Source organism: Astyanax mexicanus, chromosome 13 (assembly GCF_023375975.1).
Source record: "Astyanax mexicanus isolate ESR-SI-001 chromosome 13, AstMex3_surface, whole genome shotgun sequence".
NCBI lineage: Eukaryota > Metazoa > Chordata > Actinopteri > Characiformes > Acestrorhamphidae > Astyanax > Astyanax mexicanus.
The window spans coordinates 48,181,734-48,253,822 of record NC_064420.1 but is presented as its reverse complement, the minus strand read 5'-3'; the positions used below and the strand labels follow the sequence as shown (position 1 = coordinate 48,253,822).

Genomic DNA, 72,089 nt, shown 5'->3' with positions numbered 1-72,089 from the left:
GGTAATAATAATAGAGATTACAAAGTTACTGTAGATCTGAACTAACTAGTGGCCACTGGCTATGTACTGTAAGACAGTTGGTAATTATTTATTCAGCCAGGTCAGTCAAACAATTGGTTCAATATAGCGTAGTATAGTATATGTAAGAGGGTTTTTTTTATTTTTTTATTTTTTTACTTGTATCAATAACAAGTCAAGTTGGTGCAATCATTTTTAACGATATTTGCAAAATCCATATGCAGTGGGTGGCCAATCAAACCATGTCTGGCAGAAGCCTGTGTCTGGGAAGAAGCCTGTGAATAGACAGAAGCTTGTGTCTGGGCAGAAGTCTGTGTCGGGGCAAAAGCCTGTAAATGGGCAAATGCCTGTTACTGGGCAGAAGCCTGTGAATGGGCAGAAGTCTGTGTCTGGGCAGAAGCCAGTTAATGGGCAGAAGCCTGTAGAGAATTGGCAGAAGCCTGTGAATGGGCAGAAGCCTGTGACTGGGCAAAAGTCGGTGACTGGGTAGAATCCTGTGACTGGGCAGAAGCCTTTGAATGGGCAGAAGTCGGTGACTGGGTAGAATCCTGTGACTGGGCAGAAGCCTGTGACTGGGTAGAATCCTGTGACTGGGTAGAATCCTGTGTCTGGGTAGAAGCCTGTGTCTGGGTAGAAGTCTGTGTCTGGGTAGAAGTCTGTGTCTGGGTAGAAGCCTGTGTCTAGGTAGAAGCCTGTGTCTGGGTAGAAGCCTGTGTCTGGGTAGAAGTCTGTGTCTGGGTAGAAGCCTGTGTCTGGGTAGAAGCCTGTGTCTGGGTAGAAGCCTGTGTCTAGGTAGAAGCCTGTGTCTGGGTAGAAGCCTGTGTCTGGGTAGAAGCCTGTGTCTGGGTAGAAGTCTGTGTCTGGGTAGAAGTCTGTGTCTGGGTAGAAGTCTGTGTCTGGGTAGAAGCCTGTGACTGGGCAGAAGTCTGTGACTGGGTAGAATCCTGTGAATGGGCAGAAGTCTGTGTCTGGGTAGAAGCCAGTTAACGGGCAGAAGCCTGGGTCTGGCAGAAGGAAGCTAGTGAATAGGCAGAAGCCTGTAAGAAGTCTTTATACACAATGATGAAAAAAAAAATTCTTTCGCTCTCAGAAATACAAATCAAACCACTAAAAATCTACTTATAAAACCTGTGACCTCCATGTATTAAATATCCTGGAAGGTATCCTTCAAATCATAATTTAATATTTCAATTAATTACTTCTGGAGCGACCTCCCATTTGAGAAATTCAAGAGTTTCTTATTTTTATAGAAAAAGTCCTTCTGCAGGGTCTCTGAGTGGGTAACTGGGTAATTGGGTACAGTCAGTGATCAGGCTCTCTATAAATAAAGCATGGCTGTGTGATTGGGATTCATGAGCTCAGTCACTCAGTTCAGACACATTTCTGTCGTCTCAGCAGCTTCTCAGGGTCTGAACACGGGTTCTGCAGAGCTGACCCCAGGCCTGATCTGAGGTCTGGATATAACTGCAGCAAATTCTCTTATCTCCAGCTTTTATTGCCACTTACAAACAGCTGGAGTAGAGATTGTTGCCAGACACAAAAATCAGCCTCTATATCCAGATACAAAGATGCATTACTGTCCAAATATTTGTGGACATCCTTTCTAATGGACGCCTTTATCTTCCTCCCATCTTAAGTTGCACCCATTGCTAAAACAGACAAACACACAGCTTGCCTAGTTCCTGTTGTAGTGAAGTATTGCCGATAGAATAGGACAGGGGTCGGCACTAGGAGGGTTTGCAAACATAAAACATCTGATCCGTGAGCTTGATTGTACTACAGTGAACGATAATGATAAAAAATAATGAAATAAAATGCTTCTCTGGTGAGCTTTTGTTTACATCCCTCCCCTCTCTCTCTCTCTCTCTGTTGCGCTCGACGTGACTTTAGTGTCCTCCCGTTCTCATTTTTCCACCCGTTCTCGGGCTCCCTATCTCCTTATAAGGGCATTTTTTTCCCAGCTGTGTTTCAATTCACTAGCCAGGGCAGTGATAGTGTACTGGAGCACAACCCTGACGACACAGATTCGATCCCACGTGAGGAGCGGTTTGTGTGTTTATTTATTTTATTTTTCCTTTCTTCTTGGGTTTACCTTCTTTGAGATCAACTGTTCTGCAATTGGGTTCAACAACCCTCTGGGCTGGAGAGCTACTAGTCTGTACTAGCACTCCATCCCATTACACTTTTTCATTTTGCAAAGCAGAATTTTTTTCTGGTAAATGCTTTACTGTCCCCCACCATCTCATTTTCAGCTGCTTCCTAGCTCACAGTAATTCCTAGAAATCACTGGGTTTAGGGCAGCAACACTATAGATTTAGTTAGTCTTCCTGCTTTGGACTCTGAACTACTACTGTTTTCGGATCGAGTTAGAAGAGGAACAGGTGAAATCCTCTCTTTAAGAATTGGGAAACTCTTCAAAAGCACCCAATACATCACCAGGAGAGCTAAAGTAAAGTAAACTAACTGCTGCTACAGTTAAATATTTAACTAAAGGGCATATTTTATTGTATGTCTTCAGAAAGGGGGGAGATGGTGCAGAATTGTTTTTCATATTGTCCATCGCTATGTGATGGGGAGCTGAAATTAGCTTTGATTTGCTTTTATTTTATTTTATTTTATTTTATTTTATTTTTCCGTTCCACCATAAATTCTTCAGCCCCATCCCCCGCACTATTTAAGGTGGAACCGGGAAGTTAGCTAGCTAGCTAACTACTGAGACAAACTACTAGCGATCTTTTTTTTTATGCTTTTGGTATGAAGAGTTTTGCCATAAAACATTTGAAACTACACGTTAAATTATATTAATATATAGTGCTGATCATCACTTTTAACAATGAAAATACAAAATACAAATTTGTGGGTTTCTTACCAGTGATTTTCATACCCCTTATGTTTGAAGTGTGCTGAATCTGAAAAATCTCTGTTTGAAGGGCGAATAAGACCAATTCCTGCCTAACAAGCATCGGGACACCACTAGGCCTACCCCTTGGCATGCACACACTAAACAGAGGGGTAGGGGTAAAGGGGTGAAATGGGATTGGACCTACAGGACACTACAAAAGGAAGCCTCTGCTTACCAAATGCCACATATTCCTAACACAGTTCCAGTTCATACTGATAGGTTTCATTAGAGCAGTGATATTAAAGGAGAACTCTGGTGTAAAATGGACTTTTGTTGTAGTAAAACATGATAAAATGTTCTTACCTTTGATGAATAGCTCACCTCCGTTCTCCCACAGCTTTCAGAGATCCAGAAATTTTAACAGTTTATCCAACAAACACTCTTCAGACTGGGAGATACGGGGCATAATTTACCCTGATAAATGTACACTTTTTACACCGTTATCCAGCTCAAAGTAGCTCCACACCTCCTTACTAGAATCTGGAGAGCCCTGACATTTAAAACGAGGCATTAATAACTTAAAAAGTGCACAAGAAGCTTATTAAAAACACTGTTTACATCCTATAACGATAGAGTCAGCTCCGAGCGCCGCCATTACTGTTAGTGTAAGTACTTCTTATCATGTTTTACTACACCAAAAGTCACATAAAGACTACACAAAAATTTACTAGAAAATTACAAATTTAGATTTTGTTAGATTAGATCAGGGGTCTGCGGCTCCATGTGGCTTGGGAAAATAAATAATAAGTATTTAATTGAAGTGTATTTTATTTTGTGTTAGTTGCTTTTTTTTAAAATAGTTCTAAATTGGAAGATTATTGTAATCTTGAAATATTAAAACCAAATGATATTTTATTATATTTAATCGCTCAAATTAAGCGTCACACTTGCAAAAGCCGGAATACCCGCCAAAACGCCATCCATGTACCGATACTTTCGGCCAAGTATGGAGAAATGAAAGAAAAGAAAAATATCTCAGCGTGTTGCTTTTTTTTTTGTTATTATATTTTTCAAGAATTCAAAGGGCCGTATTGTACACCCTGGGCAAATCGCGTTGTGATGCTCGTTGTTATCTTACACCCTGTCAACAGTCTTGCGTACACGTCGTTAAAATAGCTTCTGGTTTATCCACTGACTGATTAAAACCCTGACAACAGTCAACAAAATACCACATATCACCGCCACCCCACTCCCACAACACTTCAAGACCACAGGAAAAAAAAAAACACCTCGCCCAGAGCCTTCAGGAACCAAAAATAAAATATCAAAAATGTGCACAGGAACTATTAATTACTATTAGTTATATTTTTTCTGATATTTATAAGGATTTATAATTATGTTCAGTAGACTGACTTATAGCAGATATAGAATCCTGCTGTTTGAGAATTTGACAGATGCACCTGATGCTCATTCTCACTCATCCTGCAGTTTTGGAAATAAAAAATGAAAACAGAAAAAACACTTCGACTGAACATAAATTAGTTTTTCAAATTTGAAAAATATCAAAGCATGTTGCGCTTATTAAGAGAATTAGTACACTCCTTTTTAAGCTGTGCAAAGGCGTATTTTATTTTGTCCTAAGGCACATTGACACGCCTTAATCAAATTGCGTAATATGCAAATGACCGGTGCGCTATAGAACGCTATAAAATAAGGCCCAAAAAGTATTTGCGGCTCCCAGTGTTTTCTTTCACGTGGAAACCGGGTCCAAATGGCTCTTGGGTGTTAAAGGTTGCCGACCCCTGGATTAGATGCATAAAAGTGGTAGCAAAAACCACTTAGAAAAGAAAATAATATAAAAAAAAGACAGAAATAGTCATTTTCTTTCACCTCTGTATTAAAAAGATCGACCAGAAAAATCGACTTTTTTTTTTTTTGTCCAGTGGGAAAACCAAATGCAAACCAGAGCGAGTCTCATTTAAAACCAGCACAAAGACATGCTAAATCTGTAGCCGCGGCGCAGGCTAGCACCTCACGCAGTGAAAAGGCTGGAGATAAACCTCCTAGCGGTCTTTCATGGCCACCTCCGCAGAACATTGTTGCAGGAGAGAATCTGTGTCAGCGTAATCCTCCGGATTTTTACATCCTAATTAAATACAAAAGCAGACGGGTAGAATGAGGGGATGATGCAGAGAGTGGGGACGTTGTCGGCTTTAGCGGGACACCATCGACACTCGAGCGGGACACCATCGAGTGAAGTACAGCGCCTCCAGGGCCTTCAGCTGCTTACAGAGCGTGAACTTAACGACACAATGTGCTGTTTGTGCATTTATGAGGCGCGGAGCTTGTAATCCCAGCATGGAATTAATGCTGCGTTAGACCACAACCTTAATATATCACTACTTGTTTTAGCTGCTCTGTGTGTAAAAAAAATAAAATAAAAAGCACATCTGTGTTTCTCTGTGAAATTTCCCATGTGGGACATTCTAGGATTTTGGTACATTTCCTGTCCCACCACTTAAATTTCAAATGTACATATCCAAAATATCTAAATGACTATTTTTTTGTGAACAATGTACTTGTTATAAGACAAACTGTAAAATATGGTGGAAAAATAAGCTCCTTAGATATTATTCAAAAGACCGAATACCTTTGGACCGCCTCAAAAAATGGCCGTTTTCTCTTGTCCCACACATCGGGTGATCAACTCCTTTGGTCCTCCAAATTTAACAATTAAAATAAGCTCTAAATAAATGACTTCCTCTTGTATATTGTTGATCTGCATCTCCTTTACTTATGAAAACAACTTCTTTGGTCTACATTGTTTTGCATGTTACAGTTTTTATGCTATTAAGTTGTGTCCCACAACATGCGGCGCTCAACCCTGTTACCATAAGGAATTTTACCTGCAGAGAAAGAGTTAAAAATATTTGTCTACTGGCACAAAGGAAGTGACATCACAAGGACATTTTCTGCCCACATGGCAAGACCAAGAGTAAGTGCTCTAACAATTTTTTTAAGTTGTTTTTCCAAATATGTTTTTGTCCAAGTTGTGTGTGTCACTCAGTGAACTCAACCCTGTTACTCATATTGTAAGACTAATAATGAGTAGAGTCAAAATTTACTTTATATACTTATATAACCATGTTTGTCCTTGATCTTGTATACATAGCTAAATTTCACAGTTAGCATCTGTTCCTGGGGTAAACCACAACTTAGCCTAGATTTACAACCCTGTTACTCGCAACCCTGTTACTGTAAGTTACCAAATATATTACATAATCTAATTTTAAAAACTGCTTCGATACCTGAGCTTGACCAATCAAACTTTTGGTTGGTCTATTACCTGTATTTAATAAATATATGACTAAAAATGATCAAATTGAAGATCAGATTTTCAGAAGTGACCACCCCTGAAATGTACCAAAATCCTGGAATGTCCCACTTGCTGTAATAAAAATGTACGATTTTTTGGGTCCAAATGGAAAATGTGAGAGTTGTTTGAACTACAGGAGCAGGATATAAAAAAAGGAACTCCAGTTAATGATATTATACACTCATCATTAAAAATATAACACAGTTGCACCCAGAAGGAATCAGCCAACCGGAATGAAACTGAGTAGTTGTGACTCAGTAAGTCAGTAATTTAGAATGGCAGAGGGTCTTCTTCTATGATGAGTCAATCTTTCCCTGGTTTAAATAAAATATATATATATTCTTAATTGTACTTAAAACATATTGAGAAATGTCTAAGTACGCTGTAAATATACAGAATATGATGCCTTCATCAAATGTTTGAAAGTAAACTTTGATAATACTACTTTGAAGTACACTTTTAGTTGAATGTAATTCAATATACATCCAAAATACTTATTTCCAAATATACGTTTGTCCATTTTTAGCAAAGTGTGTTAAAAACAGCTACAGTTACAGTAGTTCACTTACAGTACAATTAATCATCTAACTATTTAGAAAGTAAATAAAATTACTGCATTGATCTTTTTTTTTAAATATATATTATTATTAATATATTATTACTATTGTTATTATTAGGTGTGACAGTAATTTAACAGTTAAAATGTATTTCAATATGAATGTGAGTATATTATAGAATACAGCGTTAAATAACACATTTAAATGTCAAATAAAAAACATAAAGTAGATTTGTAACACACTAAAAATTACAGTACATTATATTAAAATATATATTTTTATTCCCAACAAAGCATATCCTCCTGAGACCCGGACTTTTGCTTGGTGTGCATTATTAGTAGGACCTAAAAAGTATAAAAACTAGTCTTTGTCTTGGCACTGGAAGTTATTTTTGCTAAAAACCAATGTCCTCATATAGGGACATTAGTTTACTTTAACATTTAAGGGATGACACGGACCCTATTAGTCTAAAAACAAAATTTAAGATTTCTACAGTAAGCAAATAAACTAATTTCAAGCATAAAATTAGATAAGATTTTTTTTTTTACCTGGCCCATGTTTCTGCCTGGATTGGCTGTAGAAACTTTTGACTGGGATTTCTGCCACCAAGTCCGGGTCTCAGGAGGATATGCTTTGTTGGGAATAAAAATATATTTTAATATAATGTACTGTAATTTTTTAGTGTGTTACAAATCTACTTTACGTTTTTTATTTGACATTTAAATGTGTTATTTAACGCTGTATTCTATAATATACTCACATTCATATTGAAATACATTTTAACTGTTAAATTACTGTCACACCTAATAATAACAATAGTAATAATATATTAATAATAATATATATTAAAAAAAAGATCAATGCAGTAATTTAATTTACTTTCTAAATAGTTAGATGATTAATTGTACTTTAAGTGAACTACTGTAACTGTAGCTGTTTTAAACACACTTTGCTAAAAATGGACAAACGTATATTTGGAAATAAGTATTTTACATGTATATTGAATGTTTTCAATCGGTTAAGTGTGACGTTGCCATGTGACAACTGTATGGTATGGTGGCTGGCAGTGTCTCCATATGAGGCCAAAGGTCAACATAAAAAAAAAAAAAAATATATATATATATATATATATATATATATATATATATATATATCATGGTGTAGAGAAGCAGAAATGTAATGTCCACATATGAGGACGCAGGGTCTCAAGAGGATACTAGAAGTGTGCTACTTACAAAAGGCAGGAACAAAAAGTATATTTGTACTCTAATGTAAATAGATCACATATATTTAACATCAATTCTTAGTACATTTCTAATCTGATATACCTGGTGTATAATAGTAATAGTGATACAGTTGTAAAATCTAATAATTAAATGTATTATAATTTTACTGTAAGCATATTTAAAATATGGGGTTACATACATGAAGTAGTTTAAATGTTTAAATGTTACTTAAGTATATTTAAAATAGTTCCATTGTAGTGCAGTTAAGAACACTTTAGGTAACAATTTAGGTAAGACTTTTGTACTATTTTTATACAATTAAAGTATCAGGAAATCACTTATATAATAGAACCTGTCTGACAACATGAAGCAGATAAAAGATCTCAACAAAAAGCAGCACATTATTATTATTAAATCCCCATCTGAAGAAATTCAACAACAGATGAGAAAAAAAGTTATTGATTTCCATCTATCAGTCTGGAAAAGGTTATAAAATCATTTCTAAAGCTTTGAGACTCCAGAGAACCACAGTGGTTCACTATTATTCACTAATGGAGAAAAAAACATGGAACACTGGTGAACCTTCCCAGGGGTGACCGGCCTACAGACTGAAATTACTCCAAAAGGGCATGAACAACTCATCCAGGAGGTCCCAAAAGAACACAGAACTAAATTTAAAGAACTGCAGGATCTCACTCACCTCAGTTAAGAATAAGAATAAAGAGACTGGGAGAAAATGGTTTCCATGGGAGAATTCTAACATCTTGATGATCCCCAGAACTTTGATTAAATATTCTTTGGACAGTAGGAACTTTTTGAAGGCATGTGTCCTTTAAAATCAAAGGACACAATAATAGTATGTTGTACCTTCCTGCTCACTTTATCTGCAACCCTGAAGTAACTTTTAAAAAGTGAAAAGTTTGTTTTTTTATGTAATCTTACATAAAGCAATACCAATTAAATCCGTTTCCCAGAATCATGCTTCCAGGCAAAGACCCGTTTAGAGTTAGAGTGTGCTTTTATTACAAAACTGCAAACACAACTGCAGCACATTAGCGTTTATTCACTTCTTATTAGCCACTGGTAGCTAGTGAAGCTGCAAACAGAGCATTGATGGTCCTTTAGCTGCAGTCCATTAAAAGTAAGACCGTGTTATATACCTTTCTCTTAATCGCATTTCCAGTAATCCCATTACATCGCTAATGTTGTGCAGTTTTTATAGAGCGCTGTCTTTTATAATGAATGCAGACGGTGACCATGCTGTAATCATCTTTTTTGATTTTGCATGTGAATGATGGAAAGAGGAGAGTAAATAATGTTTAAAAAAGACCCCAAAACTTTATTTATCCTTTGCAATAATAAATACTACAGTACTTTTTCATGCATGCATTGCTGACACTGTTGTGCAAATGCACACACATTCACACAGATAGTTTAATCCCTGTAGCGAATTATTGAACAGTAAAATTTTAACTTATATGCTTAATTCCAGGTGTGGGCTACAGGGGTATAAAGCCCCCAGTATTCAGCTGTGGAGCAGGGGAACTGCCTTCTCTGGAAGAATGGAGCTCCGCCCAGCTTTTAAATTGGTTGGAGAGTTTGGGATGCATATCAGTGTGTCTTTGCTATCGAATCAATGGGTAAAGTAAACCATGCATGGCTCCAAACACAAAAAAGGCATGTACTATTTCATTGTTATATTACTTTTTACCTTTATATTACCTACTTGTGTTCAGGTAGTTGCGCCGTTAAAATAGCAATCCATCAGAGCACACCTGGCTCTTACGTTCCAAGTGCAAGGTGTACTTTTCCCATCATTCAATAGCAAAGACATTATGTAGTGCTAAAAAAAAAATCATTGCTAAAAACATTCCCATAACATTCTAATTATTTTGCGCCCAGAGATTCTGGGTAGGTTTGAGCCTGAACCGAAGTCGAGAAGAAGGTGAATGGCTGGATCTGACTTGTGGGGTTGTTTGAACTATAATGACAATAAATGAACAATAATTAAAAAAAAAATAAAATAAATGAAATGCTTCTCTGGTGAGCTTATGTTTACATCCCACCCCTGCCCCTATCTGTCGCATTTGGCTCCCCATCTCCTTATAAGGGCGTTTTTCACGGCCAAGTCCCAATTCACCAGCTGGTGCAGCGGTATTGTACAGTAGTAGAATGCAACCAATGGGCCTGGCTCTGTATTTAGGAGACTTATGTAGAGAAATCCATGAGTCTGAATTTGATTTGATTTGATTTGATTTGAGCTTGACTTGAGCTTGACTTGACTTGGATTTAATCTGAGCTTGACTTAAGCTTATCTAGAGCTTCATTTGACTTGGTTTGACTTGGTTTGATTTGATTTGAGTTTGATTTGATTTGAGCTTGACTTGACTTGATTTGACTTTAAATTGACTTGATTTGAGCTTTACTTGATTTAAGCTTGACTTGACTTGATTTGAGCTTGACTTGGACTTGACTTGATTTGAGCTTGAATTGATTCCGCGTGAGGAGAGGTGTATTTATTTTTTATTTTTTTCCTTTCTTCTTGGGTTTACCTGCTTTGAGATCAACTGTTCTGCAATTGGGTTCAACAACCCTCTGGGCTGGAGAGCTACTAGTCTGTAGCACTACATCCCATTACACTTCATTTTACAAAACAGATTTTTATTTTGTGACCCACCATTACATGCCAAACTTAATTGCTGACCTCTGATCTATGGATTCCCCCACTGTTGCTCAAACCCTTGAGGGAAAATTGAACCACCTTGATGAAATATTACTGTTTACAGAGTGTAAAAGTGGAATCACTGAATAAACTGAGTGCTGACATGAGAGCAGGTAGAGTTACGAGCCAGAAGATGTTGTAGAAAAGCTCCTGCACGCCTCGCTCCTCTGTTCTCCGCTGGCACTCCTCCACACGGCGATGCTTTAAACATGTTGGCAGATGCTGCAGCCGCTAAACAAATCCCCAAAGTAAAAAGAAATCTGTTCTTTTTTTTGTTTGCACAGGGTGAAAATCAGTATCTGAGCCAGAAAAGCTCTTCACTTCAGCACCAATTAGACAGCTTGCCTTTGCCCTTTTTGGTTCGTATTTTCATGTTTGAGGCTCATTTCAGCACGCTCTCATGGGTTCTGTTCCCAGCGAGGGCGTCCATATTTATAAATTCAGCTTGCGTAAGAGCAAAAGCACATCTGCATTTCATATTTATCATACAATTCAGATGAACAGACTATTTATCTTCGTGTTGTAACCCTTAAAAGATTATAATTATTGCCTGTAATTGCGTATATATATATAATTTATGACAAATGTGTGTGGTTTAAACTACAAGTTTAATTTACCTTCATTCATTTCAACACAATGGATCCTATTTTATTGATCTATAGTGCACTGATCGATTGCAGTTTGTGCAACTCGATTTATGGCGGTGTTTCGGTTTGTCTTTGGTATCATGAGGGCACAAAAAATATGCCTTGTGCACCTCGAAACGTGAAAAAGACATGTACTGTACTAATTCTCTTTATTAATTATGTGTGTGTTTTGGGTGCCAGTTGTTATTCCCTTTTAAGAACCAGGTGAGCTCTGACTTTGGCACGTTCGTATCTTTACAGTGCGGCGCTTTGCGTGTCTCTTACATTTTGACAATTGCAGATTTACTTGCCTATTTTTCTATACTTTATATACAATTACAATTATGATTTTCAGTAAAAAATTCTAAAGCATTTTTATTTAGTGCTTGAATAGAAATTCTCAAGATTTAGTGGTAAGAAGACCTTTGGGGTGAATTAGAGAGTGTGAACCAGGCCTTCTCATCCAACATCAGTTTTGACGTCCCATAAACACACTCCTAAACCTTGTGGAAAGCCTTTTTTTGAGTTGAAGCTGTTATAGACGTCCTAGTATACTTTGTTGGGTATATAAATATATTTTAATATACTATACTTCAATTTTCAGCGTGTAACATTTTTTAAAATTAGTAATAGTAATTTAATTTACTTTCTAAAAAGTTAAATGAGACATTGTGCTTTAGCTGAACTACTGTAACAGCTGTTTTTAACACACTTATTGTATGTATGGAAATAAGTATTTTAGAAGTATACTGAATTTAATTAAACTCAAAGGTTACTTCATAGTATTTTTTTTAATACAATATATTCTACTTTTTTAAAAAGTACTTTTAATGTATTTTAAGTAAGTACATACATCTGGTAGTATATTTACAGCATACTTAGACATTTATCAATATGTTTTAAGTACAATTAATTAATTAATTAATTAATTAATTAATTAATTCGTTTTTTTTTTACAGGGAATACATTTGGTACTATAGTATAGTATAGTATAGTATAGTATAGTATAGTAAGTAAAAATGCCTTAAAAATACACAGTAATTACAATAAAACAATACAATCATAACCCAATTATTAATTTGCGTCAAGTCATCAAATTGATGTTGACCCAACTGGATAGAGTTCAATAGGAGTTCAATAGGTTTCAACCAATGAAAATGTGATTGAGATTATTCACACATACTATAAATACTACAAATACAAAACATCTTTTTATCTTTGGACTTCACGCTCACATAACTTCCTGTGTTTTTAGTTTTTTTTTTATAATTACACTGCAAAAACAGGTTCACAGCTGCAGAAACGGCATGACATCTTTTAATTGGAGCATAAATCCAGCACAAATCAATCGGAACAGTAAATAAGTAATAAAGCACATGTGCAAAAAAAAAAAAATAAATAAAAGGACGACAAACACTTAACATTGTAAATCAGTTCAACAGCACCACAGTCTGAGATGCATTGGTATTTCCTGTGAGTGTTTTGCATACTGAAGGATATAAAGGAATAGTTCTTGGTCTTCAGTTCTTGGTCATCTGTCCTGGATTGAAGAAGTTCACGTTGAGGCTCAGCCATCATGAGATTTATGGCAAAGGAGTCATTGCAACAGTAAAAACGAAGGATGCAACTGTGTATTAACAAATGCATTAAATATAAAGGGGTTGAACAATGAAACTGAAACACCTGTCGTCATTTTAGTGTGGGGATTTTAGGTTTCATGGCTAAATTGGAGCAGCCTGGTGTTCAATCTTCATTAATTGCACATTATTGCACCAGTAAGAGCAGAGTGTGAAGGTTCAATTAGCAGGGTAAGAGCACAGTTCTGCTCTAAATATTGCAATGCACACTATAACATTATGGGAGACATACCAGAAGAGTTCAAAAGAGGACAAATTGTTGGTGCACGTCTTGCTGGAGCATCTGTGACCAAGACAGCAAGTCTTTGTGATGCATCAAGAGCCACGGTATCCAGGGTAATGTCAGCACACCACCAAGAAGAACCAACCACATCCAACAGGATTAACTGTGGACGCTGTAAGAGGAAGCTGTCTGAAAGGGATGTTCGGGTGCTAACCCGGATTGTATCCAAAAAACATAAAACCACAGCTGATCAAATCACGCAGAATTCAATGTGCACCTCAACTCTCCTGTTTCCACCAGAACTGTCCGTCACCACAATCAATTATTGTGCTCTAAAACCAGGTGTTTCAGTTTCATTGTCCAACCCCTGTACTGTTAAATTTTCCTACATAGTAAAAGAATAGTGAAGTGATCTATCAGATTATGAAGGAACACATAAGGAATCATGTAGTAACTTAAAAAAAGTATTAAACAAACCAAAATATGAAATACTCTGTGAAGAATCATTAAGGAGCTCTTATCTGGGGAGCTGCTAATGATGAACTTTCTTTTTCAGTTTCTGAGGCTGATAACTCCTAATCTTCCTTTTCTAAGGTAATTTTCCTGATGAGTGCCAGTTTCATCATATCATTTTTGAAATTTGACTGACCTTCATTTCTTCTTGAGGTCATTTTTTTATTCTTTATTTAGTTGAGTAGTTGTTGCTTCTCATAATCTGGATTCGAACATTACTCAAATATTCACTATTCACTGTATACCTGTAACTCTACCTCTTCACTACTTTACTTTAACTGATGCTCTCAAACACTTTATTAAGAGGCAAGAAATTCAAATCACAATTCAATTCTTGTCGAGTTCAGCACAGCTGTTAACTGAAAGCCTGAATTCCAGGTGGCTCTACCTCATAAAACTGACTGAGAAAATCCAGCAGAGATGTTCAACACTGTTAATCTAAGAATAAAAAATATATAAAACATATTCTGGTTTGTTTAACACTTTTTTCCGCTTAATAATTGCATATGTTTTGATTCGTAGTTTGCATGACTTTAATCTACAATTAATCTACAGAACATTTTAAAACAATAAAAAAACATTAAATAAAAAAATAAAATCCATTAAACAGCAGATACAGTTTAAACAGGGTGTGATTGCACTTAGTTTTATATCTATAGTTGTGTAATTTCTGTGTATTTTTTTTATTTAAACCATAACAAGAAAAAAAAACAAGTATGAGCATTTTTGATTATATGAGGGTTTCGTTGTTTCTGAGAGCTTTCTGAATAAAGGTCTTTTATAAGAGCAGTTTGATCAGATAAATTTCGTTCGAGGGACTGAATGAAAAACATGTGCACTGCCGGGCAGCATGCTCTTACCCCGGGGTGTTGTTTTTTTTTTTACTGCCCTTTAAACCCAGAACTCAAGCATAACAGTGATTTAACTGACTGCACTGAAGTACATTTTGAGTAAAGGGAGTTTTTCTTAAAGGTCTCTTTCTGCTAAAATCCACTTTTTCTTGTTTTTTTGTATAATACTATAGATCTCTCGGATTGTACAGTATATGATGCTGCATATGAAACTGTTCTTCAGCCTCCACTGTCTGCAGTAGCTGGTAAAAAAAGAACAGCCTCAGAAATACGAGTTTATCAGAGAGACGTTAGAGTGTCGACATCGACCAGTGGCTTCATGGTTGAACTCGCCCAGCTCAGCTCAGGATTGCTCACAGGCTAGTTACAGATCTAGTTAGCATTAGCTATCTTGGGTAAGTAACTGTAGGTTTAAATTGGATCTCTTCTGCGTTTTACCAAGACCTTAAATAAACACTTGGCAAGCTTGGTTTGACAAGGTAGCACAACTTGACAGAACACCGGTCAAATCGGGCGCTGTTCTCGTCGGAATTTAATGATAAAGAGTGACTCTCGGGCTTCGACATGGGGCCCGATCTGTAAGCAAGTCTTTAGGGCACATCAGTGTGTCTTTGCTATCGTAACAACGGGAAAAGTACACCTTGTGAGACTCTAAACGCCCAATACTCTTAATTAATTATGGACGTTTTTTGGGCGTAACTCGAAATAAACTAATCATCGTGTCACTTGTTATTCTCTTTAAGAATTAGGTGCGCTCTGACTTTGGCAGATTGCTATTTTAACAACGCAGCTACCTGAAACTGAGCTGTTCATTGATGCTGTGAAGAGACACCAGCTCCTTCATTTACAGGAACAGCAATGTTATTTTATGGTATTTTAGGTGCAATGTGCCTATGTTGCCAAGATAGCAATAAACGTCTGTCTGTTGGGATATCAGATTTGCCCCTTAGTTCTACAGCTCTGGACCGGCCCTACAGTCTAACTGCTGCCTAATCAAATGTATGGAAATCAGCCTGAGGGCATCATGTGATTGTAGGGTTTTAATCTCCTGCTACTATACTGTAAATATTGAGTAGAATATTGTATTTTGCTTCGAGCAGCAGAGCACTGATGAATTTTTGAGCTCAGCCTTGAACCCCGATCTATAGGCAAGTCTTTAGGGCGTGTCAGTGCGGCTTTGCTATCGTAACAGTAAGAAAAGTACACCTTGAGATGCTCTAAATGCACAATACTCTTTAATGAATTAATCATGGGTGTGTTTTTGGGCGTAACTTGAAATAAATTATGAAATATATTTTAACAACGCTGCTACCAGCCTGAACATTAACTAGCAGGTCAGTAACGGGAACAGCAATGTTATATTTTATTTAGTATTCTGTTTATTGTTGATGTAAAAGTTGGGTTTGTGCGCCTCTCTTGCCAAGATAGCAATGAACGTCTGACTGTTGGGATGTCAGATTTGCCCCTTAGTTCTACAGCTCTAGACCGGCCCTACGGTCTAACTGCTGCCTAATCAAATGTGTGGAAGTCGGCCTGAGGGCATCATGTGATAGTAGGGTTTTAATCTCCTGCTACTATACTGTAAATATAGAGTAGAATATTGTATTTTGCTTTGAGCAGCAGAGCACTGATGAATTTTTGAGCTCAGTCTTGAACCCCAGACGTCTGACACACATGTAACAGAATCAGAAACAAGCTGACATACTGGACGCTTTGAAGTCCGTGGGATCAGTGAAGCTCTGTAAGTTCTGGGTTGAAACACAGTACAGCAGCACCCTCGGGTGAAATGAAGACACCAAGAAATCTGACTGCATCTAATGCTCGAATGGGTTCGATTTTCACGGTTTTACCTAAGAACAATTTGAATGTGTTCTAATTTTGAGCTCTTATTAAAATTGAAAATTGATAAACATATATAAGTGACATGTGTAGAGACTTTGTAGTGTGAAAACTGCTGATCTGTGGTCAGTTTTCATAATTTCATCATATTTCATGTCTTTAATAAAAAAATAAATATTCTATATACACAGTGAGACAAAGATGATTTCTCTGAGTTCTCAGAAATGTGAAATACACTCACTGACAAAAAATAACGCCAAAAAATAACGCAAAACTCATTGTATAGTCATATCTCAGGAAGATTTGTTGATAACAAGTTAATAGTCTGATTAGACACTGGCTCTTGCTACTAGAAAGTGTTTTTAAAAGTGCTTCCCAAGCTGCTCTATTGCACTTTTGGGTAGTGCACCTCTTGGTGAGAGATCGCTGACTTCTAGACATGCATCTATGATGCTTTCAAACCCTTGCTGTATGTGGGTGAGCATTATCCTGCTGAAGAAAAATGCTTTATATCAGCTATACATCGCCGCTGTCCTATGAAATATACTTATCTCCATTTTTGTCGATTTTTAATTTATTACATAATTTAAACAGAGAAACTGTTCGTTACGCTGTGCTAAAATTTCTTGATTAACGAACCAATAGAAACTCTTCAAAATTACCTGAAATAAACTCTTATTACATTGACTTCCATTGAAGGTTTACAAGGTTTTTTCTCTCTCCTGTAAAGTTGCTGTTTTGGAGAAAAGTGACTTTCATTGGACAGCGATGATATACAACTTAGTAAAAAAATTACATTGCAAATGTTCTTTTTTCGCCGATATGCAGTATATCAAGATATTAAACAATGCAGGGCTCATGACATCACCAGCCCCGCCCCCACTTGGCGCTGTCTCGCATCCAGACCAATCAGCTCTAAGTTCAACTCAAAACCCGAGGAAAACAGAAAACAACAGTAATCAGCCCTATAATCAGGCATTTAAATGTCGTTTAAAAGGTAAATAAGAGTGTAGTTTTTCTGGGATTAAAAGCGTGAATTCAGCTGTAACTGGAAATATCTGCACTGCAAAAGCAGCCTGGTGGCCAATCTTCATTAATTGCATATTGCAGCAGTAAGAGCAGAGTGTGAAGGTTCAATTATCAGGTTAACCTTATCAAGGTTTTGCTGTAAATATTGCAATGCACACAACATTATGGGTGACATACCAGAGTTCAAAAGAGGACAAATTGTTGGTGCACGTCTTGCTGGCGCATCTGTGACCAAGACAGCAAGTCTTTGTGATGCATCAAGAGCCACGGTATCCAGGGTAATGTCAGCGAGATACCACCAAGAAGGACCAACCACATCCAACAGGATTAACTGTGGACGCTGTAAGAGGAAGCTGTCTGAAAGGGATGTTCGGGTGCTAACCCGGATTGTATCCAAAAAACATAAAACCACGGCTGATCAAATCACGCAGAATTCAATGTGCACCTCAACTCTCCTGTTTCCACCAGAACTGTCCGTCACCACAATACATTATTGTGCTCTAAATCCATCGACTTCTTTTTGCGTTATTTTTTTGTCAATGAGTGTAGATAAGAAATTAAATCATACATTTATTTGGCAATGGAACCAGTATTGTTTCAGTAACATTCACAGTCTGCTGACCAAGCGGTAAACCATGACACTGTACAAGAATATTAAATATAGAACATAAATCTTAGATTTGAGGCTTGGTTGGAGAAGTCCCTAAGCTTGGTCTCACTAGACCACATCCTTCAATAATTCATCCCGCATCCTTCCTCTCCCTGCACTTGTAATGCATAGCTGTAGAAAGAGAAGGACGGTGAAAATAGATGATTCTGCACAATCACCACTGAAATGTTCTGAATCAGGGCTTTTAATATGATAAATCCAATTACTAGAATGACAATTTTAGAATGGTTTTACTGTGGTGTGAAAAGTTGCATAACTGTAATAAACTTACTGTGCAAAAGGTATTAACTGATTGGCCACTTCATTAAAACTGCATTCTCCTTGTTTCTTCAATGTTCAGAACCCCACAGGATAGAAAAACCACCAGAGAACAGCTATTATTGTACTTAAACATATTGAGAAATGTCTAAGTTTGCTGTAAATATATATATTATGTACTTAAAATATATTAAAAGCACATTAATATTATGCTTTCATTAAATTATTATAAAAACTATTATTGTACTTAAACATATTGAAATATGTCTAAGTTTGCTGTAAATATATATATTATGTACTTAAAATATATTAAAAGTACATTAATATTATGCTTTCATTTAAATTTTTGAAAGTAAACGTTGATCATGCGTTTTAAAAACTTCAATACAGTGTATCTTAAATAAATATACTACTATGAAGTACACTTTTAGTTTAATGTAATTATATATACTTCTAAAATACATATTTCCCAATATACTTTTGTACATCTTTAGCAATGTATGTTAAAAACAGATGTTACAGTAGTTTACTTAAAGTGCAATGTATCATGTAACTTATTAGAAATTAAATTAAATTAGTTACTAATTTGATAAAAAATAAAAAAAATAAAAAAATTAAGTCAATTTGTTACACGCTAAAAATTGTAGTACAGTATATTAAAATATATTTTTAAACCCAACAAAGTATACCAGAAGTATGCTACTTAAAAAAGACAGGTATATATATTTGTACTAATGTGAATAGATCACATATATTTCACATTAATTCTTAGTATATTTCTAATAAACCTGGTGTATAATAATAAGAGTGATACAGTTGTAATATTCATTATTAAATGTATTATAATTTTACTGTAAGCATATTTAAAATATGGGGTTACATACATGAAATAGTTGAAACGTTTAAATGTTATTTAAGTATATTTTAAATAGTTCCCATTTTAGTACAGTTAAGTACGACTTTTGTACTATTATTTTTACAATTAAAGTGTAAACCACATCTAACAGGATTAACTGTGGACGTTATTCCATTTTAGCACTCTTTAAATATACTGATTAATAATAATGTGGCTACAAGAACAATTTAGTGCACTATAGCACTATAATGCTTAATATACTTTAATCTACATTTTTTTAATCACTATGGTTATTTGGGTGGTGGATCATTTATTCTCAGCACTGCAGTGATTAGCAGTGATAAGCATGGTGGTGGTGTATGAGGTGGCTGTTCAGGTGCAGTTTAACCTGATTTATTACAAACAGCGACATTGTGGTGTTTTAAAACTCCAGCAGATAGTAAATAAATAAATAAATAAATAATAATAGCTGCTCTCTGGTGGTCATGTGATCAGTATAGCTGATGACCCGGGAGTTTAAAAACAAGGAGATGGTTTTAATAAGGTGGACAGACTATTTGTGTGTGTACATACATATATGTATATTTTGTTCACATTTATATTTTAATACTGTATTTCAAATACTGAATAAATAAAAATGGGCATTTGGTTTATATTACTTTTAATCATCACTGAGAATATTATATTGTATTATATTTTAATTCTGCAATATTCCCAGTTCTGCAAAGGGTTCTTTGTACAATGCATAGAAGAACTAGCTTTGTTTGAAACCATGTTTGAAAGAGAGATTTGTGGGTGTGAACAACATTTTAATGGGCTTTAAACCAAGAACCCTGATTTGTTTTTCTGTAATGTGGAAAACCTTTTGTAGGTGATGATACCCTTAATTAAATAACCCATTCTTTCACAGTGTAGAACCATTTAAAAACCATTAGTGGGCATACTGTAAATCTTAACAGATATTTAATGGTTTACTCAAGATAAATATTATGTGGAGGAAATGTTATCTTTGATGTTCAACCAAAAGTGGTTCTTCTTGTAATGCGTTGAACAAAGAACCCATTCTTAAGAATAGAAATGACCATAAATAAAGAAATTATGTTCTCTACTTCTTAAAATACTTAATAAACCATGTGATGTGCCCTTTGGAGTTTGTCGATATGATTTATTTTTATACTTTTTTTTTTTTTTTTACTTAAATAAATAACTAGAAGCATTCATTAGCATCTAGGTGATTCCTTGAGTTGTGAGTGATGGTGTTGCCATGTGTGACTCTGAGAAATTGACCTTCTGAGTGCATCAGTAGACTGGAAAGAACATGTGGAACAGGTGGAGAAACTCCCAAAGCTCGTTGGAAGGGCAGTCAGAGCTTTTCACAGAGTTTCGTTTAGTGTTTCGTGGCCCAGGAACTTCCTGTTGATGCGTTGGTCCTGTTGTTATACTTTATGCATCGTTATGTAGGTTTATACTGTAGGTTTGCATGCTTGATCCAAGGTAACCAGTGCCATTAACCATCACACCAAACGCTTTTACCATTACCTTTTAAATAGTCAGTCATTCTCACCAGACAACACCATGTAACAGGTCAAAATCCTGAAGTCCCAAAAGTCTTGGGTTTTGTTCATTTTTTTGTTTTTTACTATAATATTTGGCAGTATCAAAGTATTTGAGGCTTATTTCTTCCAATCCATGCAATCCATGAAGGTGGAAGAGGCGTATACTGTTGGTTGGACGACTTTTCCTTCAAGACGTCCCCATTTTTGTGTTCTTTCCAAGTCAACCCCCCCCCCCAACAAATTGTTCAAATTCCCTCTTTCTAAAGGAAGTCACTCTGCATCTCATTGGACAGCTGGCTGACCGCCACCTCGCTGTGTGTGGATCCGGTGAGCATCAGTACCGTTCTTTGAGGCGTGGCGTCCGAGCAGTGACCTTTATTACCTTTCTTCCCGTCCGGACAGTGCCTGCAGGCCTGGTGGCTTTCGTGAAGTCCGTTGGAAAGCCGCGTAGAGTCGCACTCCTCGTTTCCGTGCTGCGTAGGGTGGCACGCGCTTTTCCGCGTCGGCTCTGGTTGGCAAACGCACGGGCACATCATCGTCCTGCACTTGGCGGCGTCCCTGCACAGGGACTTGCGGAAGTTGGGCTTGAAGCCCAGGTAGACCATTGGGTTGTAGAGTGTGGAGGACTTGGCGAAAATGGCGGCGAACGCGAACGCCACTGGAGGAACCATGTCCGGGTTGACGAAGGCCGCCCACATGGAGATGGCGGCGTACGGACTCCACGCCACCAGGAAGCCGATACACACTGCCACAGAGAGCTGGGGGTGGAAGAAACAGTAGAAAGAAGCATCAAGACGTGGAGCAGAGATCAAACTCCTTACTTAACCCTTAGGTTCTCAGCTTAATTACTCAGGAATCCCTTCACACATAAACATAATCTATATATGGTTAGAAAGGGCGGAACTTACTCTTTCACTATTTCTTAAAAATAGTGATCACATCCCAGTGCAGTAAAGCTAAATCTAAAAGAAACCCATTGAGAAAAACACCTAAAAAAGTGAAAAATCTCCTTCCCCAACCAATATTATTTACCTTTAGTGCTTCAAACATATTTATATGATGTTTCAAACCAAATAATATCAGTAAATAAAGACTCAAAAGAAACTACCTGCTTTACTCAAACTAAAACTAGGTATGGTGTGCGCACTACTTTATATAGTTTGCACATTTTTACTAGTAGTACTTGTTTTGCAGTTTACATTTTTATATATAGTTTTCTTTGTGTTTCCTGATTAAAATACTGAAAGGCATAGGCTGCTCTGAGTGTCAGGTTTTTAGTATCTACATGTATCCTAGAGGTGTGATTATTGAATATCAAGAAAAAATAAATCCGCCTGATGCTGTTTCTCCATGTATTTTATCAAAGTAATAATTAATAAGCCATGTAATGAACTATATATCATTAAATATTCTTATGCTTTCAACTCATAAACACTCTAGTCTAACCCTTTTTTGAAAAGATATCTTGGGTGTGAATATATTTAAAATCTATACATTTAAAAAAAAAAACAGGCGCTTGGTAAAATTTTGAGCAAAACATGATCAGTTCCAGGAAAATATAACAATTCTGCTTCCTTTTAAATGATTATATATTTTAAGCAGCCGTATGTCTTCTGGAGTAAAAGAGATCAGGGCATGTGTTTGTCTGATATAATTACTGTGTTATAAGACCTGAAAGAGGAACTGAAAACAAAAACGGAGAAAAAACACACAGAAACAGCCTAGAGTTCAAAGGGTTAATCAAGCAAGGTCTCATTCTGCTAAAATCCACTTTTATTCTGCTTTCTTGTTCCTTGTGAAATACAGTAGGTCTCTCTGAGTTGTATACGATGCTGCACATAAAACTGTTCTTCAGCCTTCATTGTCTGCAGTAGCTAGTAAAAAAGAAAATCCTCAGAAATACGAGTTGATCAGAGAGAGATGTTTTCTGAGCTACAACTGATCACTCTCGCTGCTTTTAGACTCTTTGGCTCGTTTTCTGTGCTACAACTGAACACTCTCACTGTTTTTAGACTCTTTTGCTCGTTTTTTGGGCTACAACTCTCACCACTTTTTAACTCTTTGGTCCCTATCGTACACCCTGCGCAAGGTGTGTAGCGTGTTGCGTTGCCATCGTATACCCGGTCAAAAGTCTATTTTTACGCCTTGCGCACGCGTCCTTAAAATAGCAATGAACTTCTGGAATATATTAACGCTTATGGGCGTGGTGGTTTGGAAAGGACGTGTGTTCAGGTAAATGTCTGGCGTGTTTCTATCTTGGCGGCGGAAAAACTCGTTGCGCGATTTATCCTGTGAAAGGACGTCGAAATTCAATGGTCAGTCGCGCAACCAGAGCTGAATCAGATCACCCTGCGCCCTGCGCTCCAAAAAAACCCATACCATCACTTCTTTACCACAATAATAAAAAAAAAACTTACCCAGAGCCTTTAGCAATTAACTCTAAAAATAAAATATACTTAAAAATCTGCATGACAGTTATAAGGACTTATATTTATGTTCAGTACGCACACTTAATAACTGTAGCTTAATTTCAGCAGACAGGCATTCTGCTGTTTGAGAATTTTATCAGATGCTTATTCTCACTCAAATGCTGGAGTTTTAGAAATTAAAAATAAACATAATGGACAAATCGACTAAACATATTTTTTTATTTCACTTCGCTATTATTTAACTAAAAATTCAATTTTATTATTATTATTTTTTTATATATATATGAAAAATAAAGCACATTGTCACCCTGGCCTCTGTTGTTGTCCGTCAATTATATAAAACTTAAAACGTTTAAAATACACAGAAATATAAAGCTATATGTTAGCTTTCGTTTCTTATCACCAGGGCAAATTTATAAAAATATTAAATATATTAATTAATTAACGAAAATCTGGTTCAGCCTCAAAAAAGACCGCAGGCGCGGAATGAACAGAAGACAGAGCGCAGCTGCCTCTTAAAGGGGATGGATACAGACACACTGATTGGTTTATTTCACGTTACGCCCAAAACACACCCATGAATAATTAAGGGAATTAAAACACACCCTTTGCGCCATTGGAGCTGCGCAAGGCGTATTTTTCGCTCCCTTACAATAGCAAAGACACAGGACATGGCTCTAAATCCAGCTGCGCAAAGCGCAAATTACTAGTGCACTATAGATCGTTAAATTTGGGCCCTTTGGCTCATTCATCTTCTTGGCTACAAATGCACAGTGGCTGGTAGAGCAATGGTTTCTGACTGAGCGTGCTCTCTCTCTCCCCAAATCCCAAAACTTACGGACATCAGATTTAATGTTACGGCTGATTTGATTAAAGTAAGAAAACAAACAAAAAGACAAAAGCTGTAAATTAAACCAGCATCACTAATACGAAACCAGTAAACACAAAGGATTAGACTCAGCTGGAAACACTGATTGGGAACACGGTCTGTCTGAGGCTCACAGCCAGAGACGACAAGATAAGAAGACGAGTCAGAAGAAGAATTATTTAATAATATTTTCACCTTGACGATGAGAGTTTGAGCGTTGACTATTTTGTTCTGGGGGGAGACGTGCTGCTGCACCGCCTGCCGGGACCCTCGCACCGTCATCAGGATGAAGGCGTAGGAGAAGAAGATGATGGTGCAGGGCACGATGTAGCAGAAGAAGAACAGGCAGATGATGTAGGACATGGCGGTCAGGCTGTGGTGGGGAGCGTACCAGTCGATACAGCAGGCCGTGCCGTACGGTTCAGAGCCGTACTGCCCCCAGCCCGACAGAGGACCCACCGCAAACACCGCCGAGTAACACCAGACCCCCACCACCAACAGCAGAGCATGAGACGACGAGAACTTATTACCTGCAGAGAGAAAAAAAAAACATGCAATTATTATATTAATTATTATCTTTGGTGATGCTGACAAGGTATTAAAGTCAGTTGTTTTAATGGTTTGTGTGCATGTAGTCCTGCATCATGCAGCCGTCTGCCAATGGTGCTGGCACTAGCAGGATAACTGATGGATGGCATCATTGCTCCCTGATTGTTGGGTCACTCTGTGCATGTGGGCAATCCATCAGCTTCCCCTCTCTGTGGTTCATACAGGTTTCCCAGATCCTTCCTGTTGCTGGTGCTTCCCTGTTTCTATCTACTGTCAAAGCCATCAGTAACTCAGGAAGCCACTTATGTTGGAGATGGAGCTTCCACAACTAGACATTTTTAAAAGGAATGAAAAGACAATGGAATACGACTTTCACAGTCACTTGTTTTACTGATTTTTGTGCATGTAGTCCTGCATCATGCAGCCGTCTGCCAATGGTGCTGGCACTATTTGCTCCCTGATTGTTGGGTTACTCTGTGCATGTCGGCAATAAATCAGCTTCCCTTCTCTGTGGTTCATATAGGTTTCTCAAATCCTTCATCTTGCTGGTGCTTCCCTGTTTCTATCTACTGTCAACGCCAACAGCATGCTATGGTAATATCCGTCTATCCTATACTGTATTTAAAACAAATTTAGTCAACAAATTGCCACATGCACTCGTTACTCATTGTTTTTTTTTAAAGGAATGAAAAGACGATGAAATAAGACCTTTACAGACAGTTGTTTTACTGATTTTTGTGCATGTAGTCCTGCATCATGCAGCCGTCTGCCAATGGTGCTGGCACGATTTGCTCCCTGATTGTTGGGTCACTCTGTGCATGTCGGCAATACATCAGCTTTCCCTCTTTGTGGTTCATTTAGGTTTCCTAGATCCTTCATGTTGCTGGTGCTTCCCTGTTTCTATCAACTGTCAACGCCAACAGCATGCTATGGTAATATCCGCCTATCCTATACTGTATTTAAAACAAATTTAGTCAACAAATTGCCACATGCACTAGTTACTCATCGTCTATTTTTTTTTTTTTTTTGCCATCAGTAACTCAGGAAGCCACTCATGTTGGAGAGGGAGCTTCCACAACTACACATTTTAAAAGGAATGAAAATACGATGGAATGAGACTTTTACAGTCACTTGTTTTACTGATTTTTGTGCATGCAGTCCTGTATCATGCGGCCGTCTGCCAATAGTGATGGCACTATTTGCTCCCTGATTGTTGGGTTACTCTGCATGTCGGCAATACATCAGCTTCCCCTCTCTGTGGTTCATATAGGTTTCTCAAATCCTGTATCTTGCTGGTGCTGCCCTGTTTCTATCTACTGTCAACGCCAACAGCATGCTATGGTAATATCCGCCTATCCTATTCTGTATGTAAAACAAATTTAGTCAACAAATTGCCACATGCACTCGTGACTCACTGTCTTTTTTTTGTTTTTGCAATCAGTAACTCAGGAAGCCACTCATGTTGGAGACGGAGCTTCTACAACTAGACATTTTAAAAGGAATGAAAAGACGATGGAATAAGACCTTTACAGACAGTTCTTTTACTGATTTTTGTACATGTAGTTCTGTGAAATGCAGCCGTCTGCCAATGGTGCTGGCACAATTTGCTCCCTGATTGTTGGGTCACTCTGTGCATGTCGGCAATAAGTCATCTCCTCCTCTCTGTGGTTCATATAGGTTTCCCAGATCCTTGCTGTTGCTGGTGCTTCCCTGTTTCTATCTACTGTCAACGCCAACAGCATGCTATAGAGTAAAATCCGCTTGTATATAAAACAAATTTATTCAACAAATTGCCACATGCACTCGTGACTCACTGTCTTTTTTTTGTTTTTGCAATCAGTAACTCAGGAAGCCACTCATGTTGGAGACGGAGCTTCTACAACTAGACATTTTAAAAGGAATGAAAAGACGATGGAATAAGACCTTTACAGACAGTTGTTTTACTGATTTTTGTACATGTAGTTATGTGAAATGCAGCCGTCTGCCAATGGTGCTGGCACAATTTGCTCCCTGATTGTTGGATCACTCTGTGCATGTCGGCAATAAGTCATCTCCTCCTCTCTGTGGTTCATATAGGTTTCCCAGATCCTTGCTGTTGCTGGTGCTTCCCTGTTTCTATCTACTGTCAACGCCAACAGCATGCTATAGAGTAAAATCCGCTTGTATATAAAACAAATTTATTCAACAAATTGCCACATGCACTCGTGACTCATCTTCTCTCTTTTTTTTTTTGCTCTCAGTAACTCAGGAAGCCACTCTTGTTTGAGACAGAGCTTCTAATGAGCAGACTGTGTGTGAGCTTGTCCCGCTACCAGGAAAAGCTTCAAACACTTCAAAGGCTCGGCCCTGCTCTCCAAAAGCTTCTGGGACGGAAGAAAACCGTCTGCATCTCATTTCCGATTTCTCGCTGCTCCCGCCGGCTCCACCGACTCGCCCACTCCTGCAGCTCCTTCATGTGGTGCAGGTTTAAGTAGGTGTGATATATGTGGCGGCTCGTCTGCTGCCCTAGTATACTTATTAAACCATGTGGTGAGGTTAAGAAGACCCGGAGAGGCAGGCTGTCTCTTTCTTTCTCTCCTCTGGTCTTTATTTTGAACATATATACAACAAAAATAATCCTAACTGATTATTTAGCTTCTGCAACTGCATATACATCTCCTGTGCTGCATTCAAGCTCCTCTGAAGTGCTTAACATACTAGGGCTGCAACGATTAGTCGATATAATCGATAATGTCGATTATTTCAATTTGTCGACTACAAATTTCATTGTCGACTAATCGTTAACAAAGTGCTGGGGACAGATGTCTCCAAAAGTGCCCAAACACAACAGATTACATATTTAATCACTAAATATCATTACTTTCCACATTTAAAAAACATTCAGACATTTAAATGGCATTTAAATCTCATGTTCTGCTGTTTCTATCGTTTTTAGCGATGGCATAAATAAAAATAAATTGACTAATCGAAAAAATAATCGCCAGATTATTCGAATACCAAAATATAATCATTAGTTGCAGCCCTAATACATACATACAACCAGTATAAAAAAATCACTAAATACAAAAAATAAAATAAAATAAAATAAAATAAGGCATTTAAATAAAATATGCAGCTTAATATCAGTTACATGTGATCGTATAGTTTTTTTTTTATAGTCAGACGAAAAACATTTTTTTCTCTCTTTTTAGAGAAAGATTTTTTTAGAGAGATTTTTTCTTTTACATTAACATTTACCTTGATTAAATAAATATAACCACAACATACCTGACCATACACAACAAAAAAATAATCCCAGCCCATTATTATTATATTATTATTATACTCTATCTATCTATCTATCTATCTATCTATCTATCTATCTATCTATCTATCTATCTATCTATCTATCTATTTATCTATTAAGCGTCTGCAACTACATTTTACATATATACATCTATAAAATATGAAACAAAAGAAAATACAGCACATGAGCTACATGTTCAGGCTCATTCTCTAAAATTTAGTGTTTTGGCACCAAAACGGCTGTAATTCAGAGCTGATAACCAGACCGGAGCAGAAATAATTAATTATTAGACAAAAATATGCCTTAATACCAGTTAATAATACACAGAAGTGTGACTTAAACTGATATAAAACCTCATTTTGCCAGTAAGAGCTTAAAACAGCACTTTTTACGGAGCTCCTCGGCTCTGCTTACTTCCTGCACTGCAGGGAATTGTAGTTCAAAATAAAAGCCCAGAAAAATATTTACCTTTTTACTGTTAAAACACATCAACCTCCAACAGGGGCAGAAATAATTAATTATTAGACAAAGTATGCTTCAATACCTGCTACAAATATGCAGAAGTGTGGCTAGAACTGATATAAAACCTCATTTTGCCAGTAAGTTGTCTTAAAAATACTTAAAAATACTAAAAAAACAGCACTGCTTTGTTAGGGGAATTGTAGTTCAAAATAAAAGCCCAGAAAAATATTTACCTTTTTACTGTTAAAACACATCAACCAACCTCCAACAGGGGCAGAAATAATTAATTATTAGACAAAGTATGCTTCAATACCTGTTAAAAATACACAGAAGTGTGGCTAGAACTGTTATAAACCTCATTTTACTAGGAAGTTGTCTTAAAAATACTTATATTTGCTTAAAACCTCTCTGCTTTTTTAGGGGAATTGTAGTTCAAAATAAAAGCCCAGAAAAATAATGACCTTTTTACTTTTAAAACACGTCAACTAACCTCCAACAGGAGTGTAAAATATAAGAAGAGTCTCTTTTGTTCTCTTTTGTAAAGGTTAATATAATTATAATAATTTTGTAAGAATGAATTTAATTTTATATAGTTGTTTTCCGAGTCTTTTTAACTCCGTTACATATATTCAAACACTCGCGTGTATTTTCTGCATATATTTAGATATGTTACGACCCCCAGCGTGAGCCTCAGCCCAGAGTTAATCACGTTTTGCGAGGAGAAAGATATGGTCCCGTTCTGCGGAGCTTAGCTCAGCCGGGAGGCCGTGAGATCCGCAGTGTTACACAACCCCTCTTTCCTCCGTCTTCACACTGAACTGGACCTCAAACTGTTTTTATTTTCAATTTTATAGGATGTAATTATCGTCTCTCTGCAGGGCTGGAGGTTCAGAGGCGATGGCTCAAGATCAAGATCATGTGAAGCGAGAGAAAGATCTGCCTCGCGCACGACTCGCTCCCGGCTGGGCTGATAAAAAGATTAGAATTATTAGTGCAAATTATGCAGCTGGATTTGATTGCTGGAAGCTTCTGCTTTAGATATGATGCGTCCATCTGTGGCCATGAGTTACAGCATTATAACCTCACTCTTTTAAAAACAGGCATGCCTCACATCGTCCTACGAAATGCTATAAAGAAAATGTATTCTGCTTCCATAGGCACAAATCTATTCCTAAGAAGAATCACAACAATTTTCTTCTAAAGACGCAAGTTTTTACAGTGGATAATTAAATGTAAATTAAATAAAGTAAGATAAAGTAAGAAATGTAAAATGCCATTATACAGCTCTGGAGATCACTTTAAAAGTGATGAGTTTCTTTGATTTTACCAAATTAAAAACCTCTGGAATATAATCAAGAGGAAGATGGATGATCACAAGCCATCAAACCACCAAACTGAACTGCTTGAATTTTTGCAACAGGAGTAAAGCAGCATAAAGTTATCCAAAAGCAGTGTGTAAGACTGGTGGAGGAGAACATGATGCCAAGATGCATGATTTTAACTGTGATTAAAAACCAACCAGGGTTATTCCACCAAATATTGATTTCTGGACTCTTAAACCTTAATGAATATGATTTTTTTTATTATTATTATTATTTGAGGTCTCAAAGCTCTGCATCTGTTTTGTTATTTCAGCCATTTCTCATTTTCTGCAAATAAATTACTATTTTTATTTGTAATTTGGGAGAAATGTTGTCTGTAGTTTATAGAATAAAACAACAATGTTCATTTTACTCAAACATAAACCTAAAAATGGCAAAATCAGAGAAACGGATTCAGAAACTGAAGTGCTCTCTTCATTTTTTTCAGATCTGTATTTGAGTTTTAAAAATAAATATCCAAAAGCAGTGTGTAAGACTGGTGGAGGAGAACATGTTGTCAAGATGCATGAAAAAAACTGTGATTAAAAACCAGGGTTATTCCACCAAATATTGATTTCTGAACTCTTAAAACTTTATGAATATGAACTTGTTTTCTTTGCATTTCGAGATAAAACAAACGTGGGGCACAATTAAAAAGAAGTATATTTGATGGCTGGTTCAGGTACATTTATGACATATTGCTATCTTGGCAATGGAAAAACAGGTGCTCAACTGACTAAACACAACATGACAGACGTCAGCAGTCTGACGTTCATTGTTATCTTGGCAACACAGGCGCGCACAAACCCAACTTTTACATTAGCAACAAACAGAATACTAAACAAAATAAAGGCGAGAAGGCGAGAACGAGCATGTTCGTTTCTTGTGCTGAAAAATGTTGGACACATCCAGGTAGCTGCGCCATTAAAATAGCAATGCACCAAAGTCAGAGCGCACATGACTCTTAAAGGGAATTATGAGCAAGAGATAAGCTGGTTTATTTCACGTTATGCCCAAAACTCACACATGATTACGAGTTTTAAAATCGTCAGCGGGAGAGGTTGATGCGTTTTAAAATCGTCGGGGGGGGTGAGAGGTTGATGCGTTTTAAAATCGTCGGGGGGGTGAGAGGTTGATGCGTTTTAAAATCGTCAGCGGGGGGGTGGGATGCGTATTAAAATCGTCAGCGGGGGGGAGATGCGCTTTTAAAATCATCAGGGGAGAGATGCATGTTAAAATTGTCAGGGGGGGTGGGGGGTAGATGCGTTTTAAAATCGTCGGGGGGGGTGAGAGGTTAATGCGTTTTTACAATCATCAGGGGGGGGAGATGCATGTTAAAATCGTCAGGGGGGGTTGATGCGTTTTAAAATCGTCAGCAGGGGGGTGGGATGCGCTTTTAAAATCATCAGGGGGGGGAGATGCATGTTAAAATCGTCAGGGGGGTGGCGGGTAGATGCGTTTTAAAATCGTCGGGGGGGGGTGAGAGGTTGATGCGTTTTAAAATCGTCAGCGGGGGGAGATGCGCTTTTAAAATCATCAGGGGGGGGAGATGCATGTTAAAATCGTCGGGGGGGTGAGAGGTTGATGCGTTATAAAATCGTCAGCGGGGGGTGGGATGCGTGTTAAAATCATCAGGGGGGGTGGGGGGTAGATGCGTTTTAAAATCGTCGGGGGGGGTGAGAGGTTGATGCGTTATAAAATCGTCAGCGGGGGGGATGCGCTTTTAAAATCATCAGGGGGGAGATGCATGTTAAAATCGTCAGCGGGGGGGATGCGCTTTTAAAATCATCAGGGGGGAGATGCATGTTAAAATCGTCGGGGGGGTGAGAGGTTGATGCGCTTTTAAAATCATCAGGGGGGAGATGCATGTTAAAATCGTCAGCGGGGGGGATGCGCTTTTAAAATCATCGGGGGGGGGAGATGTGTGTTAAAATCGTCAGCGGGGGGGATGCGCTTTTAAAATCATCGGGGGGGGAGATGCATGTTAAAATCGTCAGCGGGGGGGATGCGCTTTTAAAATCATCGGGGGGGGAGATGTGTGTTAAAATCGTCGGGGGGATGGGGGTTAGATGCACTTGTAAAATCAGCGGGGGGGAGATGTGTTTTAAAATCGTCAGCGGGGGGGAAAGGTCTCTTAAATCGTAAGCGGGGGGGAGGGGTAGATGCTGTTTTAAATCTTTAGCGGGGGGGTCGATGCTCTTTTAAAGCAGCGGGGGGGGGGGGGGGGGTGCGTTCTGTCATTACTTTCCCACCGCACTCCGCAAATTTATTTGGGGCTTTGATTTGGCGCCCCCTCTAGTGCAGCGCCCCTATGCGTCGCATACGCTGCATACCCCCTTGCCAAGGAGTGATGAGGGAACAGAGCATCGCCAATTATTTGTGTTCTCAGACTCCGGCTGCTGAGGGCAAAGCAGCAGGACTTGGGATTCAAACGGGTGATCTTTAGGTCATAGTTCCATTAGTAGTTCCATAATTCCAAATGTCTGCTAAACCATGCAGAATTATTTTTAAATATCTACATTATAGTACAGCTCTGGAAAAAAGTTTCTGTTTCAGTTTCTGAATCAGTTTCTCTAATTTTACTATTTATAGGTTTATGTTTGAGTAAAATGAACATGAACTATAAACTACGGACAACATTTCTATCAAACTTCTAATATAAATATTGTCATTTAGAGCATTTATTTGCAGAAAATGAGAAATGTCTGAAATAACAAAATAATAGATTCAGAGCTTTCAGACCTCAAATAATGCAAAAAAAAAAGAAAAAGAAAATCATATTCATAATGTTTTAAGAGTTCAGAAATCAATATTTGGTGGAATAACCCTGTTTTTTAATCACAGTTTTTATGCATCTTGGCACCATGTTCTCCTCCACCAGTCTTACACACTGCTTTTGGATAACTTTATGCTGCTTTACTCCTGGTGCAAAAATCCAAGCAGTTCAGTTTGGTGGTTTGATGGCTTGTGATCATCTGTCTTGCTCTTGATTTTATTTCAGAGGGTTTTAATTTGGTAAAATCTGAGAAACTCGTCGTTTTTAAGTGCTCTCTAATTTTCTTAGAGCTGTATACTGTATTATAGACCAGTCTGAGATCAGAAGATTCTCTCAGAGCTGAATGCTGATTCGCTATGCTCGGCCAGTTGAATGAAATGATGTGGTTTCACACCTATTCATGAGACGATATATATATACATATCAAACAGTGGCTGTCAAATCGCTGGAATGTTCCTGTAAGAAATATGAAAGTACAGGATGTGTGTAATATCTGTCAGCGTCAGATGAAAAGGTATTCAGTGTTGCAATTCAAGTGTCAGAAATAGATTTTACTCACTCTTTTCATTCATGAAACTTGTTATTTGTCCAAGGACACTCATCTCACAGCGAGAGTGGTGTTATCTAACTCAATATTGGCATGGGAATGACTTCACTGAGGGCTGTGTAAAGTATGGAGCCCAGGAAGGGCTGTGGATAAAAAAATAATTAAATCGAAAGAACGATATAGCAGTTAATGCTCACAATTTCTTTATTTCATGCTCACGATTTCTGTAATTCAAGCGAACTATTTTTGTGTGCAATAAGACAAGAAGCTTAGAGGGAAAGGAGCATTTTTCTCTCTTGATCTGCTACAGGGCTGCTGTGATTATAATCAGTTATCTTCATGTATAACTTACTGATTATTAATGCTCTAGAGTTACAGTTACATTGATAATACAGTGTCCAGATTTTGCCGTTGTGAGGTGGATGATCACAAGCCATCAAATCAAGCTGAACTGCTTGATTTTTTTTGCACCAGGAGTAAAGCAGCATAAAGTTATCCAAAAGCAGTGTGTAAGACTCGTGGAGGAGAACATGATGCCAAGATGCATGATTTTAACTGTGATTAAAAACCAGGGTTATTCCACCAAATATTGATTTCTGAACTCTTAAAATAGTGGTCTCTTAATTTATATTAGTGGTGCTAAATATAATACTAGTATATACTTGTATGTTTGAGGGTAGGTAAAGCCGTAACGTGGGGCGCTGGAATAAAGAATGCATGATGAATTGGTTAGAGGATTATTTTTACTTTATTATAAACATTTTTGCTTGGTTGTAAGGATTTCTGAATTAGAGCTTAGTTACAGTTGTGATCAAATTTATTCAACCCCCAATGCTGTGAAGGGTTTTATGGAATTCAGTGCACATTTGTAATTGTGTTCATAATGAAATCTTACAAGGACTTGTTAAAGAACTAAATGCAACTAAGATAGCATCAGTTGTTTTTGTCATAAAGTATTAAATGGCCTATTTGTGATTTCTTCATTGACACAATTATTCAACCCCTTTACGACTACCACTCCTAAGAACAGAGGTTCATTCCAGTGTTTTCAATCAGGTATTGAAAACACCTGTGGATGTCAACGAGCAGCAATCAAGCATGATAAGCACCAATTAGGCAGATTTAAAAGGACTGTGATACTCAGCTCCTTCTAGACATCTACTGGTGTGTTTACAAGCATGGTGAAGACAAGAGAATGGTCCCAGAAGACAAGAGAAGAGGTTATTGCTCTTCACAAGAATGGCAATGGATATAAAAAGATTGCGAAGTTGTTAAATATTCCAAGAGACACTATCGGAAGTATCATTCGCAAGTTGAAGTTAAAGGGCACAGTGGAAACGTTACCTGGTCGTGGCAGAAAGAAGATCCTGACCGCGACTGCTGTGCGCTACCTGAAGCGTAATGTGGAGAAAAACTGCTAAGACTGCTAAGGAACTGAAAAAAGACCTGTCAGATGTGGGCACTGAAGTTTCAGCTCAGACAATAAGGCGCGCACTGCATATCGAAGACCTCCATGCCAGAACTCCCAGGCGCACCCCCTTGCTGACTCCAAAGAACAAGAAAAGTCGACTGCAGTATGCCAAAAGTCATGTGGACAAGCCACAAAGGTTTTGGGCCAGTGTACTGTGGTCAGATGAAACTAAATTAGAACTGTTTGGGACAATGGACCAGCGCTATGTTTGGAGGAGGAAGAACCAGGCTTATGAACAAAAGAACACCTTGCCTACTGTGAAGCATGGCGGGGGGTCAATTATGCTTTGGGGCTGTTTTGCTTCTAATGGAACAGGAAAGCTTCAACGTGTGCAGGGTACCATGAATTCCCTTCAGTACGAGGAGATCTTGGAGGAAAATGTGATGGAGTCAGTCACAAACCTGCGGCTTGGGAGACGTTGGACCTTCCAACAGGACAATGATCCGAAGCACACATCCAAGTCCACTAGAGCATGGTTGAACATGAAAGGCTGGAACATTCTAGAGTGGCCATCGCAATCACCAGACTTAAATCCAATTGAGAACCTCTGGTGGGACCTAAAGAAGGCAGTTGCAGTGCGCAAGCCTAAGAATGTGACTGAACTGGAGGCTTTTGCCAATGAAGAATGGGCTAAGATACCCATAGGTCGCTGCAAGACACTTGTGTCAAGATATGCTTCACGCTTGAAAGCTGTCATAACTGGAAAAGGATGTTGTACTAAGTACTAAAAAAATAATGTCACTAGGGGGTTGAATAAAACTGATAATGATGTGAGCACAGAAAAGACATTTGTGGTTATTCCATCATAAATATTATGTTATATTTGTCTAATTTATAAGTGCCTCTTTGATATAATTGTAAATAAGATGACTGAAATGATCAAAATCAATGTCAAACTGGCCAAAACACTTTATTTCAGTGGGGGTTGAATAAATTTGATCACAACTGTAGCTGAGTATAAAAGAGCGTTTTCACACCTGTAGTTCAGATGATTAGTGTGTTTATTTGGAGCATTTGCAGGCATAAACCTAAACGCACTAAAATGTGCACCAATAAACCACAGGAAATTTTGCTGCGGTGCAAATCTTGACACTGCATTATATTATATAGATGTATTAAACACAGAGTAATCTATTTTAAGCGTTTTTGTTTCTTTTATTGTTGATGATTATGAAGCTTACAGCCAATAAAAACCCCAAAAAGACTCAGAAAATTAGAATATTATATAATAAGACCAATTGGTACTTTTGGTACGCAGTGTGGGCGGTGTGCCAAGTCCTGCTGAAAAATGAAATCTACATCTCCAAACCACCACTGATCATCAGTAAATTTTACATTTCATTTAAAGTAAATGAAGGGATCAGAGTCTGGAGGAAGAGTGGAGAGACACACAGTCCAAACTGCTCGAGGTCTAGTGTGAAGTTTCCACCAATCAGTGATGGTTTAGAGAGACATGTCTGTCATCTGCTGGTGTTGATCCACTGTGTTTTATTATCAAGTCTAAAGTCAGGGCAGTTTTGTTTTCCCACAAAATCTTACAGCACTTCATATCTTACAGCTTCCCTCTGCTACTGATAACTTTTATGGAGGTGCGGATTTCATTTTTCAGCAGGACTTGGCACACTGCCCACACTGCGTACCAAAAGTACCAATTGGTCTTAGTTATATATATTCTAATTTTCTGAGACACTGATTTTGGTTTTTTTTTATTGACTGTAAGCCATAGTCATCAACAATAAAATAAATAAACACTTAAAATAGATCACTCTGTGTTTAATGCATCTATATAATATATTAGTTTCACATTTTGAACTGAATTACTGTAAGGGTTAAACCTGTAAGGGTTAACTTCTTTACACTATGTCTATGTCCATTAATTATTCGAGTGAAATAAAGCTGGACAGTTTGCAGTGTTTTGATTCGCTGCTGAGCCCCGGGCTGCTACCATAAGATAACATGTCACTGCGGTTCTGGGAGAATGAATGGATTTGCAGTGTGCTTGTTTATCTTATAAAATACTAATAGACTAAGTGTAGCCCTCCTATGGGAGAAACACTCAATATCTCAATTTAAAGATAACATATATTGCTTTTCCATATAAAATCTTACCCATGCACACATAGAACATAGTCAAGACTGAGATTGGTTGGTTTGGTTGGTTTGTTTTGTACATATTGTACAGTTTCTTAATCTCACCTGTATTGTATTGTATTGTATTGTATTAACTCAAATTTTACTTCTTGCTCTGGAATCAAATTTAAAATTAAAACCCTATGCTGACTCAGACTTAATTATTTTAAAGTTTTGGTAATCCAGGAATGGTTTGAACTCAACTACTAAAATGATTCAGAGTTTACTACAAAGCTTTGCTCTTGATTTAGACTTTACTACAAAGTTTTGATCTTGAATCAAACCTTACTACAAGGTCTTGGTCTTGACTCAATTCTTGATACTTAATACTGTAGGTGCAGGATCTTGAGTCAAATCTGGGTACCACAGAGTCTTGGTCTTGACTCAAACTCAGCTCCTACAAAGTCTTGGTTTTGACTCAAACCTTACTACAAAACCTTGTCTGGTCTACTATCTTACTCTTAATTACTAAAAAAGTTTTTTTTCTGTTTAGTTGGACTTGACTACTTTAAAGTCTCAGTCCTGACTCAAACTCAACTACTGCAGGGTCTTGGTTTTGACTCAGACTCAACTGCTACAGGGCCTTGGTTTTGACTCAGACTCAACTACTACAAAGTCTCGGTCTTGACTCAAACCTTACTACAAAGTATTGGTTTTGGCTTAAACTCAACTGCAACAAAGTCTTGTTTTAGCTCAAACCGAACTGCAACAAAGTCTTGGTCTTGACTCAAACCTTACTACAAAGTCTTGGTCTTGACTCAAACTCAACCACTACAAAGTATTGGTTTTGACTTAAACTTAACTACTACAAACTACTACATGGGTTACATTTGGGTTAAATAGTGATACCACATCAACCACCTAACAACACCACAATAACAGCATAACACCACTTTGGATATCATGGCAATTTGGGTAGTAAACCATGGTAACTACTTAGCAACTTCATTGAGACCACCTGGAATACCAAAGCAACCAATCCAAAAATCCCAAAAAGTAATACAGTCATGTGTAAAAGTTAGTTTGTCTGTTATATCTTGTTAAATGTAACAAATCACCATTTGAATGTAATACAGTCAACCATCAACATCTGGTTGACATCTGACTCAGACTCGACTACTTGAATCAAACTTTACTGCAATGACTTGGTCTTGACTTAAACCTTACTACAAAGTCTTGATCTTGGTCTTGAAACTCAACTGCTACAAAGTCTTGGTTTTGACCCAAACTCAACTACTACAAAGTCTTGGTTTTAACCCAAACTCAACTACTACAAAGTCTTGTTTTTTACTTAAATTCAACTACTACAAAGTCTTGGTTTTAACCCAAACTCAACTACTACAAAGTCTTGTTTTTTACTTAAATTCAACTGCTACAAAGTCTTGGTTTTGACCCAAACTCAACTACTACAAAGTCTTGGTTTTAACCCAAACTCAACTACTACAAAGTCTTGTTTTTTACTTAAATTCAACTACTACAAAGTCTTGGTTTTAACCCAAACTCAACTACTACAAAGTCTTGTTTTTTACTTAAACTCAACTGCTACAAAGTCTTGGTTTTGACTTAAAACTACTACTACTACTACAAAGTGTGACTACATCAATGTCATCAGCTTGATTTGAATCGACATCAGCTCAGCCTCAATTCTTGATGTAAACTTGATACTGTAACTGCAGAATCTTGACTCAAACCTGGGTACTACAGAGTCTTGGTCTTGACTCAAACTCAACTTCTACAAAGTCTTGGTCTTGACTCAAATCCTACTACAAAGTCTTGGTTTTGACTTAAACTCAACTACTACAAAGTCTTGGACTTGATTGCCACAGTTTTGGTCTTGACTTTGAGTTGACTACTTCGCAGCTCAAACTTTTAATTTGTTAAAAAACTAATTCCAATTAAATGTTAATTCTTTTGGGAAATATATTATTGCTCTGGTAAAATGCACACAATACAAAAAACAGTTTAAGCTGATAGTTTTTTACTTTTCTCAGTTATTTTTTGAAGAACACAGGGAGTTATATTCATGCATTACAGAAAAAGACTGAGCCTAATTAGTAAATTATGTACATTTGATCACACAATTACTGCCAAAACGGTGTGTGATGTAGGAGGAACATCCCTGCCTCTTCCTGTCTTCCTCAGCCTGCTTAAATCTAAGTGGTGGGATCCAATAAACTTATAAAACTGATTTAATAAGTAGTGCCAGCTTTAAGACTGTGAATGAATAGAAGCTTTTAAATGCAGTGTTGCGTGAGTTATGTGATTCTGTCTTTGAGTTTCGTAACAGTTATATCGTAACACTGATGAGGCAAAGAAGATGCTCACAGATGTAAAAAGATAAAATATTATAAATAACAAAAAGAGAATCCAAAAATGTAATATGATCATGTGGAAAAGTAAAAAAAAAAAAACATAAAATGTTTGTCTGTTTTATTGTATTTTAATGTAACAAATCACCATTTAAATGTAAGAAAGCCAACCATCAACATAGGCTCCCATATTGTAGCAATCACTCAGGAACACCAAGGCAACCACTTGCTTATCAAAGCCATAGCAACCACCTAGCAAATTTCATTGAAACCACTTAGAATCCTAAAGCAACCACTTACCAACACAATGATTATTACCTAGTAAGCTCTTAGCATCATCACAGTAGAGAGAGAGGGCGAGTGCGCGAGAGAGACAGAGAGAGAGAAAGAAAGAGAGAAGGTGCGCTCTCCCTCTCTCTTTCTCCTGCTCTCTCCCTCTCTCAGTTCAGTTCAGTTCAGAGGTGCTTTATTAGCATGAATGTAATTACATACACTATTGCCAAAGCAATTAATAATACAAGTAAACAGACGTTATAAAAAAAAAAAATACTAATAATAACAAAAATAAAATACCTAAATAAATCTACAGATTAGAGAGAAAGAAAGAAAGAAAAAAAAACAGTAATATTAAAAAGGTTGAGTTATTAATAAAGAAAATAAGTAAAAGTAGTAATAAAGCATGTTAAAGTTAGATTAATAGAAGTAAAAGAGGTAACATTAATATATTAATATCAATATAACATATTACAGATATAAGTACAGATATTAGTGATTGGTGGACGGTCTCACTGGTTGTCTCTCAGGTTGTGACAGGCTGTAATGTATTGGGCAGCGAGTGTGATCAGCTCTCTGCTCTCTCCCAGTATGTAGGGCAGTTTGTGTGTATTAGTGCAGTGTAGGAACTCGGGGGCGACGCTGCTAAATTTCCTATAATATAAACTCCTGATGGAGTGGTATTTTGGACACTCTGTGAGGAAGTGCAGCTCTGTCTCCACCACTGCCAGCTCACAGTGAGAGCACAGTCTGGCCTCTCTGGGTGTCCAGTTCTGCCTGCGCCGGCCGGTCTCCACGGCCAGGCTGTGCTCACTGAGTCTGTACATGCTCAACATCTTTCTCAGTTTTCTATCTTTAATTTCTGTCAGGTAATCTGCCAGAGTGTATTCTCGGTTCAGAGCCGAATAGCACTGCAGTCTGTGCTGCTGTTTTACTGTCTCAGTCCAGTGTGTGATGTATTTCTGTTTTTGTTGGGTAATAATTTGGTTGGGTTTAATGTTTTGGGCGAGTGTGTAGTGGGGCTGGGTGGTGTGTGTTAGGTCAGTGAGATTCAGGATCAGCTGGGTTAGGGGACTCCTCTGGATGTTCAGCTCTTGGCAGGTCAGTGCTTTATAGTGGAGTGAGTGGGGGTCACTAGATTTAATGTGCTTCCAGAAGTTTATGGCTCTTTTTTGAATGTTAATTATTAGAGGGTACTGTCCTAATTCTGCTCTGCAGGCCGTGTTCGGGGTCTTCCTCTGCACACTGAGGAGATTCCTGCAGAACTCTGTGTGCAGAGTTTCAACTGGGTGTTTGTCCCAGTTTAAAAAATCATTTTGAGTGAGGGGTCCCCAAACCTCACTACCATACAATGCAATGGGTTCTATTATTGATTTAAATAATTTTAGCCAGATTTTGCATGCACATGGGCGGTCTCTCTCTCTTTCACCCTCTCGCATTCTCTCTTTCTTTCTCGTGCTTTCTGTCACATGCTCTCTTTCTCTCTCTATTTTTCTCTCTCTCTCGCGCCCTCTCTCTCACACCTGCCCTCTTTCTCTCTCTCTCTCTCTCACACACATGCACCATCTCTATCTTTATTGTGCGCACGTACCCTTTCTTTTCCCCTCTCTCTCTCTCTCTCTCTCTCTCTCTCTTTCTCTCTCTCTCGCGTTCTCTCTCACATGCCATCTCTCTTTCTTTCTCGCGCTTTCTCTCACACGCGCTCTCTCTCTCTCTCTCTATTTTTCTCTCTCTCGCGCCCTCTCTCTCTCTCTCTCTTTCTCTCTCTCACACGCATGCACCCTCTCTATCTGTCTCTCGCGCACCCCTTCTCTCGCTCTATTGTGCGCATGCACCCTCTCTTTTTCTCTTTCTCGCTCTCTTTCTCTCACCCACCCTCTCTCTTACACTCGCTCTCTCTTTCTCTCTCTCTGACTCTTGCACTCGCTCTCTCTCTTTCTCTCTCATGCACGCTCTCTCTCTCTGTACCCGCTCTCTCACTCTCTTCCTTGCACGTGCCCTCTCTCTCTCTCTCTCTTTTTCACTCATGCACGCTCTCTCTCTCTCTTTCTATCTCTCTCTTTAGTTTAATCTACCTTTTAAAGATGTGACGTAGGCCATAATCATTCAACATCCAACCTCCCCAATAAGAGATTTAGCAAAAACTATTCTATGGAATAGAAATGAAGTAAAAACACTATGATTTTACCTCAACAATTATTAACCTTCACTGAAAGTCTGGAACACCTTGAGTGCTCTGCATTAAAAATAACTAATTAACATCACAGTTATAATGTTAATAAAACACAGTGCTTTCTGTTATGAGGACCAATTAAAAAAGAGATCTAGATGGAGAAGTGGAAAGAGAGGAAGTTCAGAAATCCTTTCAACCGATAATGTTTGATATGCTAATGAGCATAAATAATTATGGGCTGGTCAAAAGAAACAGAGCCGGCACAGCGGTGCTGCACTGAGCGCTAATGTGATCGCCTGGAACGAGAGAGAGAGTCAATAATTTGCTTATTAAGGAAAACAGTATGTATTTATGCTAATTGCCGCTCTCGCTGGTGCTTTTTCTGTGGACTCCTGACTCTCACGCTCACACTCTCGCTCTGTGTGTTATGAGGAACAGACAGGGGCTCATTTATAAAGAATGGAGCTGAAGTAACTCTTTTACATCTGAGACCTGAGCTGCAAACCTGCTGCTCTATTATTTAACTGGCTGTTTGTACTGGCTGAGATTTTCGGCTGCGTCCCAAATCCCAGACTGCAGCCGAGGAAGTTCTACACTGTGGAAAACTATTTCAGAGTGAAGAACCCTTCACATACAGTACCAGTCAAGAGTTTGGACTTGAAATTTAGTGTTTTTTCATTATTTTGAAATGTTCTGCATTGTAGAATATTAGTAAAGTCATCCGAACTATGAAGAAAAGTGTTACACAAACCAGAATATGTTTTATTAATTACATTCTTGCATATATTAGACAGTTTTTCACAACTCTGCTGGATTTTCTCAGTCAGCTTTATGAGGTAGAGTCACCTGGAATTCAGGCTTTCAGTTAACAGCTGTGCTGAACTCATCAAGAGTTAATTACTTGAATTTCTTGCCTCTTAATAAAGAGTTTGAGAGCATCAGTTAAAGTAAAGTAGTGAAGAGGTAGAGTTACAGGTATACAGTGAATAGCACAGTGAATATTTGAGCTAAAGGCTAGTAGCTCTCCAGCCCAGTGGGTTGTTGAACCCAATTGCAGAACAGTTGATCTCAAAGCAGGTAAACCCAAGAAGAAGTGCCATCAGGGTCATAGTCTAATACGCTACCGCTGCCCCGGCTAGTGAATTGGGACACGGCCAGGAAAAAAAACGCCCTTATAAGGAGATATGGAGCCAGAGAACGGGTGGAAAAACAAGAACGGGTGGAAACTATAGTCACACCGAGCGCGACAGAGAGAGAGACAGGGGAGGAATATAAACAAAAGCTCTCCAGAGAAACATTTATTCATTTATTTATTTTTTTCATTATCGTTCATTATAGTTCAAACAACCTCACGGGCCAGATGTTTCATGCTTGCTGGCTGCCTTTTGCCGACCCCTGTTCTGATCCATATTATGGCAAAAAAAAATACTCAACTAAGTAAAGAAAAACATTATTTTAAGAATTTAAGGTCAGTCAATCCAAAAAGGAGAACTTTAAGAACTTTAAAAAGTAAGTGCAGTCTCACAGACTATCAAAAACGTTATGAAGAAACTGGCTCTCATCAGGACTTCCCCAGGAAAGGAAGAGCAGGAGTTCCCACTGTTGCACAGGATAAATTCATCAGAGTGATTTTGAAGTGGTTGAAAACAACGTGATAAGAAATCACACAAGTGTGATTCCAAGCTGCTCTAATTGCTTTAATGTTTCATAAATGACTTTTTAACCAGATCAGTTCTGTTGCACCCTCTCTCTCTCACACGCGCTCTCTCTTTCTCTCTCGCATGCACATGCGCTCTCTCTCTCTTTCTCCCTCTCGCGCGCGCGCATTCTCTGTCTCACATGCCGTCTCTCTCTCTCACACCCTCTCTCTCGCACCTGCTCTCTCTCTCTTATACGCAATCTGTCTTTCTCTCGTGCGCACGCTCTCTCTTTCACATGCCGTCTCTATCTATCGCATGTGCGCTCTCTCTCTCTCTCTCTCTCTCTATTTCTTTCTCACACGCTCTCTCTCTGTCTCTCTCACGCCCTCTCTTGCATTCGCTCTCTCTCTTTCTCTTATGCGCTCTCTCGCTCTCTCTCTCTCTCTTATGCGCTCTCTCTCTCTGTCATGTGTTCTCTCTCTCTCTCTCTCTCTCATGCGCTCTCTCTCTCTCCCTCTGTCATGCGTACTCTCTCTCTCTCTCTCTCTTTCGTAGAGTAAGTGCAGTCTCAAAGATTATCAAAAACGTTATGATGAAACTGGCTCTCATCAGGACCTCCCCAGAAAAGGAACAGCAGGAGTTCCCACTGTTGCAAAGGATAAGATCATCAGAGAGTACAGCTGAAAAATGTGGATGAAGTTCAGAGTGATTTTGAAGTGGTTGAAAACAGTTTGATAAGAAATCACACAGACGTGTTTTCAAGCTGCTCTAATTGCTCTAATGTTTCTTAAATGTCTTTTTAACCAGATAGTTCTGGCTCACATTTAGCTCAATTGTTCAGATGTTAATTTATGTTTAAAAGTTATTCATATATATATATATATATAACTGTATCTGGATGAACCTCCAGTCACAGTCTGGCACTCCTTGGAGTCAGCACCTCCTGTCAGTGTCAGTGTGTGTGTGTGTGTGTGTGTGTGTGTGTGTGTGGTGGGTGTTTAGCTGCTATCGCTGGTCCCCGGTGTGTGCTGGAGGTGTGTACTGAGGAGCTAAAGCGATAATCATCTGTCTATCTGTCTCAGCCGAGACGCTCATCCTCCTCCAGGCTTCACCTCAGACCAGCAGATACAGAAATATCCTGCATCCGCTTTTACTGCATTCAAATACATCATTTTATTAATAATAGTGTTTAAAACGTATTATATCAGTATTGTTTCATCTGGCACCTTACTATTAAAGATGCTAATACAGTTTCAAGAAACAGTATGTGAACCCTTTGGGATTATACTTGGATTTCTGCATGAATTAGTCATTAAATTTTTTCTTATCTTTGTCTAAGTCACAACAATAGACAAACATAGTCTGCTTAAACTAATACCACACAAAAACTGCATGGTTTTATTAAAAGACAGCATGTTAACATTCACTAAACTGTTTCAGTTCAGCTATAATATTCTTGGGATATCAGAACTGTAACTCCGATTTTTTTTTTAAGCCTTTTTCAAATTTGAGCTGAGGGTGGAGTCGGCTAAAATCAGGGGGTTTAGTTACACTTTAATGCTTGAAGCCAGATCAACCTAATTATCTGACCGGGTAACTTGCTCTTACAGCCTTCAACACTGAGACCAGGCAGCTGCAGCTCCTTAAATACTAAAACCAAACACACAAGTGAAGGAAGCCTGGAGGGAATATCTGCTCATGGATGGAGAGTAAAAGTGCGGGTGACACCCAGAATGCAAATTTACTCATTAATGTGCAACTGCAAAATATATAAAAATACCGTATTTCATTGAAATTCAGTATAATTCATGTGAATCAAATCATCTTGTTTAATAAAAAAAGGAAGAAAAAAAAGGACTGTACTTTACACACACACACACACACACACATTCGTGTATAAATACCGTAGTTGGGACAGCAGACTTTGAACCAGCAGACGGATGAGAGGACGGTGAGGTTACTCAGACTGCACAGACCAAACAGAACCCCACAGAACGCATAGCATAAACACACTGTCTCTGTGAACAGCCACCTGCAGAGAGAGAGAGAGAGAGAGAGAGAATTAATTTATCAAATAATTTATTTTTTCCTGATAAGAAAATGTGTAAATTTTACAAAACATACGAAATATTACGAAATATTTTCACTTTTCACTGTCATTCCTCTAATTGGAACTTAAATTGATTTTTTAATTTATTCATTTCAATTCTTTCCCATTGTCCCACCCAATTAACTGCCACAACACATGAAGGGTGAAGAACTGCTGCTGTTGCTGTAGCATTATCGAGTAGCATCACAGCGCTAACATTTGGAGGAAAGCTCAGCGACTCGGTTCTGATACATCAGCTCACAGACGCAGCCTTGTGCTGATCCACATCACCCTAGGAGTGATTAGGGAAAAGAAAGAGCGCCATCTACTGTACTGTACTGTACCCACCCAGAGAGAGCGAGGCCAACTGTGCTCTCTCAGGGCTCCGGCAGCTGATGGCAAGCTGCATAAACGGGATTTGAACCAGCAATCTCCCGATCATAGTGGCAGAGCTTTAGCCCACTGGAGCACCCGGAACTTGAACCCGAGACCCCAACACTGAGAGATGAACGTGTATAAACCAAACCATCATACTGCCCTGATTCTGAACCCGGAAATCAATGTTTCTGCTTAAACCTGAACTGAATTGGACTGAATTAAATCAAATATAACCCATTTGTACTGAACTGAATTTAATCAACTTAAATTCAAACCAATTAAATGATTAGAATTCAACCAAACATACTTACATTTACTTGAACTGAACCAACTTGAACTAAACTGAATTGAAATTTGTTGAACTGAACTAAATTTATTTAAATTGAACTGACTTGAATTAAGTCTAATTCAACTGACTTGTTTTGAATGATCTATTGCACTGCTTCATTTACAGATATATCTTTACCTTGTATAGTAAGTTTTTTAACGCCTTATATATTCAAGATATTATCTTGAACTGCACTATATTTGTATGGTCCATTATAGATGCTTTGTAGATGCTCAACTAATAATCAACCGCATGTACATGAAATGCATCTGAAGTCTATAGTGAAAGTAAATTATTCTTTTTTGAATGGTAGCCCTACTCCTAACTTCAGGTGTAATAGTTTAGGCTTAGATTTAGGGTTAAAATTAAAGTTTAGGACACGGTGTTCTGTCCTGGCCCTGTTTTTTTTTTTATGTACCTTCCCCTGCACTTGGCCTGTGTACCTCTGTGTCCCGGCCCCAGTCCTGTGTTCCTCACGTGATTCATTTTTAGCTCCGCCCCCTCGTTACCTGTCCCTGATGTTTCCTGTTTACTGTTTCGTCCATGTGTATAAATACTAGTCTCTGTGTCCCAGTGTCAGTTCTTGTACAGTCAGTCAGGTTTTGTGGTTCCTTTGTTATCATTTTCTCTATGCACTCAGCGTTTCCCTGTTTCTTCTGGTTTTTTTTTGTTTGTTTGTTTGTTTGTTTGTTTATTTGTGTTCATTTCAATAAATACTCGTACTGCTGCCTCCTGACACAAGGTTTGGGTTAAAATTAGGTTTTATGGTTGATTCAAATTGAGGTTGAGGTTAAACTGCAGGGTTAGGTTCTACAGCATCTTTAACGTTCTGCTGTTCTATTTAGTTCAGTTTTATCTAATAGACATCCAGTTGAAAGTAAGTTGAGCATCTATAAAGCATCTATAATGTTCCATCTAAATAAAGTGATTCCAACAAACTTAAATAGAATCAGCTTGAATTGAACTGAAGTGCTGACAGTTCTGTTTGTGATGAGATACAGAATTGTAGCAGTGTTTATAGAAACTGTTGTCTGGGAGAGAGAGAGAGAGAGAGAGAAAGAGAGAGAGAGAGAGAGAGAGAGATGCAGTGGAATTCAGCTAAACTCCTCCTGAGTTATTTATTCTCTCTATTCTGTCACTCAGCGGGACTCTCCACATTCAGAGCTTTGTAAACACACTCTGCCCATCCCTCTCCCCTCACTAAACACACCGAGAAATCACTATACATTCTATTACTCTACTCAACACACCTTACAACTACTCAAATACTCTCTCTCCCGTATTCCTCTACGCTAGGTTCACACTACACGACTTTTTAAGTCATCAGTCAGTGAGCTGTTCACACTACACAACCGTTTAGCGACATGGGGTCACAAATTACACGATTTCTTATCACAAGAACTCACGAGAACACACCAGTACTAAAAACTCAAGAAAACTAGCGATAACATGCCGGAGAATCTCTTTAGAGGAGAATACGCACTTAAAGTGAGTCCAACATGAACAGGGGAGGGTGAAGCAGAGTGGGCAGACTCTCCTTAAACAGCTCTGGTGTGTTTTGGACCCGTGGTTTTCTCTCTCTTTCTGTGATCCCATTGGCTGTATGTAGCCGCTGCTCCTGACTCCTAGTCGCAGACTGAGTCAGATATTGAACATGTTGAATGTTTGCCGGGCGTCTACGACTCGTCGGCCTTAAGTAGTTCACACTACGCGAATGAGCGAGCCCCGAGAGATCCCCGATTTCCCTCCAAGCTGAGTTTTTGTCGGCTTTTAATGAAAAACTGTCAGCGACTGAAAAACTGGCCTAAAATCTTATGGGGAAAAAAGTGTGAACCTGGCATAATTCTCTCACTCTCTCTTTTTCTCATAGCCACAGAGAAGGGTATTGTGATAGGAAGACATATTTTTTTAACGCCAATAGTAACACCAAGGCTAAATGTAAGTGCGTGTGTGTGTGTGTGTTCTGAGAGTGTGTGTGTGTGTGTGTTCTCAGTGTGTGTGTGTGTGTGTTCTGAGTGATTTGCTGTAGCCAGTGTTTCAAAACCAGGTCACCTTCTCTTCAGAAGAAAAAGAACAAAGGGTTTGGAAGCATGCTCTCTCTCTCTCTCTCTCTCTCTCTCTCTGCCAGTGTGATTAGCATTAGTATACTGGGGTAAACAGGGTGACAGCAATAGAAACAGATACAGAACAATAGCAGGATGAGTAACAGGCCAGATTAAATTTGTATAGGCCTAAAGCACAGCGGTCCTGCTTTACAGGGTTTCTCTCACTCTGATAATGTGTGTGTGTGTGTGTGTGTGTGTGTGTGTGTGTGTGTGTGTGTGTGTTCGTGTGTGTGTGTGTGTGTGTGTTGCAAAAAATAAAAAATAAAACAACCATACCAATTACAGCTTATAAGGGCCGTTCACACAGCAAGAGCCACTTGCTGTTCTCCCTTCATTTTCAGACAGAGATAGGCTTGCAAACAAAACAATGCCAGTTGAGTGGCAGGTCGAGTGGCAGGTCGAGTGATGGGTTATGTTTTTTAATCAACATTCTGTGTTTTATCGGGGATGGTATTGATTACGATTGTTTTTCATTCTAATCGATATATTACTACATTAATCTTTTTAGGTGAACTTTTTAGTGCTAAGAACAATGCCAGTTGAGTGGCAGCTTGAGTGGCAGGTCGAGGGACGGGTTATGTTTTTTAATCAACATTCTGCTTTTTGAGGGCTGGTATTGATTACGATTGTTTTTCATTATAATCGGTATATTACTACATTAATCTTTTCAGGTGAACTTGGTGATGCATCTTCATGCAGGGCTTCTATAATGTTCAGGACTGTCTCTCAAGATTAAATATATATTTACATTTTAGTATTAACCACATTAAAAACACTTTGGACTCTGAGCAGAACTGCACTGTGGAACTCAGACTGAAAACACAACCGAAAAGTGCTAAGAACAATGCCGGTTGAGTGGCAGCCTGAGTGGCAGGTCGAGTGGCAGGTTATGTTTTTTGGGGGCTGGTACTGATTACGATTGTTTTTCAGTATGATCGCTACATCGCTATAGTAATCTTTTTTCAGGTAAACTTGGTGATGCATCTTCATGCAGAGCTTCTATAATGTTCGGGACTGTTTCTTAAGATGAAATATATATTTACTTTTTAGTATCAAACACATTTAAAACACTTTGGACTCTGAGCAGAACTGCACTGTGGTACTCAGACTGAAAACACAACCGAAAAGTGCTAAGAACAATGCCAGTTGAGTGGCAGGTCAAGTGGCAGGTTATGGTTTTTAATCAACATTCTGTGTTTTATGGGGGCTGGTATTGATTACGATTGTTATTTATTATAATCGATATATTACAACATTAATTTTAGGTGAACTTGGTGATGCATCTTCCTGTAGAGCTTCTATAATGTTCGGGACTGTCAAGATGAAATATATATTTACTTTTTAGTTTTAACCACATTAAAAACACTTTGGACTCTGAGCAGAACCGCACTGTGGAACTCAGACTGAAAACACAACCGAAAAGTGCTAAGAACAATGCCAGTTGAGTGGCAGGTCGAGTGGCGGCTCGAGTGGCAGGTTATGGTTTTTAATCAAAATTCAGTTTTTTTGGGGGCTGGTACTGATTATGATTGTTTTTCAGTATGATCGCTACATCGCTATAGTAATCTTTTTTTTAGGTAAACTTGGTAAAGCATCTTCATTCAGAGCTTCTATAATGTTCAGGACTTTTTCTTAAGATGAAATATATATTTACTTTTTAGTTTCAACCACATAAAAACACTTTGGACTCTGAGCAGAACCGCATTGTGGAACTCAGACTGAAAACACAACCGAAAAGTGCTAAGAACAATGCCAGTTGAGTGGCAGGTCGAGTGGCAGGTTATGGTTTTTAATCAACATTCTGTGTTTTTGGGGGCTGGTACTGATTACGATTGTTTTTCAGTATGATCGCTACATCACTATAGTAATCTTTTTTTTAGGTGAACTTGGTGATGCATCTTCATGCAGAGCTTATATAATGTTCAGGACTTTTTCTTAAGATGAAGCTTATTTTACTTTTTAGTATCAAACACATTTAAAAGACTTTGGACTCTGAGCAGAACTGCACTGTGGAACTTAGACTGTAAACACAACCGAAAAGTGCTAAAAACAATGCCAGTTGAGTGGCAGCTTGAGTGGCAGGTCAAGTGGCAGGTTATGGTTTTTAATCAACATTCTGTGTTTTTGGGGGCTGGTATTGATTACGATTGTTATTTATTATAATCGATATATTACAACATTAATTTTAGGTGAACTTGGTGATGCATCTTCCTGTAGAGCTTCTATAATGTTCAGGACTTTTTCTTAAGATGAAATATATATTTACTTTTTAGTTTCAACCACATAAAAACACTTTGGACTCTGAGCAGAACCGCATTGTGGAACTCAGACTGAAAACACAACCGAAAAGTGCTAAGAACAATGCCAGTTGAGTGGCAGGTCGAGTGGCAGGTTATGGTTTTTAATCAACATTCTGTGTTTTTGGGGGCTGGTACTGATTACGATTGTTTTTCAGTATGATCGCTACATCACTATAGTAATCTTTTTTTTAGGTGAACTTGGTGATGCATCTTCATGCAGAGCTTCTATAACACATGTGTCAAACACAAGGCCCGCGGGCCAAATGTGGCCCGCCACGTCTTTTTATGTGGCCCGCGAGAGCTTGTAAAATCTTAGTGTCTATAATAAATAGGTCAGAAGCGTTCTTTGACCAAAAAATACATTTCCCACAATGCTTGTCGATTGTATTACCCGCAAAGTTACGGCTTACTGCCACTACACGGCAGTGTAGTCATTGATGTGGAAACCCTGCCGGAGGGAAGGTGTAACTTCGCGGGTGGAATTGAGACATACAAATGTTTATCCCATAATATCCAGAAAAAGAAAAGTTGATGCAGACGGACGGCTGTGCTTCAAGGCGAAAGACCGGTATGCATTTTGTGTTACTGACCAAAATAAACGCTTTTTAGAAGAGATATAAATTATGTGTAAATATTTATAAGACAATAGCTGATAAAAATCTGTTTTAATGACGTTAATAAACATCACTGTGACATCGCTAGTCGCAGTTTCACCGCAGCAAAGGACGAGGAGGTGAATCACTTATCTAACAAGCCTTTACTGATTTCTGCCCCCAATAACCCTTTCAATAACCTCCAATAGCCTTTAATAGTCTCCAGTAGCCTTCAACAGTCTAACCTTGCAGCCGTGGTGTGTTCTAAACTCCGTAGTTATAAACATCCTGAGGTTAGCAGCGCGCTAACTGACCTGTTTATAATGTAATCCGAGCAGTGACTCCGGGATGGCTGCTCTAAACTGCTGCTGTTAGCTGCTCGGGCTGAAAGATGAACTGTAGAGAGCTGTATTATCCGGTTAGTGGGGTTATTTTATTTCATACACAGAAGAACTTAAAATTTTTTAAAACGCTCCAGACTGGCTCAGCTGAGTCCTGTAGCCCGTGGCTGGGCTGTAGCTCTGACTCAGTAAAGACTGTGGGCTTGTGCTGCTGCAGCTCCCACTAGTGGTTGGATGAGGAAATGCTAAATCTGTCACAGCTCACAATTTTTGATTTTATATTTATTAAGCCTCTTTTCAGTATCAAACGTTTTGATCAAAGTTAATATAACTTGTATTTTATGTCATTTCTATTCACTTGTATAGTTTGGTTCTTGATTGATGGAGTTTTTGGATTTCATAACAGGATTTATGTTAATAGAGCAACAAGCAAACATTTTTTCCATGCAACTGTAATATTTGATTGAATAAATAATATATTGAGAGTTATTTAACATTAAGGAGTAATTACATTCATTTACATATATTACATTTGCTTACATTTTCTTATATTTATAAGTTACATCTGGCCCTCGGAGGACAGCCAATATGCCAATGTGGCCCTCGGCCAAAATGAGTTTGACACCCCTGTTCTATAATGTTCAGGACTTTTTCTTAAGATGAAGCTTATTTTACTTTTTAGTATCAAACACATTTAAAAGACTTTGGACTCTGAGCAGAACTGCACTGTGGAACTTAGACTGTAAACACAACCGAAAAGTGCTAAAAACAATGCCGGTTGAGTGGCAGCCTGAGTGGCAGGTCGAGTGGCAGGTTATGTTTATTGGGGGCTGGTACTGATTACGATTGTTTTTCAGTATGATCGCTACATCACTATAGTAATCTTTTTTTTAGGTGAACTTGGTGATGCATCTTCATGCAGAGCTTCTATAATGTTCAGGACTTTTTCTTAAGATGAAGCTTATTTTACTTTTTAGTATCAAACACATTTAAAAGACTTTGGACTCTGAGCAGAACTGCACTGTGGAACTTAGACTGTAAACACAACCGAAAAGTGCTAAAAACAATGCCAGTTGAGTGGCAGCTTGAGTGGCAGGTCAAGTGGCAGGTTATGGTTTTTAATCAACATTCTGTGTTTTTGGGGGCTGGTACTGATTACGATTATTTTTTAGTATGATCGCTACATCGCTATAGCAATCTTTCCATGTGAACTTGATGATCCGAATACATGGAGATCATAATAATAATAATAATAATAATAATAAAAACTAGTAAAATTGGAATACTCTAAATTGATTTGTGTGTGTATGTAAGTTTGTGTTTATGGTATTCATTAGCACTCTGTTCTGGGTAAATGCTGTAGTGCCCAATGCAGTCCTCCAGGTGGACGGTCGTTTCCGGTTAAGAGAACGCTGTGCGTGATTGGCTGCCGCCTCTCACCGGTGTGTGGATGCGTGCTGGGTATAAATGGCTGTGTAACGATGGAGCAGACGGGAGGCGGGCGTAAAAACGGGTAAGACAGACTTTAATATGTAAATAAACAAATAAACAAGAAACAAACCAAAACTAAGCAGAGATAATATTAACATAAACCGACAGGAAAGCTAATAAAACAAACTAGGAGAACAACAAGGAGCTAAACTTAACAGATAATAAACTAAACAGAACTAAGGAAAATATACAAGGAAACAAACGTAAATATATACAAAAAATAAACAAGGAAACAAACTAGATAAAAAAAAATGACGAATAAACATAGACAAAAGGGTACTATTTATACTAACAGGAAACAATGAACACCTGGGGAGACAGGTAACGAGGGGCGGAGCTACAAATTACAGACACGTGACGGAAAATAACTGTGGAAACACACAGGGAAACGCAGAAAACACAGGGAAACAGAGCAGGGCGTGACAGGTTGTGTGTTTTTGAGCTGAACCGCACTAAGAAGTGCTAAAACCTACGCCAGTTGAGTGGCAGGTTGTGTTTTTTTTAAGCAACATAAATCTAAACACAAATTCATATAAATTGTAAGTATTTTTTGTTGAATTTGTGATTTTGTTATTAGAAAATTTTGTGTTTTTAATTTATTTTTTGAAAAATATTACATTATATGTCTTGGAATTTCAAATAGATGTAATGGAATTTGGGACCTGAAATGAACTGATATAAATTGAACTACATCAACCTGAGTTTAAACAAATAAGATAAAACATTAATTAAATCAGCTCAAAATGAACTGACTTAAAGCAGCACTAGGTAGGATTTCCTTGATTTTTGATCTTTTTAAAGAAGTAAAATTACAGCTTGAAACTCACTGCAGCGCTGCATTGAGGTGTAATAGGAGGAATAGCGGTGCTCTCGTGTCTGTGCCGGAGCTCCTCTGAGCTCAAACCAGACTCTGTAAGTTTTCCGAGGCGGCCGCGACCAACGCTCGCGAGAACTGCGACCTGCTTTCCGACCTTTAGTTCTAACAGTTCTACAAGGACTACTGGTTCATTCTTTACAAACTAACATACAGACACTCTGGCAGAAGCTGGAAAGAGACCCATTATGTCTGTGAAAGCCAGAAAACGAGAAAGAGAAACTAATCTGCCTGAAACATTTATTACACTCTACAACTGTAGGGGGAGCCCATGAGCACAAAATCTCAATCCTACCTAGTGGAGCTTTAAGTTAAACTGAAGTGAATTGAAATTAATAACACGACCGATTTCATTTCGTCTTGGAATTTCAAATATTTAGGATTGTTAGAATTGGTCAGTATTTTATTAAAATGTCGAATGTTTTAGAATAAGACATTAGATTTTATTAACGTTTTAAGAATGTAGTTGTCATGTTTTCATACATTCCAATACAGTATCATTTGATTTAAACTGGGGTTTCACTAATACAGTAAATCTCTCTCTCTCTCTCTGGTATAGTATAACCGAGGGACCAATAGTAGAAGTGGCTATTAAAACACACACCCTTCAGCCAACTGGCAGTGCACAGTGTGTGTGTGTGTGTGTGCTGTGGTGATGTAAGCTGAAGGGTGTGATGGTGATGTCAGTGTGAATAGTCTGTAGAGCTACAGCTGCTGTCCTCAGGATCACCTTGTGTTTGTTGTGTTTTAACCCTTACAGCAGGGGTAATAAGTCCTGGCCTTTACTACAGCCTGGTGTCCAATCTTCATTAACTGCACATTATTGCACCAGTAAGAACTGTAAGAGTGTGAAGGTTCAATTAGCAGGGTAAGAGCACAGTTCTGCTCTAAATATTGCAATGCACACAACATTATGGGTGACATACCAGAGTTCAAAAGAGGACAAATTGTTGGTGCACGTCTTGCTGGAGCATCTGTGACCAAGACAGCAAGTCTTTGTGATGCATCAAGAGCCACGGTATCCAGGGTAATGTCAGCATACCACCAAGAAGGACCAACCACATCCAACAGGATTAACTGTGGACGCTGTAAGAGGAAGCTGTCTGAAAGGGATGTTCAAGTGCTAACTCAGATTGTATCCAAAAAAACATAAAACCACGGCTGATCAAATCACGGCAGAATTCAATGTGCACCTCAACTCTCCTGTTTCCACCAGAACTGTCCGTCACTTACGATAAATTATTGTGCTCTAAAACCAGGTGTTTCACTTTCATTGTTCAGCCAAGCTCAGGCCAATTCTTCATGTTATCTGTGAGGTTACAATATTGAAGATAGAAAAAAGGAATTTCATGGGTTCAATAAATGGAAGCAGGAAGAAAAAACTCACCTGTGAGCGAAAGCAGAAGGAATGGCGAAAGGGAAGAGCGAGATGGTCATGCCCAGGTCACTGATGGACAGATTTACAATGAAGAACTCCGCCGGCTTCAGAGACGACTTCTTACGATACGCCACCAGCAGCAGGATGGTGTTCCCCATCAGAGAGAACACGCCTGAGAAAGAGAGAGAGAGAAAGAGAGAGAGAGTCCAGATACAGTAAATCAGCCAAATCAGGGGTATTAAAAGGAATGTATCCTGCTTTTGATGGAGTAACTATCTTGTTTCTACTGTCCATAGAAGATTTTATGAACAGTAGACTTAATGGGCTACTAGATTTTTTTGTATTTAACAGCAAGAGCTGAAAATAGTGAGGTCAGAGTGTTGAGTGTTGCATCACCTCACTCCCAACCCCCTAACTCATCCCATCCAAAAGTATTGGATGGTGCTTCTTCATTCCAGAGAACACAGTTCCACTGCTCTAGGGGTTTATATATGGATTTAAGGATTCAATGAGACTTTATTGTTATTAGCATTATGTGTTTCATGAGGTGAAACGAAATTGTGATCTCACGATCCATATAAATATAAAGGTAAAATAAAATAGAATAAAAACACAATAATAAAATAGATACGATAAATACACAGGCTAATATAAAGAAGCAGGAAAGTAGCAGCAACATGAAGTCCGAAGTGCAAATTGATATAGCAGCATGATGAGTATGCATGGTTATCAGTAACATGAAAGTGAAAATTGATAGAGTGTGATAAAGTGTCTCAGTTTTTTTTTTTGTAAACCCCTCTATAGCTCACATCTGGCATTAGGAATGGTGTAATGACAGGTTCAAGTTTTTTTTTTGTTGGCCTGTTCTATTGGACGTTCTTTTCTACAAGGGCTAGGCAAACTGTGACCGTGCATTTCCAGAAGGAAGTGTCAGGTTATAATGCTGATATGGGCAATAGAGAAAGCTGTGTGTGATTCTTAGCATCCCAAAGTTGATTTTGGGGTGGAGTGTTTATAGTACATCCACTTGAGATAACAGCAGTGTGTGGACGAGCATTGTTCTGTTGGAATAGTGCACCAGAGTGTGCATTCATAAATGTAGCGCCACTGGTTGCAGGACCACAATAACGATACTTTAAACCTTTGGAACAAAGGGTTTTGTTATTTGTTTGTGGCGACCAGACGAGGATGGAGTCTTGGTTTCTCTCATGGTTCCTTCCTCTTGCCACTGTTCCAGTATCTGTTAGAGCCGAGTCAAACCAAGACTTTTCAATAGTGGGGTTCAAGTCAAGACTGAGATCAGAAAAAACTGAGAACAAGACGAGACCAAATTAAGATTTAAAAATAAAAACTTTAACGTATCTTCTCTATTTATTAGAATTGCACTTAATCTGTGTCTCTTCTAAAACCTAATCGGACGTCACATGTGAAGTCAGACTCCACTTCTTTTTGAACTGCTGCTGATGTAGCATTGCTGAGTAGTAGCACAGCGCTAACGCTCGTGGGAAAGAGCAGCGACTCGCTTCTGATACAGCAGCTCACAGACGCAGTCTTGTGCAGATCCACATCACCCTAGGAGTGATGAGAAAAAAAGAGCTTCATCTACTACTCTACCCACCCAGATAGAGCAAGACCAATTGTGCTTTCTCAGGGCTCCGGCAGCTGATGGCAAGCAGCATAACCGGGATTCGAACCAGCGATCTCCCGATCATAGAGTCTACAATATACTGTATAATAACGTGAATCAATTTACCAAAGATGGTGTAGGTAGTCCCAAGCAGAAAGTCATACTCTTTGTCTAGCGTGGACACAAAGGTGACTTCAGAGGCATTTCCCATCTGCATGGAGAGATAGATAAGTAGAGATAGATAAGTAGAGAAAGATAGAGAAAAAGAGAGAAAGAGAGAGAGAGAGGTTAGAGTAGTGTAATTAAACAGCGCTATGCTACTGTATCTCTCTAAGCTAACATTAATCATTAAGAAGTGTTTCGCCTCCAGGTCTCTTTGCTCTGTCGGGAAGAAGAAAGAAAGAAAGAAAGAAAGAAGAGAGGATAGTTCACACACATCACAGAGGAAGAAAAAAGAAGCCATGCTGGAGCTGGAGAGGTTCTGGAGGAGGTGACACAACCTAATCGCCAGGATTTAATTGGCTAATTTGTACAGCTCTTAAAAAATGTGGATTTTATTTGATAGTCTGAACTGTAAGGTCTTATTCTGAATATTCATATCAGTGTAAAACATCAGAACACACTTATTATCTGACTGCAATAGCTCCACCTCAAGAAATGGCCGTTTTCTCTTGTCCCACTCATTGGGTGACCAACTCCTTTGGCAAATTTAACAATTAAAATAATCTCTAAATAAATGACTTCCTCTTGTATATTGTTGATCTGCATCTCCTTTACTTATGAAAACAACTTCTTTGTCTACATTGTTTTGCATGTTACAGTTTTTATGCTGTTAAGTTGTGTCCCACAACATGCGCTCAACCCTGTTACCATAAGGAATTTTACCTGCAGAGAAAGAGTTAAAAATATTTGTCTACTGGCACAAAGGAAGTGACATCACAAGGACATTTTCTGCCCACATGGCAAGACCAAGAGTAAGTGCTCTAACAATTTTCAAGTTTTTTTTTCCAAATATGTTTTTGTCAAGTTGTGTGTGTCACTCAGTGAACTCAACCCTGTTACTCATATTGTAAGACTAATTATGAGTAGAGTCAAAATTTACTTTATATTCTTATATAACCATGCTGGTCCTTGATCTTGTATACATAGCTAAATTTTACAGCCTAGATTTGCAACCCTGTTACTCGCAACCCTGTTACTGTAAGTTACCAAATATATTGCATAATCTAATAAAAAAAAAACTGCTTTGATACCTGAGCTTGACAAATCAAACTTTTTGATAGTCTATTACCTGTATTTAATAAATATATGACTAAAAATGATTAAATTGAAGATCAAATTTTCAGAAGTGACCACTACGGTGGCCGAGAAAGCCCAACGCAGTGCAAATTGAAAAGCACTGCAAAAGCACAAAACACATCCATCAAAATTACAACACAGGCGCAGCAAAAAGAAAAACGCGCTGCAAATAGAAAAACGCGCTGCAAAAAGAAAAACGCGCTGCAAAAAGAAAAACGCGCTGCAAATAGAAAAACGCGCTGCAAATAGAAAAACGCGCTGCAAATAGAAAAACGCGCTGCAAATAGAAAAACGCGCTGCAAATAGAACCACAACACAACGGAATTTTCCCGGGGGACCTTAAAAGATACTGTACCAGCTAAGCTGCGTCTTCAGTAACGTCTTGGACTTCACTATGTGTACAAAGGACAATAAGTGGCAAACAAGGCGTTTTGTGAAGCAGAACTTTTAATAATATGCACACAACCGTGGTAATCACAGGTAATAAACATAACTTACTTTTCAGAAGCTTGTTTGCCACTTATTGTCCTTTGTATACAGCTGGTACAACATCTTTTAAGGTCCCCAGGGAAAATTCCGTTGTGTTGTGACTCACTTCCGTTGTGTTGTGGTTCTATTTGCAGCGCGTTTTTCTTTTTGCAGCGCCTGTGTTGTAATTTTGATGGATGTGTTTTGTGCTTTTGCAGCGCTTTTCTATTTGCACTGCGCTGGGCTTTCTCGGCCACCGTAGACCACCCCTGAAATGTACCAAAATCCTGGAATGTCCCAAATATTAAATAAGTTAAATCACTCCTCAGGGCTCTAGACAAACTCCATACGCACATTGCAGATTAATACTGGAGTAATACCACTAAACATCTTGCACAATTCATACTCAACCATTCGCCACTACTGTTCATACTGCGAAAAACAAAACTGCAGAATCATACTGGATTGAACAAAATCCAGAGTTTTTTTTTTAAATAATTCTTTGATATTGATGCTAGATAAAAAACAGTACTATTTGACTGTTCATACTGGAGATTCATACTGGATTAAACACAGTTTAAAGCTTTCTTATTCTTTTACAAATCATACTGGCTCTCAAAGAATACCTGGCAGTGATCAGCATCAATGAGGCACACCTGGGCAGCACTCTATAAAACCTCCAGTCAAACCACACTTCTCTGTCGCACCTTTGTAGACGAGTTTGTGAGAGTTAAAAGAGAAAGTGAAGAAAAAGAGAGAGAAAGTTTGAGTTCATAAATGTATTGTTTAGTGTCTCAATTTGGTTTCTTTTTGTTTTTAGAAGCCAAGAGAAGCGCTTCCTTTGTTCTATTTCACACCTTTTTTTCTGCACTTCTTTTGAGGCATTTGTTTTCCCACCAAAGATCGCCATCTACTGTACCCACCCAGAGAGAGCAAGGCCAATTGTGCTCTCTCAGGGCTCTGGCAGCTGATGACAAACTGCATGACCGGGATTCGAACCGAGTCATGCAGTGAGAGCTATTGTTCACTAATGGAGAAAACATGGAACACTGGTGAACCTTCCCAGGAGTGACCGGCCGACTGAAATTACTCCAAAAGGGCATGAAGAACTCATCCAGGAGGTCCCAAAAGAACCCAGTGTTAAAAATCCAATATTAGGACAAATACATGCACAGGATATTCATACTGGATTAAACACAGTTTAAAGCTTTCTTATTCTTTTACAAATCATACTGGATCTCAAAGAATACCTAGCAGTGATCAGCATCAATGAGCCACACCTGGGCAGCACTCTATAAAACCTCCAGTCAAACCACACTTCTCTGTCGCACCTTTGTAGACGAGTTTGTGAGGGTTAAAAGAGAAAGTGAAGAAAAAGAGAGAGAAAGTTTGAGTTCATAAATTTATTTTTTAGTGTTTAAATTTGGTTTCTTTTTGTTTGTAGGAACCAAGAGTGGTTTTTTTTCCTTTGTTCAATTTCCCACCTTTTTTTCTACACTTCTTTTGAGGCATTTGTTTTCCCACCCATTCTTTAGCCTCCTTTGTGGAGAATCAATTGAGTAGAGAACACTTTTTTACACCATCACAGTCACATATAACTATTAAAGTGGCAGCATTTATTATATTTAAAGAATTAAAGGATATCCATATAAGTAAATAAATAAATTTAAATGTATTAATTATAAAAATATATAATTTAAATATATATATCTTCCAGTCTGCTCTGCACTTGGACCAACACCAACCTTAACCATAACAACAATTTTTACTCATACTGGATAAAAGTAACACAAATATTATAATATTACAATTAAGGGACATATATTATGTAGTAAACAGTATTAAAAGTATTATTCCTCCTCAGTAATCTGCTGATCTAAACCTGATTAACTGAGACGGTGATTTAATTGGGATGAGCTGGAGGTTCACTATTCTCTAATCTAATCTAATTCCTAAATTTCCTTTGGGATAAATAAAGTATCTATCTATCTATCTATCTATCTATCTATCTATCTATCTATCTATCTATCTATCTATCTATCTATCTATCTATCTATCTATCTATCTATCTATCTAAATCTGATACTTCTAAAGAATAATCTAATATATAAAACATATTCTGGTTTGTTTAACACTAATTCCTCATATGTTCCGGTATAGCTTTAATATAGTCTTCAATATTAAAATTTACAATGTAAAAAAAAAAGAAAAAGAAAGAAAACACAGAAAGATAAAGCAAATAGTGAGGGAGCCATTAGACACACTGTATGAGAGAGAGAAAGAGAGAGAGAGAGAGAGAGAGAGAGAGAGAGAGAGAGAGAGAAATTGAGAGATGATTCGTGTCAGATGGTTTTCCCTCTGGCTGACTTTATTTCCAAATTTCTCCCATTTTCTCCGAATTTAGCTAGACCAGTTGTCCCACCCATTCAGCTGCTGCTTAGCTGTATATCTTCACCAGGAGGGTGAAGACTAGCACATGCCTCCTCCGATACATGTGAAGTCAGACTCCGCCTCTTTTCGAGCTCCTGCTGCTCGGAGGAAAGCGAAGCGACTCGGTTCTGATACATCAGCTCACAGATGCAGTCTTGTGCTGATCCACATCACCCTAGGAGTGATGAGGGGAGAGAGTGCCATCTCATGTACTGTACCCACCCAGATAGAGATCAAGGCCAATTGTGCTCTCTCAGGGCTCTGGCAGCTAATGGCAAACTGCATGACCGGGATTCGAACCAGTGATCTCCAGCTTAGCTCGCTGGACTGCTCAATGCCCTTTATTATAAGCTACTCTTGTTAAAGTTAGTTGTTAAGTACTGCTAGGAGAAGAAAGACAACCAATAGAACTTTTGTAGAACTCTTGTATTACCACCCATAGTGGACAGTGAGCACAGTAGACTTAAAATAATGGTGACCGGCGGCTTCTGGCTAGAATTGTCCATCTAAACAGACAAGCTATCTGGAAATGTCAAGTTATAAAGTCACACAGTGAGAGCTATCGTTCACTAATGCAGCAAACATGGAACACTGGTGAACCTTCTCAGGAGTTATTACTCCAAAAGGGCATGAACAACTCATCCAGGAGGTCATAAATGAACCCAATGTTAAAAAATCCAATAAAAAGTCTTCATAGGTCTTCATGTGAGAGTTGTGCAGGGTTCAGTTTAGTGTTCTTTATCTTTAATGAGACATGGCAAAAGTCATGGGACACCATACTATTTCTTACTTTCATGATTTAGATGATAAGTTGTGGTGCAGATTGATCAGTATTTTAAACACATTTGGTAACACTTTACTTGGATGGTCCATTTGATGATGCTCAACTAACTGTTACACCCTAGCCTGTGTCTGTCCAGTGTCTTTCCTTTTTTGGTTCCTTCCTGCTCCTGTCTTCTGTTCTCGTGTTTTGTTTACCTGTCATGTTTCCCAGCCATGTGCTACTGTGTTTTGGTCATGTCTCCGCCTTAGCCCCGCCTTGTCATCTGTAACCCCTTCTGTCTCATTTGTAACTCCGCCCCCCTCATTACCTCCACAGGTGTCCCTAGTGTGTGCCTGTGTATAAATACCCCATGTGCTCCTTTGTAGTTTGTCGCATCTTTTGTCTCAACTTGTCACGTTACTCTGTCCAGATTGTGTTCATCTGTTTTGTTTAGCCACAGACCTGCTGTGTTGTTTGTCCTCAGTGTCTCAGGTTTGCTTTATTTAGTTTGTTTCTTTGTTTGCTTAGCTTGCTTGTTTGGTTCAGTATTTTAGTTTATCCTCTGTTTCATTGTGTTTTGTTTTAGTTACCTTTTCTTTTTATACTCCCTAGTGTTCTTTTCTTTGTTAGTTTATATATGGATAATAAAAAAGACTTGCATTTGCATCCTGCCTCCTCCTCTACGTTACACTAACATTCAACTGCATGTCTATTAAATGAAATTGAACTGAAAGGTAAAACTCTAATCTTAATATTTTAACATTGGGTTTAGAGTTAGATTTAAAGGTTATGTTAGGGTTCATTAAGGGTTAAGGTTAGGTTTAGGGTTATATTCTATTTTGAATCATAACATTCAACATAGGGTTAAGTTGCAATTAATGGACATTCAGTTGAATGTTAGGTAAATGTCATTTGAGCATCAACGAGGCCAATAAATGGACCATCCAAGTAAAGTGTTACCCCACATTTATATCTGGTATAGTAATTTTAAATAATATGTACAATCTACTGAAAAGTTCCAAAGTTTGGAACTGAATTTGGTTCTTATGGAGAACTTCTACACGTTGGTACAGAGTAAGGAAAATATTTTGAGAAAAGTTTAAGTAGAAAAGGAGAGAAAAGAAAGTTAGGGTGAAATAGCGAAAGAAAAAAGTATAAGATTGGGATTTGGGTGATTCAGCAGAATCAGGTCATGATTTAATATTAGATAATAATAATAATACTGGAATAATCTAGTCTTTGATGTTAGTCCATATCCTCCTACTGGAATAGGCTCTGTATCCAGGTGTTTTGAGGTTTCTGAGTGGTAAAAGTTGCAGCCGTAGCTCAGGTGAGCTCCCAGGGCGTAAATCCCATTAATATCCAGAGGATACAGCAGCGTTTGTTTAGTCATGCAGTCATGCAGAACTTCCTCCAGTGTCAGCAGCTTCCAAACACAGAATGAAAAATGTTGAGCCAATGGCCAGTTATCCACGCTTAGCAATTTAGCCGCCGCTAAACACCTGAAGCACATGAGGAACCTGGTAACGTCTGCTTTGATGTTTCCGCCTGTGCTTTTAACAATAGCTGGGAGATGAACAATGAAGTACAATAGTTGTTGATGTGAAGATGAGAAGACTGCTCTTTATACCAAGATGAGTATAAAGCAATGTTACAATGTTGTCTTTAATTCAGATTCAGTTGTAGGATCTAACAAGAGTTGGAATTTGTAAAAATGGGGGCTCGTCCGGGATCCAGGATCCTAAGACTTGCTATTTAGGGGTTTCCCTGAGATCATATATATATATATATAAAACCCATGCACATTGTTTAAAAAAATACTCAAATGTATTAGTCAGCGAGTAAAATAAATTACAATGGGTAAATTCTACCTACACTACTCATTGGTTAACAGTAAAAACTTCAACTTAAAAATATATAGTAACATATACTTAAAAACTATTGGTCCTTTCCTCCTCAATATGAAAGCATACTTAAGTCCAATCCAGACGGGATTAGTTTATCAGTGGGACATCTGTGAAAAATATTTCACACTTCTACTCAGTGATAAAACTCCTGCATCCGGACTGCAATTGAAAAAATAGGAGGACCAGTGAGTTTTTAGGAATTCTTGGTCACATGACATCACGGGGGATCAGTAGCTCCTCCATTTCCACTCACTGTTGTGTTTTTTACTCTGGATCTCCTAAGCTATTTTATTAAACGAGAGAAGACGAAACTCAGAGATGTTTGTCCGGACGGGATTAAAATTACCGGAGGAGCATGGAGTTCAGAGAAAAACAGTAGATAATTCAGCCTGTAATTTATTTATCAGAGGACGTCTGAGATTAACATGTACATGATTGTTCTGGACAGGAATAAAATCACAGAGGATAAAAAAAAAAAACATAAAAGAGAAAATTACCCCACAGCCCCCTGAGAAACTAATTCCGTCAGGATAAGGATTTAGATGATTTCTCAGAGTAAGAATTGAGGGTATTTGAGCTTGGCTTGTAGAATGGCAGGGCTCATAATCCCAAGAGGATTTGAAGCAGGAGAAAGTAGCTAGAGATCCACAGAGAGCTCAGATTTGATGCGAACAGTCCATCTAATCTTCAGTTATCTTTCTAATGCTGTAAGGTGTCGGATTAGACAGTTGCTTTGATGCACCTTCTGCATTTGATGAGCTCCTTTTTGCCTGCGTCAGTCATCCATCTTCATGTATACGCAATGCAATGTATTGTTTCTGGGTTTTTTTTCTTCCCATAATATTCAGCTCTACCTCATCCTGACAGCTCAGGGTTCTTTGATCCTGAGTGCTGACATCGTTCTTTGAAAGCCTTCAGTCTGAAGCTGGTCCAATTAGCTGGATATGAGCTGTAAACCTGAATAAGTTGAATTAAAAACTTTAATCAGATTTATTACGACAATATTTTGCGATTAATTTCAGTTATTCTTCTTAAATTGCATTTTTTTTATAGTGGATATTTAAATTTAAATAAAAGTGCTATTATATCTATAGTCAAAAGACAGAAACAAGTGCAAATGCGGTGCTAAAAGGGGTTTATTTACACTAATTTTAACACCAGGCAAACAACAGTAACAGAGGCAATCCAAGCAAAGTTTAAACCAGGAAAGGGGTCAAAATAGTTTGAAACACAGGTGTCCCAAATCACCACTCAGGTGATTTAGATTTTTTTTTTTACTTTTTTATGTCAATTTGTTGGGTTTTTTTATGGTATTTTAGAGTTTTCTGTTTTACATATATATTTTATTTATGTATATTAAATGTTGATTTGAAATAAGTACTTTTATTTATTTACTTATTTATTTATTCTAACCATTTTATTTCTTATTATTTCTAAAATATTATTATTAAATGTTTTTAATCCTTTTGATGTTGTAAATGCTCCGCAACATTGTACATTCCCGGGTAATAATAAAGGTTGATTGATAAATGACGTATCGTGGCGCTGTGGCATGTGATCAGTGACGTCGCTGCATTTATAGTCCATAGAGTTCTGGGATTTGTAGTTTTTTGCTCTAAAACCAATCCCAGGCTCACCGGGAGTAACAGGAGGGGAAGAATGAGCCATAACTGGCGTGACATCTATATTAGTGGTGTTAATTATACTTGTATATAACTATATATTGTATATAGTTGTATGTTTGAGGGGAGATAAAACCAATGTGGGGCGCAGGAATAATCAAAAGAAAGAATCAATGATAAATTGGATAGACGAAACTTTAATTTACTAAATATTTTTGAATTAGGACTTAATTCACTGAGTATAAATGAGCCTTTTTACACCTGTAGTTGTGTTATAGTTTCTATAGTCTGAATCAGTTGATGATTTTTTGTTTATTTGGATTGTTTTCTCCCTCTGTTTGGTTTGGTTTCACACAGGTATAAAAACCTAAACACACCAAAGTGCGCACCAATAAATAACGTAAGCACATTCTGTACTCTGATTGGTTAGAGCTGTCTGGTGTGGGAGCAAGAAAGTTAATATATATATATATACATGAGAAGATTCTCTATTCCAGTGTGTATATATTTGTATCTATAGCAGTGTAAAGCTGCTGTAACACAGAACGCTGACTATTTTCCGCTGTGCTTTAAAAACACTGTGTTTTCAATTGGACGTAAGCAGTGAATGCTGCACATACTGTGCTCTTAGTGTGTAAACAGCATGGAGCAGCAGAGACAGCGCTTGTTCATAGCAGTATATTATCTGGCTAATATACAGTATCAGATTAAGCTGTGCCTTATTAGCAGTTTAGCTCAATTAAAAAAGAAGTATACCGCTCTGTAAAAATGAAGAGAGCACTTCAGTTTCTGAATCAGTTTCTCTGATTTTGCTATTTATAGGTTTATGTTTGAATAAAATGAACATTGATGTTTTATTCTATAAACTACAGACAACTTTTCTCCCAAATTCCAAATAAAAATGTTCTAATTTAGAGCATTTATTTACAGAAAATGAGAAATGTCTGAAATAACAAAAAAGATGCAGAGCTTTCAGACCTCAAATAATGCAAAGAAAACAAGTTCATATTCATTTTAAACTGGGTGGGTGTGATGCGGTCATAGCAGAGGAATCCGATTCCAGGTTATGTTCAGTCAGAGAGAGAGAGAGAGAGAGAGAGAGAGAGAGAGAGAGAGGGGCTCAGTCAGAATCTTCACTCCTTCATTTCTTTTTGGTTTTCTTAGTGAATAGAAGAGCTACTGAGCTCTGAGTTTCCTCTTCTGAAGTCTCCATTGCTCCACCAGCTGCTCACATTCAGTAAAAAGACATTATTGTGAAGGGATGACCAGTAGAAGGCGAATTACTATTTTATCATTTATTTCAAGGTGCAAATCTATATAATATAGAATATTTTCAGGCAATCATTTCTTATCCAGGACTAATTTTACCAGCCCATTATTATACAATACCCTGGGGTTTTCTAAATGGTCGAGAGTGTGATTACTTAATCTTCTGATTTTATTTTGGATTTTCAAAAATGATGGGAGGAAAAAACATTCAGTATCACAGTAATTATCACAAATACAAATTAAAAAACAAAAAAAAATAAAGAAACATCTGGAAAATTAGCCTCTCAGCAGCAGAGAAATGGGCAAATTACTTTAGCCAAGATTCAAGCTGATAAGAATGATCTCAAAGCGCTTTTCTTTTCTTTTCTTTTCTTTTCTTTCTTACCCACACTGAGAAAACAGCATAATTGCTGTTAATAGCCGTGAACTGTGAGAGTGAATAGTAAGTTAGTGCTCCATTGGGTTTTTTTTATTCTTCCAGGCTGTCAGTTCAGATCCCTTTGAGAGTGAACATCACAAGATAATGGTGAGTGAAGGATAGGAAAAGTGAGAAGGAGACGTTTTTTATCTTTATTCTTTATTCTCTTTTAATTCAGAGCTATTTTGACAAAATAATGGAAGTGGGCTTGAATAGAGGAATGACAATATGCCAAGAAATTGAAGACTAAAGAGAATGGTGTCCAATTCTTTCCAAATATGGCACAAAAATGGTGTAGATTGAGATTTTTACATTTACATTTACATTAACAAGAGGTAGAGGGAGAGAAAGAGACATAAAAAAAAGAGAAAGAAGGAGAGAGAAAGAGAGAGAGAATATTGTCTGTATTCTTTATTATTCTCTATTTCAGAGCTATTGTGACACACTTATGGAGGTGGGTGTCACACCTTTACCCCTTTGTGTGTCTTCTTTTCTTAATTCTTGTGTCCCTTCTGTCCCTAATGTCCTTAGATTCTGTCTTCCACAGCCTGTTTGTTTTCTTTCCCCATGGGCTCTGTTTTTTATTGTAGTCCCGCCCTAGTCATTAGTGTTCCCACCTGTCTTGTTTGTTACCACGCCCTCTTGTTACCGGTCCCAGGTGTTCCTTATCCGTTTGTTTTAATGTTCTTTATATATATATATATATATATATATATATATATATATATATATATATATATATATATATATATATATATTGGGATTACTTGGATTTCTGAATAAATTGGTCATTAAATGTGTTCTGATGTCCATCTAAGTCACAACAATAGACAAACACAGTCTGCTTAAAGTAATACCATACACAAAATGATATGTTTGCATGGTTTTATTGAACACAACATGTAAACATTGACAGTGAGGATGAAAAAGTATGTGAATCTTTAGATTTAACTGGTTGATCCTCCTTGAGCAGCAAAAACCTCAACCAATCGTTTCCTGTAGCTGCAGATCAGACCTGCAGAACGGTCAGGAGGAATTCTGGATCATTCCTCTTCACTAAACTGTTTCAGTTCAGCTATAATATTATGGGATATCTGGTGTGAATCGCTCTCTTGAGGTCATGATGCCACAGAATCTCAATTGGGTTCAGGAGGTCAGGACTCTCCAGAAGGCGCTGTGTTTATTTTCTTCTGTTGAAGTCGTTCGGTTGTTGATTTACTTCTATGTTTTGGGTCGTTGTTCTGTTGCATCGTCCATCCTCTGTTGAGCTTCAGTTCATGAACAGATGGTCTAAAGTTTTCCAGCAAAATGTCTTGGTAAACTTGGGAATTCATTTTTTCGTCGATGACGGCAATCCGTCCAGACCCTGAGGCAGCAAAGCAAAGCAGCCCCAAACCATGATGCCATGATGCCCCCTCCACCATGTTTCACAGTTGGGATGAGGTTTTGATGATGGTGTGCTGTGCCTACATTTTTTGTCCACACATAGCGTTGTGTGTCCTTACAAACAACTCCATTCTGTTTTCATCAATTCTGTCCACAGTATATTTAGCCAGTACTGCTGTGGAAAATCCAGGTGCTCTTATTTTTTGCAAACGTCATACTTGCAGCAATGTTTTTTTTTTTTTGGACAGTAGTGGCTTCCTCCGTGGTGTCCTCCTATAAACTCTATTCTTGTTTAGTGTTCTCATTATTGTAGATTTATCAACAAAAATGTCAGCATGTGCCAGAGATTTCTGTATTCAGTCTTCAGCTGACACTCTTGAGGATTCTTCCTCACCTCATTGATTATTCTGTGCTGTGCTCTTGCAGTCATCTTTACAGGACTTTACCATGCCTAGGGAGAGTAGCTCCAGTAACAGTGTTGCTGAACTTTCTCCATTTGTAGAGCCTCTGTCTTACCGTGAACACGTGAACATCAGGACTTTTAGAGACACTTTTTGTAGACCTTTCCAGCTTCACGCAAGTCAAGAATTCTTGAACGTAGGTCTTCTGAGAGCTTGATCTTTTGTGCGAGGCATGATTCACATCAAGCAATCAAGCTTCTTAAGAACAGCAAACTCAAAACTTGTGTGTATTTTTATGGGACATCCTGGCTCCAATTAGCTCTTAGAAAAGTCAGGTTGTGTTCAATAAAACCATGCAAACATATACTATTTTGTGTGGTATTAGTTTAAGCAGACTGTATTTGTCTATTGCTGTTAAACATTAAACGTAATCCCAAAGGGTTCACATACTTTTTCTTGCAACTGTATATTATATTATATATGCTACATAAATAATTATAAATGCATTCATAATGTATTGAAAATAAAAGATTCATAGGAAGTAATACTGTATCTTTTTGGAAGGTTCAAAATATCACAGCCATGGTCACCACAAATGGTCATCCAAAATAAAAAAGTTGGGGGCTCGTCCGGGATTCAGGATCTAAAACTGTAGGTTCTTTAAAAAGAAGGGCTCATCTAAGATACTATATTAAAAATAGGGTTTCTGGGTGTGAATGTCAGTGTTAAGTAAAAGAAAAAGAGCAAGAGAGAATAACATGTCTTGTCTCTTTCTTTTCCTCTATTTCAGAGCTATTTTGACAAATGAATTCAAAGTAAGTAAAAAAATGTAATGTTTGAATGACAGTATGGTATGAAGATGATGTGTCCGGGTCATTATACAAGATCATCTTGGGAGCTTCTCTGACAAAGAAGCCAATTAAGTGCAATGGTGCCGATTCTGTAACAGGCAAGCCCAGTTATCACATGTCAGGAATACAGGATAAAAACATGGGTTCTGCCTGAGAAACAGAATCAAAAGGTCAGGGCTTGTTTCAAAAGGACTTTCAGGGATTGTATGGGTTAAAGCATTTGAATAACAAGTAGGAGAAAGATGGAGAATGTATTTTAATGTATGCATATTCTTTTTTCCCTCTATTTCAGAGATATTTTGACAAATTAATGGAAAAGCATTTGAGTGAGGGAATGAATATATGCCAAGAAATTCATGCATAAGAGAATAGCTTTCCAATTACCAATTTCTTTGTCAAATCATGAAACAAAAAACTTGATTTTTTCTAATAGAAAAGCCATTTAGGATGAGTGATGGTATAGATGACATACCATATAGAAACCCAGTGATCACATGTCTTGAGTCGTAGAGCCTGCACAAGGTGCGTTGTGATGATAATCGCTATGTTACACCCCTTCAACAATCTATTTTCACACCTTGCGCCCATGCCGTTAAAATAGTGTCAGGGTTATAGTGTCAGGGACCAAAGACTCTAATAGCGGCGAGAGTGTGCGGTTGTAGCGCAGAAAACGGGCCAAAGAATCTAACAACTCCTAAGAAATGAAAAATGGCAAGCAAATGCATAAAATTTCAGGCATGTTAGGAAAATTACTATTTTTTTAACTAGTATAATATTAAGAGACATTATGAACCGAAACATCAGTTTGAAAAACCTTAGTTTACACAAAACTCTCAAAGATAGATAAAGATAGTAACTCAAGTAAAATGGTGTGTAAATGAAAGTAATTAAGGGAATTTTTTATTGGCCCGAGACTGCACATATATTTCTCCTTCTGGCCCACAACAAAAAATGTTTGGACACCCCTGGTGTAACACCTTAGCCCATGTCTGCCTTGTGTTTCTCCCTCATTTGGTCTCTTGTGCTCCTGCCCTCTGTTTACCTGTCATGTTTCCCAGTCATGTGCTTCTGTTGTGTTTTGGTCTTGTCTCCGCCCTAGCCCCACCCTGTCATCAGTGATTTGTAACCCCGCCCCCTCTTGATTGATCCTCAGGTGTTTCCAGTTTCCTGTTCCCTCCTCATGTATATAAGCCCCTTTGTTTCAAGCGATCTTTGTCTAGTCTTTTGTGTGATACCTTGCTGTGTGTCTGTCAGGTTGGTTTTTTGTTTCTAGAGTTACTGGTTTCTTAGTTTTGATTATACTTTAATCTCATCTTTGTTATTTTAGTTATTTCAGTCTTGTAATTTCATCTTGCGTTTACCCGTGTTTGTTTTCTGTTTATTTTTAGTGAAGCTTTGGTTTGTTTGTTTGTTTTAGTTTGTTTTAGTTTGTTTATTTAATAAATAATATTATAAATATTTCTGCACTTACGTCCACCCTTCTCATCTGTGACACCTGGTGTAGGGGTTCTATAATATCTATGTTATATAATGTCTCTGTTTGTTTTATATGTCTTGGAAATCAGCACTGAATCTGAAATTACATTTAAAAATGCAAATATAAATACATGCAGCACTGGAAAAAAATTGGGCTAGAACTCGTAAACAGGTGTAAATTGGTTCTTTGTCACTTTGGGAAGTGAAAATGTAGAAAAACTGCTAATGTACAAAAAAAAAACAGAAAACATTCTGACAATATAAACTGCACACTGTTTTATGGGTGTAGACAATAATATAAAAACACCAGTACTGAGCGGAAAATACACTCTCACACATATAAACCTGGCCCAGACCTTCAGCACTTGCTCCGTCCTCTGAGAACAGTTAACATATTGCGTAACTGATTTGCTCATATTTCCTTAAATCAGCTCAAAATGAGTTTAGACTCAGGAGAACCTCACGGCAAAATAAACAGCCAACTAAGAGCCTGCCATGAATATTTTATATTCAGATTTGTTTCTACTCGCGGAATACAAATGCAGTTCTGAGTGTGAACAAAGCAGAAAAAAATAAGCAAACCATTATATCTGTGTATATTCAATACCCTGGTAAAAAAAAAAAAAAAAAAATATATATATATATATATATATATATATATATATATATATATATATATATATATATATATATATATATGTGTATATATATTATTGTACTTAAATTTAATTGTACTTAAAACATATTGAGAAATGTCTAAGTATTTATGTACTTACTTAAAATATATTAAAAATACATTAATATTATGCTTTGATCATACTTTTTAAAAAGTACAATATAGTATATTTTGAATAAATAGGCTACTATGAAGTACACTTTAAGTTTAATGTAATTCAATATACTTCTAAAATACTTATTTCCAAATATACTTTTGTACATTTTTAGCAAAATGTGTTAAAAACAGCTACAGTTACAGTAGTTCACTTAAAGTACAACAATGTATCATCTAACTTTTTAAAAAGTAAATTAAATTACTACTAATTTAAAACACGCTAAAAATGATAGTACAGTATATTAAAATATATTTTATACCCAATGATGTATTAATACTAGACGTGTGCTACTTACAAAAGACAGGAACAAGAAGCATATATATTTGTACTCTAATGTAAATAGATCACATATATTTAAATACATCAATTCTTAGTACATTTCTAATATA

The 72,089-nt window shown here is 37.8% G+C and overlaps 1 protein-coding gene across 1 annotated transcript; it reads right to left on the bottom strand.

The window, feature by feature from the left end:
- Window positions 1-20,506: 20,506 nt before the first annotated feature.
- opn7b (opsin 7, group member b) lies at window positions 20,507-56,788 on the bottom strand. Its single transcript, XM_007239428.3, has 5 exons — window positions 56,704-56,788; window positions 54,960-55,122; window positions 44,978-45,105; window positions 24,292-24,626; window positions 20,507-21,557 (listed from the first exon to the last, which is right to left on the bottom strand). The coding sequence occupies exons 1-5, from the start codon at window positions 56,786-56,788 to the stop codon at window positions 21,060-21,062; spliced, it is 1,209 nt and encodes a 402-aa protein (XP_007239490.3). The 3' UTR covers window positions 20,507-21,059.
- Between the last annotated feature and the right edge of the window lie 15,301 nt (window positions 56,789-72,089).

What these genes read in the sequence shown, in the direction of transcription:
- opn7b (XM_007239428.3), bottom strand. Translation starts at nt 56,788, where the DNA reads ATGGGAAATGCCTCTGAAGTCACCTTTGTGTCCACGCTAGACAAAGAG. An exon ending in AGTCTGCTGTCCCAACTACG is followed by an intron (nt 24,627 to 44,977) that starts GTATTTATACAC and finishes TTCTCTCTGCAG; the next exon opens with GTAATAAGTTCTCGTCGTCT. An exon ending in CTCAAACTCTCATCGTCAAG is followed by an intron (nt 21,558 to 24,291) that starts GTGAAAATATTA and finishes TTCCACCCCCAG; the next exon opens with CTCTCTGTGGCAGTGTGTAT.